The sequence below is a fragment of the Sinocyclocheilus grahami genome, unplaced genomic scaffold (assembly GCF_001515645.1).
Source record: "Sinocyclocheilus grahami isolate Dianchi unplaced genomic scaffold, SAMN03320097.WGS_v1.1 scaffold127.1, whole genome shotgun sequence".
NCBI classification, from domain to species: domain Eukaryota; kingdom Metazoa; phylum Chordata; class Actinopteri; order Cypriniformes; family Cyprinidae; genus Sinocyclocheilus; species Sinocyclocheilus grahami.
In genome coordinates, this window is record NW_015505306.1 from 764,646 (window position 1) to 817,066 (window position 52,421).

The 52,421-nt window shown below is 36.7% G+C and overlaps 3 protein-coding genes across 3 annotated transcripts in view; 2 read left to right on the plus strand and 1 right to left on the minus strand.

Annotated features, from left to right (window-relative positions):
- Positions 1-17,933, plus strand: part of LOC107590375 (contactin-associated protein 1-like) — a 22,606-nt gene extending 4,673 nt beyond the window's left edge. Inside the window, exons 2-24 of the mRNA XM_016279088.1 lie at positions 3,852-3,953; positions 4,913-5,106; positions 5,370-5,523; positions 6,303-6,506; positions 6,655-6,839; positions 6,968-7,120; positions 7,290-7,551; positions 7,726-7,875; positions 8,864-9,035; positions 9,286-9,392; positions 9,485-9,604; positions 9,691-9,894; positions 11,063-11,219; positions 11,891-12,018; positions 12,329-12,502; positions 12,621-12,839; positions 12,935-13,174; positions 14,826-15,068; positions 15,142-15,269; positions 15,362-15,455; positions 15,543-15,773; positions 16,418-16,462; positions 17,614-17,933. Coding sequence (XP_016134574.1) covers positions 3,852-3,953; positions 4,913-5,106; positions 5,370-5,523; positions 6,303-6,506; positions 6,655-6,839; positions 6,968-7,120; positions 7,290-7,551; positions 7,726-7,875; positions 8,864-9,035; positions 9,286-9,392; positions 9,485-9,604; positions 9,691-9,894; positions 11,063-11,219; positions 11,891-12,018; positions 12,329-12,502; positions 12,621-12,839; positions 12,935-13,174; positions 14,826-15,068; positions 15,142-15,269; positions 15,362-15,455; positions 15,543-15,773; positions 16,418-16,462; positions 17,614-17,813 — 3,866 coding nt within the window. The 3' untranslated portion in view covers positions 17,814-17,933. The remainder of the gene's footprint in view (positions 1-3,851; positions 3,954-4,912; positions 5,107-5,369; positions 5,524-6,302; positions 6,507-6,654; positions 6,840-6,967; positions 7,121-7,289; positions 7,552-7,725; positions 7,876-8,863; positions 9,036-9,285; positions 9,393-9,484; positions 9,605-9,690; positions 9,895-11,062; positions 11,220-11,890; positions 12,019-12,328; positions 12,503-12,620; positions 12,840-12,934; positions 13,175-14,825; positions 15,069-15,141; positions 15,270-15,361; positions 15,456-15,542; positions 15,774-16,417; positions 16,463-17,613) is intronic.
- A 6,239-nt stretch (positions 17,934-24,172) lies between these two features.
- ezh1 (enhancer of zeste 1 polycomb repressive complex 2 subunit) lies at positions 24,173-37,701 on the minus strand. Its single transcript, XM_016279089.1, has 20 exons — positions 37,406-37,701; positions 35,907-36,057; positions 34,415-34,540; positions 32,712-32,834; positions 32,153-32,270; positions 31,278-31,490; positions 30,620-30,722; positions 29,012-29,175; positions 28,575-28,666; positions 28,032-28,194; positions 27,162-27,343; positions 26,525-26,616; positions 26,379-26,407; positions 25,849-25,974; positions 25,399-25,577; positions 25,106-25,201; positions 24,892-24,973; positions 24,719-24,799; positions 24,546-24,630; positions 24,173-24,437 (listed from the first exon to the last, which is right to left on the minus strand). The coding sequence occupies exons 2-20, from the start codon at positions 36,042-36,044 to the stop codon at positions 24,377-24,379; spliced, it is 2,253 nt and encodes a 750-aa protein (XP_016134575.1). The 5' UTR covers positions 36,045-36,057; positions 37,406-37,701; the 3' UTR covers positions 24,173-24,376.
- A 4,838-nt stretch (positions 37,702-42,539) lies between these two features.
- Positions 42,540-47,892, plus strand: ramp2 (receptor (G protein-coupled) activity modifying protein 2). Its single transcript, XM_016279189.1, has 6 exons — positions 42,540-42,656; positions 43,281-43,345; positions 43,444-43,501; positions 46,945-46,974; positions 47,116-47,284; positions 47,383-47,892. Exons 1-6 carry the CDS (start codon positions 42,602-42,604, stop codon positions 47,630-47,632), a joined length of 627 nt encoding a protein of 208 aa, XP_016134675.1. The 5' UTR covers positions 42,540-42,601; the 3' UTR covers positions 47,633-47,892.
- The last annotated feature ends 4,529 nt before the right edge of the window (positions 47,893-52,421 follow it).

Genomic DNA, 52,421 nt, shown 5'->3' on the forward strand with positions numbered 1-52,421 from the left:
TGGTGGTTCAAAGGAGAAAAAGTCACCAAATGTTAGTGTGAAAGTTGTGGGGGGGGGGGGGGGGGAGATGGTAAACAAAACAAGTGGTGTAGGTTTATATTTGATAAAATACTGGAAATTATTGATTAAAAATAATTAATCTGATTTTTATGTGACCTGTGTTTTTATGATTATTTAAGAATTGCACTGTGTAACATGCTAACATCAAGCTACTGAAATCGATTGTGTGGCAAGTGTCCTGTGCTTTTTGCAAGGTGTGCACAGTTTCTGACTGTGTAGAGCATTCTGAATCCGTCACTTACTAGCTTCCATAACAGTTAGGATACTCCCTTAGAAGGCAGCTGCCTATGTGTGCAATGGGAAGCAAGGTACATCGCTAGTAGGTTTTGGAACAGAGATTTTGTATTTAAATAGGCGAGTTTTGCACAAGCATGTCTATGTGTAAATCTCTGCATATATCTCCATGACCCTGTCATTGCTTATTCCCAGTTTAGCTTGCAGCTCTTCTGCACTGAGTGCTTTAATAACTGCAATGCTTCTCCTGCAGGGCAGGCGCTCCTTTCTGCTCTGCACAGCTGCTAGTGGGGAAAGAATAGCACAGGGTGGAGATCATTGATCTCAGAGCTGGTGAAGAGAGACAGACAATCTCTGCATCTTATATTTTACAAAGATAGATTAGGCTGGGTCACATTCAATCAATTCATTTATCTGCCTAATGTGAATCACTGCACTGCACTGCACTGTTACTGCACTGGTGCTGGTGCTTTTGGGAGAGTATGAAAGTGAGGCTAATCTTAGACGAGTGTCTTCAGCGTGGATCTTTACATGACTTTTTAAACTTATGCTTATAGCACCATATTCATTTATTTACATTATTATGATGATTACTTCAAAATGTATTCAAATACCAGGGCTCGGGAAGATGCTTTCGGTTGGGGATGCTGTGTGTGTTGCTGGGCGCTAGCGTCACGTGTTCATGAGGATTAGGCTAATCATCCCATATAGAAAACATCACAAGTAAAATTAATCGTGTTTATAAAGATAAACATGGGTCTATTATAGCCCACTTACAATTTACATTTCAGAGATCATTACAAATAAATTATTAAATGCTAAAACTGAATAAATTTAAGTGAACAAACCTGGCGTTGCATTTGCAACCATGTGAAACAGGGGGTGCTGCAGCCCCCTCAGCACCCCTACTTCCCGCATCCCTGTCAAATACTGATTATTGATATACAGATTCATATACTGTACATTACATTTTAATATAATATAATAAAATATTGTATGTATATATGTATATACGTAATTTTCACCATTATATATGAAAATTTATTGAAAAATATTTTATACTATATTATGATACAGGCTTGTTGGTATTTTTATATATATTCATATCTTTATATTTACTTTAATATATTTAAAATTTTGCATGACATACTTAAAGATAGTCGATGAGTAAATATTAAATGAGTTAGATTTTTTGTTGTGTTTTATTTATCAATGTCCAAATACTACAGACATCATAAAATCATAAAATTCAATGGCATGAATGATTGTCCCCTTTGACTAGCCATGAATCAAGGCCACATCCTGACCAAACCTAGACATCTTCCAGACACACACACAGCTACACACACTTTCTTTGACCAGCCAAGGTCATTCTCGGTCAGCATGTCTTTCACTGGCGAGTCATATCTGAGGGAACAGATGTGCAGCTCTTCCCAGAGGCTCAGCTGGAATAAAGAAATGTTCACAGGATGTTTCCACCACAAGTTATTTCTTTCAGAAGACTTTCATAATGGAGTTCATTGCTTGATGAATCCGGCTACTCAAAGGCTGAAAGATGACAGAGCAGGGGACTGTGAATCAGATGGGAATTGAAATCATTTGAGAATTAACTAGATGACTCATGCAGTAGGCCTATTCTGTTATCTTCCACGCTTTCTCCCTCCATCTCTCCAGTTCTCTCTCTCTCTCTTTCCATCAAACTGTTTCTTTTTCCCCTCTGTTCCCTCACTGGCAGTTGCAGTGGTCAGAATACTAATCACCTCTGCTGTGTTAAGCAGTCTCTTTGTGGTAGCTACAGTTAATACCTCATTGAGATTAAATGAGAACATTACATAATGAACTTCTGTTGTTTCAAAAGCTAATTATGAATACAGAAAATTAAGCCTGATCCAGTCATTAACTGTATTCTTGGGGGAGGGGGTGGGGGGGGGGTCTTATATAAGATAAGACTTTATGTATTATTCTTCCCTTAAAATACATCCCCAATGCTGGTTTTTATCAAATTGATCAAACTTCAATATTTAAAAAAAATATTATATGATATTGATGAGATTATTTTTATCAGCTGCTTGCTTATGAGCAAGCCAAAGTTTAGATTTTTTGTTTTTCAGGCATCATATTGTGATATAAAGTCAAAATTCAGTGAATGATTTCCCCACCCCACTTTTCTTAAAATACATATGCCTCATAGGACCCAATCTTCAAAAAGCGCCTGAAGACCCAGCTGTGCTTTAAGTACTTCATTATCTTAATATACATCTTCAATAAGGCACATTCAGTATTCCTTTCTGAAATGAACACCATAAAAATGACTCTACTGTCTCTTTGCTGTGTGTTCATGCTTTTGTGTAGAACCTTATGAACTATGACACTCAATAACATACAATATTATCTTCTTATTTGTTACAGTATGTTGTAATACTACACTTGGATAGCATCTGATATATTAGTAAATGTGAATGTGGGGAATACAGTATTTTGGATGGAGGATATACTGTATGACTTGTTTGTAGACCAGTGCTATCATTCTGTCCATGAATTACAGGGCATATTTGTCTCAGCCCACATGTCTGTGTCTTTTCTCTTGGTTGTCTTTTCATCTTGATAGCTTGTCAGCAGTCTCTTTCTTCATTTTCTCCACTCTTACTCTTGTTGGTTTGTGTGTCTGTCCGTGTTAGAGAGGTGAGGTGGATGGGCTGTGAGATGTGATGCCATTTGGGCAGATGGCTTTATTAGAGCACTGTTGAGAGGGTGAGATTGGGGTGTTTTATCTGACTCTGCTGTTTAGATTAGACTGAAATGTTGCCAGGTCTAATTGAAACAGGGATTTGTGTAACAGAGGGACTGATGAAATGCCATGGCAAGACTTGCATATACAAATGCGGTGCAAAAGTGTGCTGTGTTCTATATACCACATTAAGTTGCTCAAGCTTGTGGTTAAACATTTAAACATGGTACTTCTATGACTAAATGTCTGAGCATACAGTAATTTGCTCTCACAGATGTATAGCCTATGTTTTGTTGTTTGCTTTGGCAGTGAATAGGCTTACATGGTAGATTAGATGCCATTTTCAGTGCAATGTCAAATGTTATTGTTCATTAGGCCTAGTAATAATCTCAGCTAGAACAGCCAAATCATTCCATTATGTTTACCAATAGATGTTCCAGTCAATTTTTCATTTTGGAGAAATTAATGTTCACTCAGTTCTTATGATATGGTGGTTTTATTGCGTTTGTGGTGGTGCTATGAACTGAATAAACTGTAGATATATCATATACCAGCTAAAGGAGGATTTTTAATTTGAAAAACTACAACTTAAGTTGACAATTTTATACATAATAACAATAATTAAATGTATTTATTGCTGGGAATTTATTTACATAACGTGACAGAGTTTCATTGTGTTCTTCTGTTTGCATCAAACTGCTATCTTGTGTGAGAAATTAGAAAAAAACATGTCATCTTGCTTTTATTATAAAGCTTTCATAATGCTTTTATGAAAGGCTGTTGCCATTAAATAGTCTCAGTAATTTTCCTTTTCTTTCCCTCTATTCAGGGCCATGCTTAGATCCGCTGATCTCTCCTCTCTACGCGTCCTCTTTCCATGCTTCCTCCAGATATAACTTTTTTTACTCTGCACACTTTGCCAAACTGTATGGTAAGTGACTACGCCACAAAAATCATGGGTTGCGGAAAGCAGTTTGAATAGGTCTTATTGAGAATAGTGAAGTGAGATAATATTAACCCCCTCCTCTCAAACTTAGAGTTAGCAGATACACTGTAAGCCACTATAATTACTAGCATCTCTTGACTGCTGGATGGGTTCCCTTTTGAAGCAAAATGTCTTGCGTTTTTGTAAATAAAAGCATCTGTTACTATATGTGACATTACTGAGCTATAAATAAAAAAGAAAATAATATATAAGAGAAAGTAAATGTCACAAAACCACTTGAAACACAGCTAAATGCTGCACTAAATGCTGACTTCCTCAAGATTCAGTAAGTATCAGTCGTATTGTCCTATAGTGTTATATTGTCAACATGATTATATTTTTGGAATTTAATTAAAAAAAATGTTTTACCTGTCATTAAATCTGTAAAATAAGATGTAAAATTTGATGTGCCAAAAGCACACAAGGCATTTGGGAATTTTTTCTTTATTTTCCCTTTATTTTATAATATAGATTATTTATAATTTTTTCCATATCTATCATACGCAGCCAATGAGCTTACTGCTTTACATTTAAATGGCTGGTTAGCGTTCACTAGAGCATTTCGCAGTGCGATGTCAAAGTTCCTCTGAAACCCTCCACCTTCCCCAGCTCCACCTGTATAGATCTGCTGCAGGTTATCATATGTGCTACTTGTGCAACAGCAGTATGTCTTAACACTCACAGCACCGTATCGGTGTATGTATTGGCAGTAACAAGTTCCTGTACTTGCTTTGCAGCAGCAGCAGCAATACTCTACAACAACAGCAATAACCAACAGCAGCAGCAGCGTAGCAGATCTATTCCGCCTAGACCAAATACATTAACATTGTCATATCCATTACCATGCTAAAATCTTCAGAGAGTTGTCATGATAGAAATTATTGAATGTAAATGTGATGATTTAGGGAGCAGCGGCTGGTCTCCATCCCCTCGGGACAGGCAGTCATGGATGCAGATTGACTTGGGGAGGAAGTATCGTATCATGGCCATTGCTACTCAGGGTACCTTCAACTCTTATGACTGGGTCACCAAATACATGCTGCTGTACGGGGACCGATTCGACGCATGGACTCCATATGTCATGAGAGGAGGCAACATGGTAAAAATAATCTATGTTTTATGAGTATTTGGAACATGAAAAAATATAATTTGTGTTGATTTAGTCGTGATGTTTAGTGGTTCAGGACAAGTCAAGAACGCCTTTTTGTCTTTTATGACCTTGAATATGACTAATTCAATCTGAATTTAGAGTTCAAATAAGTTTTTGATGTAGGATTAGTTGTAGGTGAGAGAAGTGGTGTATTTGTTAAATGGTGTATAACATTCATAGAGCCTTTAATATCAGATTTTTGTGCCTTTCAGACATTGCCTGGCAACTGGAATTACTACCAGGTGAAGAGGAACGTCTTTCATTATGCGTTCACTGCCAAACATCTGCGCATTTATCCCATGGGCTGGAATACTGAGAACGGAGGCAAAATCGGCCTTCGCGTAGAGTTGTACGGCTGTCCTTACGGTAAACAGCACACTGAGTCACTGGGAACAGCTTATGTTTTATCAGCAGCCAAGAACTTTATCTTAACATGATACAGAAAATCTCCTCAGCGCTTTGTAATATTAACCGGTCCTTTGAGTTGCACTGCAGAAAATCTTTTTTTTAATCAGAATTTTGCTCTCCTTTTCCAGTAAATATATCCTACATGTGCTTAAGAAGGAAAATACATAAGATAAGTCATTTTCATAAAATAAAATAGTGAGGTTCATGAAACATTTTAACCATCTAAATGACGTTGAAATAAAGTTATTTTTTTCTTATTGCAAAACTTAATATACAATTTGTATTTTTTGTATTCTTTGTATCTTGTTTCAAAGATTAATACTGAAAGTCATGAGAAAAAATACTTTTTGTTTTGTTTTTGTTGTGTTTTTGCAGTGTGCCAAGCAGAGTATCATTCAAATATTAACATCTTTGCATTGTAAAAAATAATAATACTTTTTCCGGATACAATATCAAGCACTCACACCTATATAATATTATATAATATTAGTTTGTAAATTCAGTAACTATGAACACTGTCTTATGCAATCTACAAGCAGTTCTTGAGGAGACACTGTGTACCCCTTGATGATCTGGGTTCCTGTCGCTCAACTAGTAGAGCCTGTAGGCCAAGGTCATTGATTCAACAGCTAGACACATTGGCTTGTCTATTTTGTGTTTGGTTTTTAAGATGAAGAACATCTTCCAATACAGTTTTTGATGGTCTTCTTCATGCTCTTGACCTTTGACCCTAACAGACTCATATGTGATGCAGTTTGAGGGGGATGACATGGTGGCGTATTCATTTCCACGGGGCAGGATGAGGACACTTCAGGACCACTACGCTTTAAACTTTAAGACCTTGGAGAAGGATGGTGTTCTCCTGCACAGTGATGGTCTGCAGGGAGACTCCATCACTCTGGAGCTGAAGACTGGATGCCTCTACTTACATATCAGCCTGGGTAATGATGAAATATCTATCTATCTATCTATCTATCTATCTATCTATCTATCTATCTATCTATCTATCTATCTATCTATCTATCTATCTATCGTTCTATCTATCGTTCTATCTACAATCATAGGACATGCATTTCTGCTCTTTTTCAGGGAGTAGCACAGTCCATAACATGGATGGGATGACCACGATGATGCTGGGAAACCTGCTGGATACTCAGCACTGGCACTACGTCACAATCAAGCGCTACGGACGAGAGGTTAATTTCACCCTGGACAGCCAGACAGAGACTGCTATCCTCAACGGAGAGTTCCAGTACCTTGATCTGGACAAACAGGTGTCATGTTGGATTAAACACATGTGCTATTAATGCACACTTTATCACACTACACTGAACGACTCACATTTGTTCAGAAAATTTTGTTCCCTGCATCCTGATCATAACAATTATTCATTTGTCTTTAGATTTATGTTGGTGGCGTGATTGAGAAAGACATGCCCCACCTGCCCGGTAAGGTTAACTTCCGTGGCTGCATGGAGAACGTCTTTATCAATGGAATCAATATCATCTACAGGACACAGTACCAGGAGCCTGAAATTCGACTAGCTTCTAAAAAGGTAGAGTTTTCCTAATATTCACACAACAGCAAGAGTGTAATTTAGGGGGAATTATTAAGGGATGTAGAATCACAAATAGTGTCACATTTGGATGACCATTGTATTGCATTTGCAAAATATTTGAAATATTAATTTGTATATTTCCATCTTCTCATCTGCCCTTCTTCAGAAAAAGATGCATTATACTTGCCGTGATCTCCTCTGGAAGCCCATGACCTTCGCAGGGCCCAACAACTACCTACAGCTGCCCGGCTTCTTCCGGAAGAACCGTCTGGCGGTGAAGTTTAAGTTTCGCTCATGGGACTACACAGGGTTACTGATGTTCACCAGGTTTGCAGATGAGTTGGGCTCTCTGGAGCTGGGCCTCAGTGAAGGACAAGTCAACATCACTCTAATGCAGCCTGGAAACAAGAGATTACGCTTCGCTGCAGGTATGATTAAGGATTGTGTCCATAGCATTCGTTATGACATTTTGAACTCTGTTTCTATAAGATAAGACTGAATGGAGCCCCTGTAGACAAAGAGTTTAGCAGAACCAAAACTGGTCATGTCTAAAAATGAAATATTATATACAGTAAATATTATCCTATTTTGTCTTGTCTCAGGGTACCGTCTCAATGACGGCTTCTGGCACACAGTAGACCTGACCGCCAAAGACAAACTATTAACTATCACTATAGATGAAGATGAGAGCTCACCACTGAAGATCACTAACCCCTTCACGGTTCGTACAGGAGACCGATACTTCTTCGGGGGTAAGTAACAGATCACAAAATATAGGGAGGATTAGTCTGTTATGATTCAGTGCCACATGACTAATACTGAGTGACACTCTTCTCTAAAACTGCCTCAAAAATTACAACATTAATGTTTACAATAATATGCATGTTTAATCTGTTATACATAAATATGCACATCTAATGCCATAAATGTTGCCTTAATGTTCATAATCTACAGGTGCATCTCAATAAATTAGGATGAGGAAACAAGGAACAAGGAAAAGGAAAAGCACTGATCTATAGATCAGAAAAAAAAGAATGGAGCCAAAATTTCTCTGTAGGAGATTAGCTAAATTTAGCTTTGCCTGTCCATTCGCCTTTGTCATCTGATGTGGCATTTCTAACTTTCCGAGCACACATGCTGGCACACATCCTGCATGAGCATGTACCTCTGCATGCAAATTCACATACAGGTGCATCTCAATAAATTAGAATGTCATGGAAAAGTTCATTTATTTCAGTAATTCAACTCAAATTGTGAAACTGGTGTATTAAATAAATTCATTGCACACAGACTGAAGTAGTTTAAGTTAAGCTTAAGTCTTTCTTTTAATTGTGATGATTTTGGCTCACATTTAACAAAAACCCACCAATTCACTATCTCAACAAATTAGAATATGGTGACATGCCAATCAGCTAATCAACTCAAAACACCTGCAAAGGTTTCCTGAGCCTTCAAAATGGTCTCTCAGTTTGGTTCACTAGGCTACACAATCATGGGGAAGACTGCTGATCTGACAGTTGTCCAGAAGACAATCACTGACACCCTTACTTCACTCTGTGTGCATTGAATTTATTTAATACACGAGTTTTACAATTTGAGTTGAATTTCTGAAATAAATGAACTTTTCCACGACATTCTAATTTATTGAGATGCACCTGTATACTAAATGTGAATGTATTCAGTGCTTTTCAGTTGCATAGCAGATAACTAGATGTACATTTTATATGTGATGTGCTTCAGGTTGTCCTAAGACCAATAACACGGCTCGTTGTGTGACCAAGCTGTCTCGCTTCCATGGCTGCATGCAACAGATCTTTATAGATGATGAGCCGGTGGATATAGACGTCATGCTGCAGAGGAAGTGGGGCAGATATGCCGAAATCCTGCTGGGCACCTGTGGAATCACTGATAGGTGTGTGTGTGTCTATGTGGGTGGGTTTTGCCAACACTGTCCTCAAGAAGCGAAGCGAACAGTCCTCATGCATGTAAAATACACAATGACTTCTGTAGGAGTCATGTATAGTGGTAGGAGATAAAACATATCATTAGCTCAGCTCTATAATATCAATATATCAAAGGGAAGTCACCACCATGATCTAAAAACTAGCATGCATGTGTGGGATATAAGTGTAGTTTTCATTTCTTACCTTGTTTTTTCTCAGGTGCTCTCCAAACCCTTGTGAACATGAAGGCAGGTGCATTCAGTCCTGGAATGACTTCCTGTGTGTGTGTAACAACACAGGCTACAAGGGGGAAGTTTGTCATAACTGTGAGTGTGCTTATAAGGAGATTCCTCTGTATTGACTTTTAGTTGGTGAAACATGAGAATTAAGCCTCTCACTGTCTATTTCTCCATCTCAGCGGTCTACAGGGAGTCATGTGAGGCCTACAGACTGAATGGAAAGTACTGGTCTGGCAACTACACTATAGATCCAGATCTGAGCGGACCACTGAAGCCTTTCACCGTCTACTGCAACATGTGTATGAAGTAGAAGAGACTGACATGTTGAAAGCAATTTCGAATGATTTTACATGGTAAGCTAAGGTTTATCCTATAACATTTTTAGTGCAAAAATCATGGACCGTCACTGAGCACAATCGCATGAAAAGCACCAAAGTGAGCGGCTCCACCATGGATCGACCGTATATTGGGGACCTCCAGTATGTAAATGCATCGTGGGATGAAGTCACTGCCCTAGCAAACACTTCCTTATACTGCGAGCAATGGATCGAGTTCTCATGCTACAAGTCACGCCTCCTCAATACTCCACGTAAGTTATTAGGTTTATTAGGTAATTAGGTTATTAGGTAAGTTATTATTATTAAAATATTAGTTATTTATTTACAAGGTTTCACAATGACAGGTGGAAATCAGTATGTGGAATATCCTTGGTCATTTATAGTCAGTGATTGGAATGAATGGGATAGTTCAACCATAAATTAAATTTACTTACCCTCATGTTCCAAACCTTTTTAATGAGTTTAATCAGTGCTACTCAAAATGTGAAATTTTTGAAGACAATCCTGGCCACTCTAAATACGTGATTAGTCCATGCAACTCCTGCACTACGCTCCATGCATTCTGAAGCAATATGAAATGTTTTGTGTGAAATTTATCTCATTAAAAGTCTTAATATCTTACAATCACAAGCATTCGTGAGGCAATTAGCAATGACCCATTCGTGAACAAATCATACTCTAGAGCTGGATCTTTTCAATGAATCGGTTCATGCAGTTCACAAAACTGGTCTGAATAATTTGTTCACAAATCAAACTGGTCCGGTTCTGGAGGTCAACTCAATGATTCAAAATCTAGTCATAGTTGACAGCTCACTAGACGTATAATAAGTAGAGTATTTGAGTTAGTAGTGACTTATGCCTTAAGAAGACAGGGAATAAAATGTTGTTATGATACATTATGATGTTTCTTTTTTTATTGTATTTAATTTTTTTTATTTTGTTGCTTGACATCCCCAATCCTAATTCACTTTTATTATATTGAGAAGCGTGGACAAGGTGTTCTTCAAAAACCTTTTGCATTCCACAGTGCAAATAAACTCATTTGAATGTTGTGTTGCAGTCTACAATATAGGCAGCCATCACTATATAGCTGAACTATACAGCATAGTAGAAGAAAAATCTTGCGTAAAGGAACCACAGCTGTGAGTTTTAGATGGCTGTTGAAGTATTGATCTTAGCTAAGATCTTAGGAGAATCAGTGCATAAACACTAGATACTACTGAACTGCCAGGAACTTGAACATACTAAGTGTCACTGACCTTCTCAGCCTTTTTAACACTTCTAGGAATCCTGTCAATCAGCCTTTACCATTCAAATTAGTGATTTGTGTTTGCAAAGTGAGACTGGCTTGCCTACACTACCGATATTTATGCCACTTCTCCCCAGTTTTTCTTAGGTTTTATTTATTGTTGTAAACAGATGGACGGCCTTACACTTTCTGGATTGGTCAGCATAATGAGAGTCATGAATACTGGGGAGGAGCTTTCCCTGAAAGTGGAAAATGTGGATGTGCTGTCAATCAAACTTGTACTGACTCCAAGTACTGGTGCAACTGTGACGCAGACTACCGCCAATGGTGAGAATGAATAAACAAATTTAAACTTTTTTCTTTTTTTTGTCATCTAAGCATGCCTTTTACAATGTGTCTGTATGGTGCTGTTTTATATTATTAAAGATAGAAAATAAATGAACTATTTGTATACCATGTATAACTATGTATAAAACTATGTATACATGACTGTTCAAAAGTTTGGGGTCAGTAAGGTTTTTTGGAAAGATTTTCAAATAAACACTGTTCTTTTGAACTTTCTATTAATCAAAGAATCCTGATAAAATGTATCACAGTTTCTACAAAATGAAGCAGTGTTTTCTGCTTAAGTAAGCTGTTTTCAACATTGACAATAACAAGAAATGTTTCTTGAGCTCCAAATCAACAAATTAATATAATTTCTGAAGGATCATGTGACACTGAAGACTGGAGTAATGCCAGCTGAAAATTCAGCTTTGACAACACAGGAATAAATTACATTTTAAAATATATGTAGAAAACAGTTATTTTAAATTGTACTAATATTTAACATCAATACTGTATTTTTTATCAAATAAATGCAGCGTTGGTGAGTATAAAAGATTTCCTTCAAAAACTTTAAAAAATCTAATCAACCCCAAACTTTTGAATGGTAGTGTACATATAATTACAAGCTAAACATTAATGGATTCTTTTAAAGGTTAATTTCAATTCACTAGGCACTCAGATAAGGGCTATCTGTCGTTCCGAGACCACCTGCCCGTCAGGAGGATTGTCATAGGAGACACGAACCGCACCGGTTCAGAGGTGCGCTACAGTGTTGGGGCACTGTACTGCCATGGAGACAGTGAGTAATGAATATTAAAAATATAACATGGATGAAAAGTCAGTATATTTAACATGTGAGTAAACATGTGAGTAAAGGGAAATATACAGTCATTTGATTTATCACAAAATAATCACAAAGCAAAGCAGCTTTATATGAACCTAAAGGGGTTTATTTGGATGGATGACTGAACATTATCCTCATTAATACGCAGATATTTACCAAATAAATCAAGAAATTGGTGTGAAGTGTTCATTTCTGTTGTATATTTGTATATTTTTATTCTACTGTATATTTGCACCGATTTGTTCATGGGAAATCCTTCTCTTAGGGAGCATCTGGAACACCATAGCTTTTACCAAGCCCACCTATCTGGCGTTTCCCACCTTCAAGCCCGGCACCAGTGCCGACATCACATTCCACTTCAGGACCTACCGAACTAATGGAGTGTTTGTGGAAAGCTCAGATGACCACCTGCGTAATTTCTTACGAATTGAACTCAATTGTGAGTGTTGTTTCCATGGCTGTGGGATTGCAAATCCCATTGTAAATCCTAAAAATATATGGTGTATATCTAGGGATTCTGATGTCTCCTTCATCAGTTTTTGCTTACATTTTCACAGCTACAACTGAGGTGGTATTCATTTTCATGGTGGGCGATGGGATTAGAAACGTGACTCTGCGCTCTCCTAAACCTCTCAACGATAATGAATGGCACTATGTAGAAGCTGAAATCAATGTGAAATTGGCACGTCTCAAGGTTGATTTCCTGCCTCCGGCCATTCACAAGTTTCCGGGCCAAACCTACATCACTATGAAGTTCACACAACCCCTGCTCGTAGGTAAGAATCCTAGAGCTGGAATTTCAAAACAAGTTGATATGAAAAACATTGCTTTATGCAGTTGATACGAAAACATACCATGCATCTGTATTCAGGGGCAGCCAATCACACCTTAAGGCCTTTTCTGGGTTGCCTACGTGGGCTGAGGATGAACGGGGTGCCTGTGGATTTGGAGGGTAAGGTTGACGAGAGAGCTGGCATACGTAGGAACTGCACCGGAGCGTGTCTGAATGCCTCCATACCGTGTCGAAACGGAGGCCAGTGCATTGATGGCTATGCTTCATACACCTGTGATTGCAATAACACAGCCTTTGACGGCTATTACTGTCATTTAGGTGAGTTAACACACATTTGCATATGCTCTCTCACACTCACGCTGGCACAAATTGACATGGTGCAATACAGACTACAGCTGTTTCCTAATAAACATATGCAAATTTGAAATTATATCTTTTCATCTTCATCTGGTGAAAGACTAATTATTACAAATGCATTTTAATTTCATGAAACCATGATTAGGAGATTTAAAAGATTAAAACTGATTCGAGTGAAGGCTAAAAAATGAGAGGAGCAAGCAAACTGGTGCCTCTGAGAATCTGTTAAAGAGAGATTCACTGCCTGAAAAAGAGAGAGTGACAGACTTTGGCTTTTGTGTCTACTTTCCATTTCAAGCCTCTATCACAGCTGATTTAAGATAACAGAGGGATTTGTCTGTTCCATGAATTAAACTGCATTTTTGGATAATCTGTGTGGAAATATTTAAGATCTTTGAGCTGAATTATTATTATTATTATTTTCAATAAATCTTAAATACTCATCACCAACAGGATTCATAATGGGCTCATTATTTAAGTCATATATTTATCTTACTACATGATTGAATCTACAGTAAATTAGTGGGGCTGTCAAATGAGTTAAATGAGTTAAGTTAAGCTGCAATTAAATAATTAAGCACCCATTTGTCAGTAAATGGAGAATTAGATTCTTTATGCTACAAATTAAATATCGTCATCGATAAAATGTTATTGTGGGGACCTTATTATTCAGAACATTTCTAACAAATCAGTTGAGTTTAATGATTTAATGACTCATAAAACAGGGGCTGAATAATATACATGCAAAATTGACAATATGCATACTTCCCTACTACTGTATGTAGAATTCATAAAACAGTAGCACAAAGTACCCACTACTCAGATGACCTACTACTGTCCAATGGACACTTTACTATCCCATGAGGCCGCAGTTGAGGATTTGTGAATAGCCATGTACAGATGCAACTGATGCTGGAAGGTCATATGAAAATGAAAACATGTCGAATGTAGTAGGTCCGGATTATAGTCATTCTACATACATATATAATATATAGAACATACTTTGTCACAAAATAAGTACTTATTCATAAGATGTACCTCCTGAGAGTGTATGCGATTTTGGATGCTGTCAGTCACTTGTTTTGTTGACAAATAAATCAACATTTTTGAATGAACTAGTAGAGTAAATGATTCAATGACTTGTGCTGAGTGCTTGGTGCTGAGTTTGGAACAACATGCTAACAAATTACTCTTTCTATTTCAGTTCTGAATTTATATTATCACTTGTTTTGTTTCTGAATGAATCAGCATTTTGAATGAATCATTTGAGTGAATCATTTAAATGACTCACTCATACAGTCAATTGTCTCCACCTACTGGTATAACTATGTAACCTGCCGAAAAAGTCACTGTAAAATCTAACAAACACAGATAAAAAAAAATCCTAGGACTTTTTAACTGCAGTGCTGCTTGACCAATCGTAACTTAATAACTGCTTCTACTAGAATATTATAACAAGTCTATTCTTTTCGAGTATGACATGTTATTATGATGATCTTTCTCTGTCATGTCCTATTTTTTGTAAAAACAAGTTAAATCAGCATGTGGGAGGAGTGTCCATGAGACATGACTTGACATAAACAACATCTCTGCTTGTGTCACATCCTTTTAGATATTGGGGCATTCTTTGACGTGGGAGCGTGGTTGCGTTATGATATCCGCAAAGAGCCGATTTCCTTTGACGCATGGTGGGCAAACTTCTGGATAGAGCCTCACTGGCACAACTTCACCCTCGGCTACAACACGACAACTGATGACATAGAGTTCAGCTTCAGCACTCTACAGGCCCCAGCTGTGCTGCTGTATATCAGCTCCTTCAGCAATGATTACATCGCTGTCCTGCTCAAGAAAGATGGTAAACACACACACACAATCACACCAGAACATACAAAACATTAGCTTTAGCACTGATGTCACCACCTCTGCAGGGACTCTTTCGTTGAGATACCGGCTCGGGATAATAAGCTACAAATTTAAGTTGACTGACAGAAACATGGCCGATGGCTTCCCTCATTTCGTCAACATCACCCGACACAACTACACCATATGGACACAGGTAGGATCTCAAACTAGATCTATGTTTAGTGTTATTAGCATAGCAATTAGCAAAAGCACACTGTTTGTATGTGTATTTGCACCTGGATCTAGGTGGATTACATGGATCCATGGATTGAGAAGTTAATACCAGGAGAGATTCCCAGATTTGACTCACCGAAGTCTATATTCTTGGGTAGAGTCATGGGTAAGACGTGCATATTTATTTTAACTTGTTGCCTGTGGATGAACTGCAGTTGCATTTACTATATTGATTTTTTTCCCTCCTTCATAGAGGTGGGAGGTGTCGACTACGAAATTCAGAGGCACAACAGTCCAGGTTTTATGGGCTGTATATCAGGTGTCCGCTATAATATTTTTGCCCCACTGAAGGCCTACTTCCGACCCAATGTAACCAATCCACCAGTGACGACTCAAGGCTATGTGGTGGAGTCTAACTGTGGGGCGTTTCCCCCTGTCTTAGGATATGTCCCTTGGGAGGATGACCCCTGGTTCACTGGCCTGTGTAAGACTACATATTCTGAGATTCACACGAATGCCTTCCAACATACACTACCATTCAAATGATTTTTGTTTGTTTGTTTGTTTTTTGAAAGAAATTAATACTTTTATTCTGCAAGGATGCATCAAATCGATAAAAATTAGCATATTAGAATCATTTCTGAATTATGTGACACTGAAGACTGGAGTAATGATGCTGAAATTTCAGATTTGCATCACAGGAATAAATTGCATTTTAAAATATATTATAATAGTAAGCAGTTATTTTAAATTGTATTTATATTTCACAATATTACTGTTTTTTTTACTGTAAATTTTGTGATCAAACAGATGCAGCCTGGTCAGCCTAAGAGACTTCTTTCAGAAACATTTAAAATCAGACCCCAGAACATTTGAATGGAAGTGAAAGTAAATAATTGTAGGGTGAAATAAAGTAAATCGGACTATTTCATAGATATGGTCAAATTTATCTGAATTTAACCTACTTTTATTACTTTTGAGCAAGTTATTAGTGCATGCACTGTAAAAAGGATTTGTTTTGAACAACTGTAATTTTTTTAACTCTTACAGTATGTTATGATTATCGTACTTTACACTGTGATTAAAGGTTGTTTTTAACCCTCAATTAATGTTTTTCTTTCTTTTTAGTCTTTTATTACATTCATGATGATGTTACCCCACCTTGGATGACACGTAAGTTTACAGTCACACTCATTTGATCTTGTTTTAAAACATATTTAGCGCTATTTCTTAAACTTCTATTATACCTATTGCTTTTTGTCAGATTTGCACCATCCTCCTAATAAAAGTGACAAAAAGCCCCCCAAAATGATTTGTATTTATACTTCTATATTCTGTTGTTCTTGCTTTTTCTTTGTCTTTTATTCCTATTCAGCATTTCAAATTATGCTGATCTTCAAGCGCTCAAACCTGTTTTTAAAATCCTCTTAATTTGCAGAACACAGGATTAGGGAACATTCATGGGAATATAAGCTTCTGCATAAAGACAATCTTCTGCACATGATAGAAACCTGGTTTAATCAGTGATAGCACGTCATGTAAGGATAATATTCTGTATGTGGAATAAATCAAGGTGTGATAAGCGTCAGATCTTTACAAATGGCGATATTCCAGACAGACAATATGTCACTGTTACATTAATCTGTTAAATTAATTTTGTTGTTGTGAATGTTACACAGAACTTCTATTCGAATACTAACAAGATTTAGAAATTAAAGCGCATCAGAACAATACAATACTTAAATTTTCAAAGATTTATCAGTATCCTTACTCATTTTTGCAATCTTCCATCATTGCTTCACTCAAATCCTCTTCTTCAACTGTCTGATTGTCATCTTGTTTCCTGGATGAACAAGACTTGTTTCTCCCACACACACACACACACACACACTTAATCCTTAATTCACCCAAAAATGAACATTTTGTCATAATTTACTCACTCTCATGTTGTTCCAAACATGTATACTTTTATTTTGCAAAATACACAAAAATAGAATTTTGAAGAATCTTCATGCAGCTCTTTTCACAACAGTTCATAGTGACCACCTCAAAGTGACTAGAACTTAAGTAATCATGAAAGTAATCCCTATGAATTGGGTTGCATGAAAATTCTCCATTTGTGTTCCATAGGTAAAAATATGAGAGTAAGTAAATGGTTTTGGGTGAACTACCCTTTAAATCGTGTGAGTACATTTGAGCAGTCAGCAGTCTCTCCTGTGAATTCTGCAACATGATACAAATTATGTTAAAGCCATCATTTGCAGACTGTAAGAGTATTAAGCTGAAAGCTAATGACTTCTCTCTCTCTCTCACTTTCTTCACAGTAATCGTGACAGTGTCTCTGATGCTGCTCTTCCTGATCCTGTATGGCCTCTACATTTACTTGTACAGGTATAAAGGCAGTTACCACACTAATGAACCGAAGCAGCTGGAGTCTCCCAGCTCTGCTCGGCCCCTCACCGATACTCTGCGCAAGGATAGAAAGAACCTGCCGGAAATACAGGAGGAAAGTCCCAATGAATAACAGACTGAGGGATGTCTGGAGGAAAAGAGAGGAGTACTGGTGATTATGAGGGAGGTAAATGGTGAAGACTGAGAAATGAGTTGCAAATGTGATTTTTTTTTATATGTACAGTGGTTATATGTCCTGTTTTTTTTTAATTGTTTGCATATTTGTCACACTTAAAAGATTCAGATCATCAAACCAATTTTAATATTACGCAAAGATAATGCAAGTAAATACAAAATGCAGTTTTAAATGATAATTTCATTTATTAAGGGAAAAAAGCTGTCCAAACCTACCTGGCCCTACGTGAAAAATTAATTGCCCCTCCTCTTAAATCATGAAAGAACTGTGATTAACCACATCATTTTAGAAAGCTGAGTTAAATTTCACTAGCCACCCGCAGGCCTGATTACTGCCAGACCTGTTGAATCAAGAAATCACTTAAATAGAACCTGTCTGACAAAGAGAAGCATGCTTAAAGAGCAACACATCATGCCGCAATCTAAAGAAATTCAAGAACAGATGAGAAACAAAATAGTTGACATGTATCAGTCTGGAAAGGGTTATGAAGCCATTTCTAAGGCTTTGGGACTCCAGCGAACACCATGGTTAACCATGGGAACACAGAGCCATTATCCAGAAATGGAGAAAGCTTGGAACAGTGGTGAACCTTCCCAGGAGTGTCCAGCCTACCAAAATTACTCCAAGAGCGCAACGACAACTCATCCAGGAGGTCCTAAAAGAACCCAGAACAACGTCTAAAGACTGCAGGACAATGATCCAAAACACACCAGCAAGTCCACCTTTGAATGGCTCAAGAAAAACAAAATTAAGGTTTTGGAGTGGCCAAATCAAAGTCCAGACTTAAATCCGAGATGCTGTGGCATGACCTTAAACAGTCCATTCATGCTCAAAAACCCTCCAATGTGGCTGAATGAAAACAATTCTGCAAAGAAGAGTGGGCCAAAATTCCTGTGAAAGACTCATTGCCAGTTATCGCAAACGCTTGATTGCAGTTGTTGCTGCAAAGGGTGGCACAACCAGTTATTAGATTTAGGGGGCAATTACTTTTTCACGTAGTGCCAGGCAGGTTTGGACAGCTTTTTTCTCTTAATAAATGAAAGCATAATTTAAAAACTGCAGTTTGTATTTACTCAGGTTATCTTTGTGTAATATTAAAATTTGTTTGATGATCTGAATCTTTTAAGTGTGACAAATATGCAAACAATTAAAAAAACAGGAAGGGGGCAAAAACTTTTTCACACCACTGTATCTTTTGCCTTTATGGTAATGTAACTATATTAATTTTTCTGTCCCATTATTTTTACAGTGTAATCTAATATTTGGTGCTTTTGGTAGAGCTCAAAATAAGCAGGCTAGAGACAATTTACCATCCGATCAATGAGCACTAGCAGTGCAGGCTGACTGAAGTGCCTCAGCAACATTACAGGAAACTTTGAAAGATCGATCCAGGGTTCCCACGGTCATAAAGATCTGGAGAATATCAGGGAATTTTAGAATTGTGATTTCCAGGCCTAGAAAAAAAAGCACTGGAAATGATTACAATCATGGAAAAGTCATGAAAATTTGTGTTGTAAATATATGCTTATATAGTCATGCCCATATCAATGGTATTTTATTGGTTACAAATTCACTTTTTGTGAGTGGAATCAAATTGTTAAAACAAATCTTTATTTTTAAAAATCACAATTGGCTGGAAAACTGGAAAAACTTAAATTTCTGTAGTCAGTATAAATCTTTCTAGTTATGCCCTATCTATCTAGTTACGTAATACAAATCTGTATTATATTTAAAAAAATCATAAATTAATGGAGAAATTGAAAATGAATTGGTCTAAGGGTGTGGGAACCCTGTATATACTAAGTGAAAGTTTTGGCTCATTATTGTGTACTGGCAGAAGTAGTGTGTTTGATAGCCATGTCGTTGTGCTCATGAGAGAATCTGCACAAAATGCACAACAACAACCTTCAGAGTACAGTGTTTTGAAAATGTAGATATGTTTACACATATCTGTTTTAACATCACTTGAACTTCATTAACGCATTGAGGAATTTGCTCAGACATAGCTAATGGTATATATGTTGTACAGTGCTTATAAGAGATGAAGAGTCAAATGTCATTGAATGGCTTCAGCTTCTTTAAAGCACAATGATTAATGTGCTGAACAATAATCTGTCTGGGGAAATATTATTTCTGTGGCATATCAAAAACTGCAGAAAGGTGTTTTTGTTATAGTAGCCATATGACATACTGCTTGTGAACAGCATTATGAGGTGTAAGATTCATAAACATTTTTGTGACAATGACACACAATAGGCCTCATGAAACAAGCAGAAGATATCGGCTCCATGAAAGATTTACATAGAAATGTTTTTTTTAGCCCAATGAACACAGGGTGTGTTGTACTGTATGTCTCAGGATTTGTAACAGTGGTCATTATCCCATGGCATCTCACTGCTGCTACAGCAACACACACCAGCCTTTTCAAGTCGTTCTCTAGACACGTTGACTCTGAAATAAAGTTAAATTTATATTTCACAGACCTAACAGTACATGAATGCAGGCAGGTAAAAACTGTATTGTGACTGATTATAATGATGCCACAGATCAGTGATTGGAGCTGTTTTCCTCCTCGTGTCCTTTTCTTTCTTTTCAAGAGAGTTCTTCCTGTGGGCCAAAGCAAAATTATATAGTTTTATAAAATAGGCCTCATGAAACAAGCAGAAGATATCGGCTCCATGAAAGATTTACATAGAAATGTTTTTTTTTAGCCCAATGAACACAGGGTGTGTTGTACTGTATGTCTCAGGATTTGTAACAGTGGTCATTATCCCATGGCATCTCACTGCTGCTACAGCAACACACACCAGCCTTTTCAAGTCGTTCTCTAGACACGTTGACTCTGAAATAAAGTTAAATTTATATTTCAGACCTAACAGTACATGAATGCAGGCAGGTAAAAACTGTATTGTGACTGATTATAATGATGCCACAGATCAGTGATTGGAGCTGTTTTCCTCCTCGTGTCCTTTTCTGTCTTTTCAAGAGAGTTCTTCCTGTGGGCCAAAGCAAAATTATATAGTTTTATAATGGAGTACAATGATGTCATTTCCACATCATATTCATGTCTAGGGTATTTCCGTACCCACTGTATATATATACACATACACACACATATAAATACATACACACACACACACACTTTAGGTACTAACATGTTAAACTCTAAGGTACAACCATCAAATATATCTTTAAGGTACTAATATTCATATAATAATACTATAAAGGTACAAAAATGTACCTTTTAGCTTTTGCCCCAGTTACAACTTTACCTTTTTTCTGAGAGTATAGTAATATTTCACAATATTACTGTATTTAATGAAATTTTGGTTAAATAAATGCAGACTTTGTGGTCATGAGAAATCTCAAACTTTTCGTAATCAGCCCAAACTTTTTGAACGGTAGAGTAAACTGCATCTGCTGAAGGTAAATGATCACTTGTTTTTCCAGGAGTCCTGCTAACTAAGACTCTATAATTACTAACTTTAAGGTTGCAGATTCAGTCTTGTGTTGAGGTGATCACAATGATCTTTTAGTACCACTGTGCTCTTGGGGTTGATTCAGGGGAACTGTAGGTCCTGTGAATGCAAAGATTTGCCATAATAATTCCCATGAAAATGCCCAAGGTTAAAGATGAACTAGTTTCATGGAATCTTATAATGGTATCCTCTTGCAAACAGGTCATTTCAGCTTTGTTGTCAGGTGTGACAAAGTGTTAATTTTGAGTTCTCTTAATTCTTTAGTTCTGGTTTTGTTTGTGTCATCCTCATCGTAAATGACCATGACTGTGTAGAATCAACACAAATCCCAAATGACACTTTAATAAAAGAAGCCTGAAGGAAAGACAAGCTCTGAGGACTCTTTTCTAGAATCGATTCCAGATAGGTCCATATAAAGTTTTTGTCATTTGACAAAATTCAATTCAACAGATATACCTGCTTTTAAATGCATCTGGAAATGCAATTACACTTGTCTTTTTCAGAAAGCTCTTGTCGTGGGATTCAGCGTTTTGGGATAAATATAAATCACAAAATATTTCAGATAAAAATGTAACAACAGTATTTTACAAGATACTAGGAATTATTTTCTCAGCCTCTCAAAATAATTGCCCATATTTGCTTTGAGTGGACATGTAAAATGCAGTTACAATTCTAGGGTATGTTAAACAAATATGGTAATTTGGTTTAGCTCTTTATTTTACACAAAATGTAACATGACAGTGGAACCCAAACCCTAACTCTTGTTAGGCCTATTTTGTACACTCCTAAAAAAGCCTGCTAAACAATATCCTTTAAGTCACTCTTTAGCTCACAGTTCACATTCAGTCTGTCGGTTTCTATGGTTATTTTTGTTTATTTCTACAATATTTGACCTCATACAGTTTAAGCAGAGATGAAGATTAACTGCCTTAGTGCTATGTTAGCTAGAATGCTAATCTCTGACAACATGAGCCAGCTTTGTGCAATACAGCAAGCAGCTTACAGCTGATGAAGAGATAGATAGATAGATAGATAGATAGATAGATAGATAGATAGATAGATAGATAGATAGATAGATAGATAGATAGATAGATAGAAGAGGGGTGCACATTACGGTAACAGGCTAACATCAAATGACACCAGGTTGCAGACGAGTTTACTAAAATTTGTTCTAAAGAGAGAAAATACTGACCTGACTGACTATAAGTGCAAATGTAACTGAAATATTGCTTGATGTTTTGCACAACAATATTTTGACCAGAAACAACAACGACGGCTAAGTGTGATGCATCCAGTTTGCAGTTATATATTGAGCATATAGAGGTTATAGCTATTTCAAAAGCTGTTTACTGAGCCTTGTGAATGGAGACATGGGATTTTTAAAAAAAAATTCATTTTTCCTTCCATGACAGAAAAAATGGTGCCGTCTATCAATATTCTGTATAATTGGCCATATAGTGCAAATGTGGAGGAGTGGATTTGTAAATCCGAGGACACCTTTTGGTTTCTTTAGGTCATCACAAACATTATCAAAAATATGTAAACAAAAACGCTTGTTCAGACAATTCAATTAAACCCAGTGGCGGCTCGTCGGGGGAGGCAGGGGAGGCACAGCTTCCCCATAATTTTGAGGTGAAAATGGGAAGAGGACGATTTAATGTTAATAAAATTCACAATTAATTTCAGTTCATGTCTCAGAATGTGTATTTTTTGTTTGTAATTTCACAGTTGTAATATCATAACGTGAAAGCGCCGGTTTTCTTTCGCGAATGTGTCGAATCTGCTGATGTAGTTACAACCGCTAGGTGATAGAGAAGGGTAGGGGGAGGCAGAGCGAGCGCTGAGCTCTTGTGCCTCCGTTGGTAAAAAAAAAAATTGCCAATCAGCATCGAGTGTTCACTTTCAGCACTGAGGAGTGTTGAAAAAAAAAAAATTCATTTTTCCTTCCATGACAGAAAAAATGGTGCCGTCTATCAATATTCTGTATAATTGGCCATATAGTGCAAATGTGGAGGAGTGGATTTGTAAATCCGAGGACACCTTTTGGTTTCTTTAGGTCATCACAAACATTATCAAAAAGATGTAAACAAAAACGCTTGTTCAGACAATTCAATTAAACCCAGTGGCGGCTCGTCGGGGGAGGCAGGGGAGGCACAGCTTCCCCATAATTTTGAGGTGAAAATGGGAAGAGGACGATTTAATGTTAATAAAATTCACAATTAATTTCAGTTCATGTCTCAGAATGTGTATTTTTTGTTTGTAATTTCACAGTTGTAATATCATAACGTGAAAGCGCCGGTTTTCTTTCGCGAATGTGTCGAATCTGCTGATGTAGTTACAACCGCTAGGTGATAGAGAAGGGTAGGGGGAGGCAGAGCGAGCGCTGAGCTCTTGTGCCTCCGTTGGTAAAAAAAAAAATTGCCAATCAGCATCGAGTGTTCACTTTCAGCACTGAGGAGTGTTGAGAAAAGAAACCTAGTAAGGGAGGCTAGCCTCCTTCTGATATCAACCAATCATCACAGAGACGTAAATTACATATTAGTTTGAACGTCTGCCGCTGCGCTGATAATGTACCAAGTACTTATGAGTAGCAATATTGAATATTTGATCGCCAACAGATTTACCAAGCTGTCATTCAAACAGTATATATACAAATTTAGGGAAAACAGCCTAAGATGGATATAGGGATGGATGTTTGCTTCAAGTGGTAGGCCAGGTAAGTGAAATTATATTATCTTGCTGTATGTATGTTGTTTTCTTTACATTTTCTGACTAAAAGCAACCAAAAAGCTGTTTTAAAGTGGTTAAGCAAATAATAATAATCGGCAGGGATCCCAGACCAATACAATTAGTGTGCCTCCTCTATTTTAAAACCCATGAACCGGCACTGATTAAACCACAGGTTAATGTAGTGACATCACTGTCTGACTGCATCATCAAATCAATCTGTGATGTCAGTGACGTGCAAAGCATTGTGGGTAGGCAAAAAATGTTAACAGGTAAATGTGGACTCAAAAATGTTTACACGATGTTGATTTCCCTCTCAATACCCACATACTTCAATGCATCCGCTTGACTGTACCTAAGAAACAGGAAAAATTTAATTAGATGTTTAATGTAAAATGAAATGAAACTGCATATATGTGCGTAGTTGTGATGCAATAGTATTACTGAAACCAACAAAACACACCTGTAGTCAAAAAAGAGCTCTTCTCCTCGCTGTATGGCACGCTTGGCAAAGATTCCAATGCGGTGATCACCATTAACCATGACAACTGTAATAATAGCCAACACCAAACCAACGCGCTTAATAGCTTCAACTCAAAGTTTGTACTTTGATATTTATGTGATGAAATAAAGTACCTTTTGCGTAACAATTGGGGTTGACAGAGTGGTTGGCAAATCGTATTTTATTCCCTTTACGAGTGGCATCCACTACAAAGTCTGGAGTGAAATAAAACACTATTTTAAAAACACCAAATTGACATCTAAAAGACAACAATAATATAATATAATAACATGAGTGAAGCCAATACCATTGTTCAAGTTGAACAGAAAACTGGACATGTACTTGTCATAGATTCTGCCCCTCCTGTCTGCTTCATCCTGGGAAATAAGCTACACACACACACACACACACACACACACACAAACAAACACAATGCATCAATCAGATCACTAAGAATACAACTTTCAGAAAAATTACATCTAGTGCTCTTCATTTGGGGTGTGTGTGTGATTTCCACACACCTCTCCACAGTACTCAGAGATGAACTCGTTCTTCTGGACTGGCTCTTTGATAAATGTACCCCACCCTGCAACATCAGATGGGGCCAGGAGCAGATGCTGGCAAACAGGTTAAATCACATGTATATCACTAAAGCATCTTCTGTATCTATTATTTCCCTTTAATTATCTGCATGTTGGCATACAATATTGGATAAATACTAGATAGACATATACAGAATGGTAGAACAATAGAATGATAGAACGATAGATAGAACGATTTATCTTTTACAGTGGCACTAGAATGTTCTTCATACCTTCTTGAGTCCTCTCTGAATGCTGCAGTTCTTACAGGAGACCTGTTTGCTGTCCCAGTGGTCTGCGGCCCCACAGGTCATGCAGAGGTCAGGGTCACACTCCCGCACTGCCAGGTAACACGGACATTGCTTGGTGTTACACTGAGTCTTGCAGCGACAGCCAGGAAACCGATTCTGACCTAGAACAAAAACCCAGAGCAGAACAGAAGTGTGTAATTTCTTCACTGCACAACTAGTGGTCTGATCTTGTTTTGTTGGTGCCCTCTAGTGGTGTAAAGATATGGAAACAGGAGCAAATATAAAAAATATAAAAAAGAAAGGTTTATTTTACTTATTTTTAAATGTTCTTAAATAAAAAGTTGTTGTTTTCCCCCTTTATTTTAGAACAGTGTAATACTGCATACTTGAATTTGAATATATTTCATGTGTTTGCACTTGTGTTGAACTCACACTCCCGATCGCACTGGCAGAATTTCTCACAAAAGTTTTGTGTCATCACACACGAGCAGGAGCTATCACACGGGTGCTCAGGGTGGTCACACGGCTGATAATTGTACACTTGATTGGATGAGTTGTCTGCAAGACAAATAGGAAGGGAAATAAAAACAACTAATTTTGAACAAAGACTTTCCAGTATGGTTCCAGCCATTTTTGATTACTACATAAATATTTTTTTAATTACTTTTTAGAAACTGCACTCGTAAAGAGCAGTTATGTTAACATTTTACAACAAGGTTTGATCACCATGTATTATGAACAAACACCAATTACCTATCATCAACATAGTGTAGATTAATAAATGAGTCCTACTGCATTAACAGTTAAAAAAATGAACCTTATTGTAAAGTGTTACTGCAATTTAAATATTTAATCATTATATATAATTGAAATTAAATATTTTAGAACTGAATTATACTGATTAGAATTACTTTGACAATAAATAGGCCTTTTGCAATAATAAAAAAAAAACTTAGTCTTACCTTTCTTCAGCTGTATCTTTGCCCATAATCTATCAAACAAACAGAAACATAATTGAGCTCTAATGTTAGTAATTTGCTGCCTGTGTAAAATCCAGCTTATTACAGCCTGAATCTAACTGCCAGGTAAGGGTGTGTTAACATCTTGCCTGTGCTTTCGTTTTTTCTTCTGAGGTGAGATTCCACCATCCTCCAACGGAACACGGTGAATCAGCATCTCTTTCACTGCAAACTTGTATACCTGACACAAATTCATACATCAACCACATGAGGCAGAGCACTGCAACATGTTACACTCTCTCTCACACACACACACACTGCATCACAATCCCATGAACACTTAATGGGCGTTAGTCAGAACTTTGAAACCCAACCGAGATGTAACCGCTCATTATCATGTTGATCTTTGCCATATGAGCTCTCACACACACTAACACGCACATACACACACAAACACACAATCAAAACACTCTTCTAGAAAAAGATTTGGACCATTTCCTAAATGAAAGAAAAACATGATTTGAGGTAATCACATTTCCAGTTATGCAAACCACAGTCTTTCTGGGAAAAAAACCCACAGGCACATATGCACACAGTCGTACATTTGAATACACACATTTTGTTGTCTCTGCTTTTGAGTAAATACTGTAGAACTTTCCGCACATTTCATACATTTTAATTCACTTTAGATCTGCATTAATAAACTCCTTTACCAAAGAGTTACCAAAGAATACAAATAAGCAAAAGACACATATATGAGCTGTTCATTGTCATTTGTGTGCTTACCTCTCTACATGTCTTGGTACCAATGAGCCGTGCAATAGAGCAGAAGTTGTTGTAATATGTGCCGTGCAGGACTCTGAACAGAGACTCCTCTGCTCCGCTCCACTGAGGCGGCGAATCGGACTCCTCTGCTCCTTCCTCCCCTGGTCTCATTTTGGCGGGACTAGGACACCGAGAGTTACCCTCTGACACACATGAACACAGATAAATGTCAGGTTTTCATCCCAACACACTTTACTAAATTAAATCAGAACTGAAGAGCGGCAGCTGATATTTGATATTAAATTATTACATTTCAAGTCCATACTATTTTGTCTAAATTCCCTACTGTTAAACGTTTAGGGTCAGTAAGATTTTTAAGGAAAATTATTATTTTATTCAGCAAGGATGCATTCAATTGATCAAAAGTGACAGTAAAGACATTTATCGTGTTCAGCTGATGACCAGGTGGTGTACCTGTAATGGTACTGATACATTGTATATGAGTTTGCAATGAGGTTGTAAGGCATTCTGAGTGGTTGTTAGTACATTGCTATGTGGTTACTAGGGTGTTTTGGTGGTTGCTAGAATGTGATGATTTTAGCCTACCTCCAAAATCTCTATTATACTCTCTTGATATGGCTTGGAATTGTTTTTCCTGTTTTATCATCCGACAGGTGAAAATAATCATTATTATCTTAGCAAGCACCACTAATAATGTTCCTGTGTTTCTACAAACATTTTCAGCGATGTCTCTGTTGCAATTTAGACAAACAACTCACCATGGGACAAGAGTTATTTTTGGCAAGCGAAGGTTTGGCTGTTTCATCTGTGTTATTTTGGTCTGGATGAACTGTCAACTCTTTATTTGCTGTACATTAAGGTGTGGTGTACCTGAAGAGCTGGTGGTCTCATGGTCACTGTCTCCTTCTTTTCCCTCTTCACCGGAGCCTGAGGGGGTGGGGCCACATGAACTTGAGGGGCGGGGCTGTCGTCGTCGACGCCGGGGCCTTTGAGACCTCTGCATGTTTTGATCAGCAAACTCTTTTGCCCCTTTCTGTGACCAAAGAATGAATACAGAGAAATATAAATATTCCATTCTAATTGAATAAAATTATGCATTTACAGCAAAGAAGAAATGGTAACAGTTTAGTACAGGGACCAATTCTCACATTAACTAGTTGCTTATTAGCATGCCTATTATTGGCTGTTTATTAGAACTTATAAAGCTTTTATTCTACATGACCATATTCTACATCCCTAATCCTACCCAATACCTAAACTTAACAACTACCTTACTATTAAAAAGCAGCAAATTAGGAGTTTATTGAGGAAAAAGTCATCGTTAATGGTTCGTTTATAGCGAGAATTGGACCTTAAAATAAAGTGCGACCGTAGAAACACTTATGAAATTGTTATGTACTTAGAAAGCTGTACCTGCAGCAGAAAGCAGTCCAGTCCACAGGGCTCCGTCTCCATTCGGATCTCTTTATTCTTCCTCTTATATACATTAGGAGATGCATGGAAAGCTGAGCACAAACAACATTAACTTTTTATTTACATCCATTTTGGATGATTCAATCACAAGTGATCCCTGGTCAGTGCTAAATATAGCATAATTAGAATTATACTAAATATAATATAATACACAGCTGACCGCCTGCCAGTAGATCATTTCAGACAAACTTTATTGCCAGGTTTAAACAGGGCTTGATGTACTGATGAAGATTGTACAATATGGTATCATTACTGAAAAGTATTGCATTGTACATAATTCAGGAACACGCACTGAAGGACAGATTGCAGTATCACTCTCTCCATTTACATAAACACAAAAAGGCAGAAGACTAGAGAAGGACATTATAATATCTTACGGTGCAAGAAGCAGTCGTATTTAAAGCAGCGGCGACAGAAAAGTGTGTGAAATGAGTGTAGACTTTGCTCTCTCTGAACAGATTTGGCAAAGGGGCCATCCATGTTGGGCGTGCAGAGAGGAGGCAACTTCACAGGGCTGGGTGGCTCCAGGAGATCCTTATACCTGCAAGAGAGAGAGAAAAATACAGCTACATTATTATTTGTAATAGCAAAACAAACTGAATTGAAACTACAGTAAAACGTTTGGGGTTGAAACAAGTCTCTTATGCTCACCAAGACTGCATTTATTTGGTCAAAAATACAGTAAAAACTGTAATATTGTGAAATATTATTACAATTTGAAATAACTGTTTTCTATTTTAATATAATTGTAAAACGTAATTTATTTCTGTGATGCAAAGCTGAATTTTCAGCAGTCATTACTCCAGTCTTCAGTGTCACATGATCCTTCAGATATCATCCTAATATGCTGATTAAGAAATACTTATCATTATCAAGGTTTAAAAAACATTTGTGCTGCTTTATATTTTTTGTGGAAACCATGATACATTTTTTTTCTGAATTATTTGAGGAAAGAAACCGAAAGAAACAGAATTTATTTGGAATAGAAATCTCTTGTAACATTCGTAATGGGGTTACTGTCACTGTTTTAATTTCTTTCAAAAAAAATCTGACCCCAAACTTTAAACAGTGCAATTTTGCCATTATTTACTCATCCTCATGGTGTTCAAAAACCATATTAACAGCTGTAGTCACAATGAGCTGTTGTGCTGTGTGTATTTAAGTATTATTTCTCCATATTTTTGGTCCAAAAAAAAAGTTTGGGCTTAGTAAAATGATGACAGAATGTTCTGTTTTGGATGAACCTACCCGTTTAAAGTGCTGAATTTGTTTTACACACATAACAGGCCATTAAATATGACTCTCACAAATTTCCCCCAGCCAGCGGAAAGAAATAAAATGAGCACAGCTGGTGGAATGAACAATAATGACATGAAACGGTAAACACTGTGACGGGATTTTGTTTCCACTGCTGCGGGGGCTGCACAGCCAGCTGACAGCAGAGCCCGAGGAGCTTCCCATGAACCTTCACTTACCACAGTTTTACTGAACTGGAAATGACTAAAGCAAGCTAATCTGTTTAACCGAACAATGGAGGACGGGCGTGTACAGAAAAAAACGTTTGAAAATAGCTGTGATTAAAATACACACTTCACATTTATATATACTAAAGTTTCGGATATTGTCGGATATTGACAGATGGTGTTGGATCAGCCTAGCTATTAGTGTACACCAAGGGTAGGCAAGTTTGGTCCTAGAGAGCCACAGTCCTGCAGAGTTCAGCTCCAACCCTAATCAAACACACCTGAATAAGCTAATCAATGTCTTCAGGATTACTAAGGCTATAGGCAGGTGAGTTTTGTTTTCAGGGTTGGAGCTGAACTCTGCAGGACTGCAGCTCTCTAGGACCGAACTTGCCTACCCCTGGTGTACACAATCTAAATGGTGTGCATTTGGGAGAAGCCAGTTTGAATCTGGACTGCCTAATGTCCTGACCATATTCATTTCTAAAAATGAAGGTTAAAAAAATGAACAGGGTGGCCTACCTGTCCTTCAGCTCCTCCATGGTGCCTTTGTATGGAAACATGGATGCAATAGCTGTGAAAATCTTGTCGTGAGGAATCTTCTTATTGGGGGAGAGCTCTCTTCCTAGCGAGGGAAAAGCAAGACTAAAATCAGAATTTTCATGAATTTGACTTAAAACAAAAGTAGAATAGTGCATGGGCTTATGTACAGTATATGTGCATGTGTATGGGTCAGGGTGTACCGTAACTCACTGTCCTAAAACAAACAGAATGAACAAACAGATTTGTCCAGCCTTTACTGGGAATAGAGGTGACGCTCAGAGCAAACAATTGCACATAGACACAGAGGCTGATCTGATGGGTAACACAAGTGAGCTCTAGTCTATTTGTTGCTCAACCAGTGACACCACCGATTGCCTATTAAAAGCCCTAATTCTATGTTAATTGACACAACATATGGTAATAAACATTTTATTTAATTAAATGTCCTATTTTTTTTTTTTTATAATACAAAGGCATCAATACATTTTTGGTCCGTAAACCTGTTTCCTTTAAAAGTTAATAAAATTGAATAATCTAATTAAACAGATAATGATTTTTGAATGTATCATATATTTTTACATGTAATTTTATTGTGATGATTATTCCATTATTTTGATTCTGTTCAAAACCAACTCACCTTCACCAGTGCTCCTCCTCTTCCTCTTGAAGAAGCCCACTTTTGACTCTTCTGGTCCTTCAGCTGTAGTTTTCTGCATCCCTTTCTCATCCTCCTCCTCCTTATTCTCGGTTATCTCTGAGGGCTCTTCCTCCTCCTCTTCCTCCGGGTCTGAGTATTGGCTCAGTGCCTCCACCAGCTCTTTAAAGATCTCATCATTTATGAAGCTTCCTTCTGTTATCAGGGTACAAGATACTTACATACAACACACTGCCTGTCTAACATTCACACGCATGTGATATACTGATTAGCATGTAAACTTCTGTTCAAAAGTTTGGGGTCAGTACTATTTTTTTTTTTAAAGAAATGAATACTTTCAATCAGCAAGGATGCATTAAAGTGACCAAAAATGACAGTAAAGACATTTGTAATGTTACAATTTCTATTTCAAATAAATGCTGTTCTTTTGAAACTGCTACAGAATCTTGAAAAAAATGTTTCACAGTTTCCTCAAAAATATTAAGCAGCATGTTTTCAACATTGATAATAGTAAGAAATGTTTCTTGAGCAGCAAATCAGCATATTAGACAAATTTCTGAAGGATCATGTGACACTGAAGACTGGAGTAATGACTGATGAAAATTCAGCTTTGCCATCAAAGGAATAAATGACATTTTAAAATATATTCAAATAAAAAAAAGTTACTTTAAATTATAATATTTCACATTATTACTATTTTATTGTATTTTTCATTAAAAATGCATCCTTGAACATAAGAAACTTACAAAAATGATTTAAAAAATGCCTTTAAAACATTCAGGGCTTTCCAGAAAAGATTCATCTCAGGTCTAGCGACACCTCTGGTCATGTGTATAAATACATATTATGATGCTCACCTCTGTCTCCATGCACCCCATCATAATTGTCAATAAGCTCTTCCAGGAAAGCTTCATCCTGTTCCAACACCTCGTCTCCCATGTAGGGGATATTATGCAGAAATGTCTCATCTTCCACCTCAGAAAAAAAAGAGGGAGGAAAGACATTTATTTGTGATTTTATTGATTTATATAAAAACATGTTCCAAATATATTCATGGATCAGTGAGGTTCTTCTAATGAGAGATAAATGCACACTGATATTGTAAATGTGTGTTGTGGGTGGGAGTTTTTGTGTATGCCTATATTTGTGCCTATAAGTGAGTGTAGGCGTTTAAAGACGCACATCCTCCTCTACCTGAGAGATGATTTCAAAAAACACTGCTTAGAGCTGTCAGAACATGTGAATGCGCTGCTGCAAGGTGACCTACTTTTAAAATGACCAGTGTCATAAAACGATGCTTTTCTTCTATTTTCATCTCTCTCCTTATTTTTCTGCAGAAGCAGGCTTCTAATGGTGATCATGATTGAGTGAATTTTATGTGTTACTGTGTGTGCGCTTATTGTCCACATCCAGTACCATGAAGTTCTGCTGCAAAGGGGACCAGGAGTACATGAATGGTATCCCAGCAACAGTTGTCAAGGGACGCATGGCAACTGCCTGGTTCGGAAAAGATGGAAAGCCAGACTCTACCATGCACAACTGTGATTGGACAAGAAAGGGAAGACAGGAAAACAGAAGACAAGTCAAAGTATCACTAAGAACTATTAGAGGACCGTTAAATATTAATTAGCCAATGTAATTTGAATAATTTTACATTAGTTGTATTTTAATACATTTTCCCCAAAGTTTACTCATAGATTACTGAATATAAATCTAAATAAAAAAAATAATTGTCATGTATTATTAAAGGAAAAATTCACCCAAAATTAAAATACTGACATCATTTAAATTGTTCCAAACCTTTATGACTTTCCTTCTTCTAGGAAAAAGGAGAAATTTCAAGAATTAAACTGGTAACTCCTTTCCATGCATTTTACAATAAATATTAACTGAGGCTTTTCGAGCTTCAGAAAGGATGAAAAAAGCATCATGAAAGTAGTCCATACAATGCATGCACTGTATTCCAATCCTGAATTTCCTGAAGCCACAAGATACTTGTAAATCGTTTGAGTCAAGTTTTGTGAACTGGATCAAATGATTTGTTCAAAAGATTTGCAAATCAGTCACCAAAGCTTCTCTCATGAACATGGAAATGTGGGCGAGAATAATGACTTATTTTATAATTTTGTCTGTTAATCACTTAAATCTTGTATGGCTTCAAAAGGAACATAGTGCACTAATTGTACAGATCATTTTATGATATTTGTTGATGTTTTTGTTTCCTTTTCGAAGTTCGTAAGCTTCAATCATGCTTAATTGTAAAAAAAGACAAAAAAAAAAAACAGTGAATAGTATTTAATATGTCTCCTTTGTTTTACAAAGAAAAAAAGTATTACTGGAACAACATGAGAGTAAAAAATAATGAAATAATTTAATTCCCCACCAAATCAGTGACCGAAACATCATTAGATCAAGAAGAATTGAAATGGGACCAAATGTGTGCAAAGGGAAATTACACTTGTGACCAAAATCATAACCCACTAATCAAAATATTTGGTTTGGTTTTATCTAAAGAACATCAAGTGTGGTATTGTTTTCCGGTGCTGTTGCATGAAGGATCCAGCTGTGCGGGTATGTTGAGCAGTCTCTGTATTCCACAGAGAGCTAAGCTCTGCTGTGCCCGCTGGCTGCTTTTATTGTGGGTATCACAGGAGTTTTAGATACTGAGCTCTGGCTTGGCAAACATACAAATACATTTTTGGCAACAGAGCAATTTAATGAAGAGGGGAAAAAACACTTTGCTGCATTTTACTGGCCTGCTGGTAATATTTGCCCTGACTAATTAATTAAGAGGTTAACTGTACCACAGTCAGTTCGTTAATAACATCATTAGATTGATCTAAACACTTGTCAGGTAGGATATGATAAAGTAGGTTCTGCAGGAAATGGAAGGCGAACTGTGGCACCTGATCTTGAGTCATTACTGGCATTTTGTTAGAATAAATTATGTTTGGAAAATGGCAAGGCAAAGCTCACTATGTATTGATTCGGCTCATAAATCATCTGGGGGGACAGTCTTGTGCTGAATTAACAGGGGCAATTCACAGTAAAGCTATCTAGATGCAAGATGATTAACACTGGTTAGTGGTAGTCAAGGCCCCCGGCTGTGTCATTCTTGCCTTTTTGCTGGATAGAGAGCCACTGGTTGTGGACCGGGGAATAGACTGGATTCGGAGCTTGGACCATTCCTCATTCAGCAGCTCAGTTCTTCCTTCAATCCTGCGGCGATTTGATTGGAAAAGAGCCTGTGAAAAACACACAGCTTAATAGTTAAAAACACTGAATTATATTAATTGAAAGCTAAGATACATGCAATTAGAATGGAACAGAAAACAAATCAAGGAAAATAAAAGAAAGCAGAATGATGACAAAAATGTTTAAGAAATAGACAACCATTCAGACGTTTGGGGTTGGTAAGATTTTTTTTTTTTTTTTTTTTTAAAGAAGTCAGCAGCATTTATTTAATAAAAAATACAGTAAAATAGTAATATTGTGAAATATTATTACATCTTTAAAAAAATTAATTATATTTTAATACATTTTAAAATAAATTTTAGAAGTCATTTATTCCTGTGATGCAAAGCTGAATTTTCAGCATCATTACTCCAGTCTTCAGTTTCACATGATTCAGATATCATTATAATATGCTGATTTGCTGCTCAAAATTTTTTTTTTATTATTGTCGTTATTTTTGGGATATATTTTATAAGTTGATTTTTAGGATCCCTTGATGAATAGAAAGTTCATAGAACAGCATTTATTTGAAACTGAAATCTTTGATCAATACATACTTGCTGAATAAAATTATTAATTGCTAAAAAAATCTTACTGACCCCAAACTTTTTAATGACAGTGTGTGTATATATATAAATAAATCTAAATCCAGTGTTGGGGAAAGTTACTTTTAAAAGTAATGCATTACAATATTGCGTTACTCCATAAAAAAGTAACTAATTATGCTACTTAGTTACTTTTTATGGAAATTAATGCGTTATGTTACTTTTGCGTTACTTTTTAAATCTGGACAGGGCTTGCTTGTTTGTTTTTAAAATAAAAAAGTTATATTTTTGGCAAATATAAAAGCCTTTTCACACCAAAAGTGAAATGAATAAGCCTCAGTCTGAAGGGAAAGTACATTTACGTCCGTACAGTAGAATGCAGAAGAAGAAATTTCAACACACTTCAGCAATAAACAAAGATACACAAATGTTTGTCTAGAGTAATTTTTGTTTATTAGTATGGTTGAACTGGATCATCGAAGGTCAGAAGCAAAGACATTGGTTAATAGAATGAGATTAAATACATAAAGGATATTTGTGTTGTTTAACATTTAATTATTGCAGGTTTGCATCATATTCTGAGTTGCATTATTTTTATTCATTTTGAGGAATACTGAATCTGTTTTTTGTTTTGTTTTTTGTGAGTGAGATGAAATAATGCATATTCATATTTGTTTTAGAACTACAATAACATCTGATTTCTCTCAACATGGGGACAGGAGACTTGTCAGTCAATAAATAGAAAAAAAAGTAACAAAAAGAAATACAGTATAAGTTAAATTGAAAGTGTAAAGGAAAGAAAAGTAAAACAATACTGCAAAAGACCGTCTACCTTGACCTCCTCAGCTTTGCGGAAGCGTTTCAACTGTCTTAACCTCATGTACTCAGACTTGACTCTCTTCTTCCATTCCAGCAGACTGCGGGGGGGCTTTGCAGTGCAGGACCGGGGACCTGACAACTCCTCCATCATCAGCCTCACCTGGCTACAACGCACAGGAGCAATAGTTATACATGGGACAAATGCACATCCAGCTGAGCTGAGCTCACATTCAAACAACATTGGAACAAACACTAAGTTTAAGGATTCTATGAAACTTACAACAAAGTTATGATGTAAAATTAAATATTTCAGACTGTTTTTAAAAAATTCAAAAAGTCTTATGTATGCATGATGTTTAAATTATTATATCTAATATAATATATATATTACACATAGTAATTGTTATATATAAATATAATATGGTGCATAAATAATAATCTGTATTGATAGTTATTCTTGTGAATTCATAGATTCACCTTCATGAGAAACATATTCTCTGGGATGTGATAAAAAGCACCTTCCATAAGGGTTCCCATCAGACGTGACTCATTCTCTTTCACTCACTCACACAGGTTTGTTTTTATGGTTTATGGGGACTCTCCATAGGCATAATGGTTTTTATACTGTACAGACCGTATATTCTATTGCCCTACACCAACCCTACCCCTCACAGGAAACTTTCTGCATTTTTAGATTTTCAAAAAAACTCATTCTGAATTATTTATAAGCCTTTTGAATTACGGGGACACTGAAAATGTCCTCATAAATCACCTTCTCGTTGTAATACCTATGTCATACCCATGTTATTATACAAATTTGTGTCCTCATAAACCACATAAACGTGCACACACACACACACACACACACACGGGACCTATCAATTGCATGACTCAAACTTTATCATTCAGTAGTGACTCCATATAGGACTCACTCACTGCCCCCTGCAGTACACAAAACACAACTAACATTCCGCATCACACACCTATTAAAGGTCTCCAATTCAGATTAGTGCTTCAGATGAACGAAACACGCCGGAAACCACTTAACGGAAAAGAAAACGACAAAGAGGGAACGCGCTAGCTGCCACAGAGCAAAACTGGCAGAGCAAATCGCATCCAAGTGACACGGTGTGCTCGGAAAAACACGCGCTCCTGACGAGCACACATTGGAAGTGGGCGTGTCTCTCTCGCGAGCCCATATCGCCACGGTGCAGATAAGTGCGTAGTACACGTTTCACCATTTCATAACCCTCCAATACTGTTTTCTCGAACTTTCGAGGAACTCAAAATGAAATATTAAATGTGGTTTGGGAACGAATAGCGTAAGGCTACACGGGCCACGAATGAAAGCGTTTATAATGAAGGACGCTAAGCTTCAACAACGCCACGCGTTGAAAATACTTGCACGAGACACTAACGATACACGCCGAGACGATTTAAACATGTCGTGTCCAACATGCTCTATCTCTCTCGCACATGCGAGACAGAGCTCGCCGTCGCAGTTTGAAATACCTTAAGCGTCCCTGCTCCTTCCTTTAAATCCTCGCGAATCAGCCTCAGCTCCAAGTGCGCAGCAAAGAAGTCCGCGTGCCCAAAAACGTCCTGTAGTGAAAAACGGTGTCCTGGCTACCGACCCACTGCAGATATCGGCGCCAGAATGCTTGTGTTGACGAGCGCAGGGGATGTGAGGGTTCCTCGGTCGTCCGTAAGCATGTCGAGATTGTAGTTGTACAGTTAAGAGCTGCGCACTTGGTTGGCACGTTCAGAGCACAGGGTGACGTCTTTATTATGAACATACTCCAGCTCTCTTTGGCTGGACCACAGGCTACGAGTGCGCCGAGGAGGAAAATAATAATGCAACTCATTTTCTGAATAAGTAATAGCCTGAATGCAAACATATGCATGAGCTCAGACATTTAGTAAGCTTCGTTTAAAATTTGATTAATAACGATTATCCGTCTAATATTATTATTAATATTGAATAGTCCCATAGTAGCGTGCTTTATAATGTTCATTATAAATTAAAATGCACATTTAAAAAAGTATTTTAAATATAAACATAAAGTGCTGATGACAGAAACAGCTTGCATATAAACCTTTTGAGTAGTTTTATTTACTTTATAGCAAGATACCTAATCATATGTATTGACGTATTATGTACACGTGGATGTTAATGTATGCAGAGACTCCGCGCAAAGGGGCCTGGCTTGAAGATCCAATGCTTGTTGTTTTTCCACGGCTCGCTTGAGATCCGCAGCGCTTACGCTTAGCATGTGCTGTTTTCCTCCGGAGAGCGAGCGAGGGGCCGAGGGCAGCGTGGGGTCCGCCCGCCGCGCGACGCGGAAGGCACTGCCCTTCTCTGCACGTCACACGTGACCCAACGAGAACGCGCTTGAATGGACGCGCTCGAGAGATCGTAACGCAGTATGAATAGCAGTAAAATGCTTTATACATTTACCCGCTCCCTGGCAGCAATTAGATCAGTAATAGGCTGTTACTATTATGTGAGCCCCAATGACTGCTATTGCGACTATTATTTAAAAAGAAATAAATACAAATAAAATATAGGCATAGTAATGATGCAACTACAAATGCAATAATAATAATAATAATAATGTTATATTATGTTATATAATTTAAGAATACATCTCATAGCAAGTTTTCGACAGATGTTTTGACATTTATGAATCCACTAGATGGCGACATGTAACCATTTACACCTAGCCCTATTTTTTTTTAAAGAGACAGATCACCCAAAAGTAAAAAGTCTAACTCAAGTTGCTCCAAACTTGTTTGGCTTTCTTTCTTTCGTGAAACACATAAAATGAGGTATTATGCAGAAGGACTGTTTCAGGCCCTATTTAGTTTTAGATTTTGTTTGAAAAAATATGCAATGAAAGTGAATGGCGACTCTTCACAGGCATGTTTGGAACAACATAGAAATTTTCATTTTCATTTTTGACATAACCATCCCAGAGTATTCATTGACACTGTAGGTTCTTAAAGAAAAACAATTCAGTCGTGTTGCAAGGACATGGAAATGATATTTGGTTTGGTTTCATAGAGCAGTGGTTCCCAACCCTGGTCCTGGAGGCACCCCAACACTGCACATTTTGCATGTCTCCTTTCTCTGACACACCAATTTCAGGTCTTGAAGTCTCTACTAACGAGCTGATGACCTGAATCAGGTGTGTTTGATTAAGGAGACATGCAAAACGTGCAGTGTTGGGGTGCCTCCAGGACCAGGGTTGGGAGCCACTGTCATAGAGTAATAGCTTAAGAACTATATATGTACAGACTTAATTTTCTGTAAAGTTGCTTTGCAACAATTTGTATCGTGAAAAGTGCTATACAAATAAACTTGAATTGAATTGAATTGAATTGAATTGAATAACATTAGATTCCATACTTAATATTTTAACATAAAAAAACATAGTGTATATGTAGACCAGGTCACCAAAAATGAAAACTGCTTCATCATTTACAACGTCACTCCAAATCTAATTTTTATTCTGTGGAACATAAAAGAAGATATTATGAAAAATGTCTCAGTGTTTTTTGTCCATTCAATGGAAGTCAATGGTAACCTAAACTTTGGTTACATTCTTCATAATAACTTCTTTAGTGTTTGCAGAAAAAAGAACGAAATGCAGGTTTGAGGGTGAGTAAATGATGACATAATTTTAATGTTTGGGTGAACTATCCCTTTAACTGACAAGGAAGAAATTCTGACGTGTAAACTATTGTAATGAACGTCTTTATTTTTGTTGGATATTAATGTTTTGTTTACTGTATCTGAATTTCACCAGATTTTCTGTCTTCTGTTTTCTGATACTGACATTGTGTTGGTTTGAGATTATGCAGGCTTGGTTAAAGACTGGCCACTTGCAGGTGTTTCAGCTTCTTCTGTCTATATGTCGAGGTGGTTTTGCTCAGCACTTCAGTATGTGATAGATGGAGTGGTAACACAATTTTTCCTCACATTCTTATCCCAGTAATGGGCCCATCCTAACAGGGTTTTCTTAGGCCAGTCCAGTGTTTATCTTGGACCTCACAATAGTAGCAAACACAGGCAGAAAGATAGACATAAGAGGGAGGTCTTATCTGTGGAAAGTTTTTTATTATGTGCAGTGTAAACCCTGAATGTTGGTTTTGGCATGTCAAATGAAGATTAGTATCCGGCGGTGTGTGGGTTACTGAGGGATGATCATTTTGCTCTGAGGCACTGAGTTTAGAGGATGAAATGAATTATAGTGGGGACTGACATTTGACATGGTGTTGAACAGCTCCAGATACAGAGGCTTTAAAGCATGTAAATGCAAACATGTATATAAGCTTTAGCTTTCTGTATGAGAATAATATTTGAATATGAAAAGAATATCTTTTACATACTTCATAATATAATGTGGAATCATTACCATTAAATCCTTCTAGTTATTTTCTTTCTTCAGTGAACATGCTACACTCTTAAAAAAAAAAAAAAAAAAGATTCCAAACCGGAGTTTTCATTTCGTATAAGTATCATATGTCATCACCCCCTCCCCATCCCCAAAAAAAGACTTTCAGTAAACAGTTCTTATTCTTAAAACAACACTTTATAATTGTTTCTAATAAGAACCCGTTTCAACTAATAATCATTTGTACAATGGAAAAGTTCCATAGATTCCAGTAAAGAACTTTTATTTTAAAAAATACTTAAGTACTTAAGGTTAGTACTTAAAACTTTTATCAGAAGAAAATAACAACAAACAAACAAAGTCCAAAATAATTTAAGACCAAATTATTATTAATAGAGAGATTGACATGGAAGTTGAGTAAGATTCAGTGGCCAAACTGATAGATTCAGTAAATTCATTCTTTGTATAAGGGATTCAGATTGAACTACTGAGACTGTGATTTGTTTTGAATGATTCATTAAAAGAACTGGCTTAAAAGAGTAATTTGTTTCATGAATCAGACTATAGGTTGTGACTCACAGTTTAAAAACCACTGACCTATAATATCACATTGCATTCATGGACAATTTGAGTACATTTTCTGTTCACAAACATGAGCGGCATTTGTGTTCCTATGGAATTGTTTTTTTTGAACCACAATCACTATGTGATCATAATTATAATCAGCTTTTCTGTTGTTTATCATTGTAAAATACTGTAAAAATATGTTATTGTACTTAATGTGCCATTTGGAACTCCAATTCTGCGAAATTGAAGTGTCCCAAACTGCTAAATAAACCCTGTGTTTTCTGTCCCCCTAACTTAATCTGCTTTATAAACAGAGCAATCCAATTAAGGGTGGAAAACAAGCCTCTCCTTACTAATGTGAATCAAATGTGGAAGTAATTTGGGTCCTCAGAACTTCACCAGGCACCAGACCAAGCCCAGCTGAGTGAGAGAGGGGGAATCGCCAGATGACGTTAACTTACACATCTGTTGCTGTGAGAGAGAGTGTGTGTGTGTGTGCAGAAACTCTAAGGGAATGAAACTTTCTCGTCTTGCATCACTCCTGAACTGAAATGAGTGCACGCCAGTGGTGGTCATGGTGTACATGCGTCAATGGCAGTGGTGTAGCTCTGTGTACGTCAATAGCGAGGGGAGACACTCCTCTGTGCCAATGCTCAGGGGGTGGATTTGTCATCAGTCTTTATCTCTCTTCCTCTCTGCAGCACAGTTCGCTCTCCAAAGCACCTTGGGTAAGACCCCCTGTATGGCCAGATGAGGTTAACAGAATTCCTGCCAGAAACATTAAAAGAAACAGTCTGTTTGGAATGAGCTTGCTTACTCAACTCTATGATAATAAACACTGCGAGACCTACCACAGAAGCCAGTTCTGGTGTAATATTTTAAAGAAATGTCTTATTTACAATGTAATTATTCTACATTATACATGTATATGAATTTGGTTGTCCATGCGGAAGACCATGCAAATTTGGGATTTTTAATTTGGATTTTGAATGCACCATATATTGGGATTTTACATAATTGATAAATATTTAATAATGGAATTAATAAGTTAAATATGTGTAAACCATGTGGAAAGCATCCTGAATAGCAAATTCCTCCATTTCCGCACTGTTTCCTCAGTTCTGAGTAAATGCCAGTTGGGCTTCTACCAAAACATCATACATCACATCATGTATATATACTCTAATCTACATGATAAACAAATGAGCCAAACTAAAAGCAAAATTTGGTTCATGCTTTGTTGATTTCAAAAAAAGTTTCCAGTCCATCCACTTAGACTCTCCTACACAGTGATTGAGAGTAATGTTGGAGGAAAACATACAACAAGAGTGCTGTTAAACAAAAGTGTGCAGTGACAAACACACATACTTCACTATAGTTTATGCATCAATTGACATTTGTCAGAGCCAGAAATGTTTGGCAGACATAAAAAGAGTTATTATTAATTATTTGAATAATCAGGAATTATTCAAACACAAAGCAATACTTTTAAAAAATCATTAAAAACAAATACAATAGATTTAATACAACAATACGACAGACAGAGACAAATAGATAGACAGATGGATTCAGAGAGAAAGATGATGGCAACATTGGGATAGACAGCCCATCCTATCTGTAATGTCTCTCCATTTGTGAATCCACCACCCCTTTAAACAGAATCTTCCTGTTGAAGAGTTCATACATGTGATTTGTGCAAGCTGAGGTGGACAGACAGATAGAACTACCACAGGATTAAAGCGTAATGGCACACATATCTATATCTGCTTCAAAACCAGTAGGGAATCTTCTGTTTTGGGGTGAGTATCAGAACCTTTAGAATAAAAGTTTGGTTTACTGTGTTTGAAACTTAAAATCAGAGGCAATCTCCAGAAGAGAATGCTTGTAATTGAGCAAAGATCGAATCAAGACTCACTCTATTAGCTATCTTAAATATTTTTTCAATTGTATTTGCACTTTTTCTAATTGATAATTCAGAATATTAATTATGATTCTGAATACTGATTCAAATTCCATTATTTAATTGAAATTTGAAATCTAATTAATAATTCTATTATCATCTATTAATATATAATATAATATAATAATCTTTATCGCCTTAATGACCATCAAGAAGATATAATGGGATATCATGTAAATTACACTGCTGACTTCTTTAAAACGATGCTTTAAGTTACTATATGGTAGATATAAATAAATTGAAAAGCTTCTGAGGAAATGACTGTCATGATTCAACTGGTCAGGACAAAGGGAGGATGTTCCATGCCTCTCTCTTCATCTCCTCCCTTCCTGAATCTTTTTCCATGCCTGTCAATTTTCCCCAAACTGCTGGCATTTTCTGTCTTATAATGACAAATTGTGTGTTTCTGAATACAAGTGTGATTCATGTGTGTAATCCACAGTGTTTGTTTTTTTCATGATAGTCTGTCTTTGTCTAATGGTCTCAACTCTGCAGACCCTGGTACCAAACGAACAGAGACCAACTGTGGTAAGTTGTGTTAAGATTGATTTCTAGTTGCTCTAAAATTAATTTTTGTAAAATTTCCTCTGTATCTCATGAATATGTATTTTTCTTCTGTGCTCTAGAGACACACTGCATCAACCATGCCGACACAAGTACAAACCACTGCATACACCAGAGCAGGTGAGTGATACAGCTGCGGAAATATGATAGACATGTCTGCTATTTTTTTGTTTTTTTTAGTTCTATGTCCAAATAAACCCAACTGTGAGGTTGTTTTTGGTGTATAGATTCAATTGAGTGCTTACTGAGCACCTTAACAATGAATAGCAGACAATCAGTGCTTTGAAAGGTTACTGCTACAAAGTTGTTGATAATGGTGAGAAGAATATTGTGTTGCAATTCTTCATTGTGGTGAGAGATTTTGTTGACACTTTCGATCACTTTTTCTTCTAATATTTATATGCATGGGAGAGTCTCTGGAACAAAGAATAAACCAACTGCTTCAGTTTGAGATTTGAATAAACACATGGGCACGGGGGAAATTTAGACTGGCCTGTTATTAGGAGCCAAAAACACAAAGAAAGTCTGCATTGTTCAAATATATGAAGTTTAATAACACATATGCCATGCTACCTATAAAACATGTTTATACAACACACACACACACACACACACACACATATATATATATATATATATATTTGTTGAATACCTATAATATATACAATAAATGTGATGTTTATTGCAAAACGATTGTTTAAAATATATAGGATGTTTGATATTGTAGAAAGACTGACTTAAGCCATTTGCAATGCTTCTTGGGAGAGAGTTCTTGTTTCAATGGTAATGACTTATTTGATTGGTTGATCTCTCTTCAGGGGTATAGACCGTAATCAGGGTAATACCATATTTAATTTTTGACAGGAATGAAAACAAGGCTGTGAGGGATTGAAGTGTTTTGAGTGGATTGTACTTTAATTGATCTGTTACTTTAATCATACTGTTTCCAAAAAACAAACAAACAAAAAAAATCAGGTGCAAAAATGTAATTGAAAGTTGTGAGTTGGCAAAAATGATATGACCTGGGGCCTTTACAAAGTGTGTCCCATTGACTTTAAGTCTATCCCTTACAGCCTCGTTTTCTTCCATGTTACATTCAATATGGCTTCTAACCTGACTGGTCTATTAGGCTATAGGAAATTTTGAGTTCTGAAACTCATCTTTCTTTACAGATTGAGATTTACACAAACAAAAATGTTTTAAATCAAAACTTTTTAAAACATGAATACTACACTAAATGCTATTTTGTAGACTTAATCTATTGGTACTGGTTGAAGATAATCTCACATGGTAAACATGAGATCCACATGCCTAGAAGTGTTACATAAACTGTTCCAGCCCTCCCTCGGCCCTGGATTCACTTCTTTCTCTTCCTTTGAAGTGAGTGAGTTTGATTCAGTCCCAGCTGGGCTCAAACCAAAAGTGCAGCCCTTCAAGCACAGATGGCAAACTCTGATTATATAGTTTCCCGAACTCGATCTGTTTAATACGACCCAGTTATTCTTAAAAGTGTATGTTCCATCAAGCTGCACTGCTCTGCCCCTAAATGTTCACTTATGTTTCCTGTTTGGAAACAGATGCAAAAAATGCAAATAAATCAGAACCACTGAGCCGACGAGGAATCAACCTGAGAGAAAAGTGTTTTTTCAAGGGGAAGACCCGTTTGCAGATGTGCATCTGGCCTGGGTGTGCTCAGCCCAGAAAAGATCCGCACCTCGGGGAAACAGCAATCTTTAAACACAACAGTGCTTTACAATATCAAGAGTCAGGACTAGAACTGAGCACCGGTTCTTATGCAGAAACAGTTCCATTTAAACAAAAATACTGAAGGCGAACTTTTGTGAAGCTTGGTTAAGTTTTCTCGAACGTGCATGTACTACTAAAATAATTTGACATTTCCACTGTACTCACTGCAACACCTCCACTAAGGGTACGTTTACATGACAATGATGTATAAAAACAGGAAAGTTTTTCCCTCGCATTTTTGAGAAGATTTGCGTACAGACAACAACATTGTCAAAACGATCCCCGTTGACACAGATCTGAGAAAATGACTAAAATGCTGTGAAGAACTTGCGCATGCCTAGACTGAACATGTAATACACATGTGTGTGACATCAGCATTGTCATAAATTGTGCCCCTAAGGAGGTGTTTACACAACCTGTAAAGGGGGCCCTTTGGGGGCCTGAAAACACAAACTTTTGAAAACAGTTTTTTAAAAAGGCGATTATCGTCTCTGTGTAAACTACAAAAATGTGAATGTGTGGAAACGGTCATGTGCATGCATATTATGTGCTTCTTTAGTGTTACTCTACAAAGTGACATCGCCAACTACTGGCTTGCCATGAATAATACCGTGTTTTTAGTCATTTTCATTGATGTGAACGTCGTTTTGACAATGTTGTCGTCTGTATACTTTCAGAAACGTGAACGCAAAACTTTTCTGCTTTTAGTACATTATTGTCGTGTAAATCGACAGTGCAAAACTAGTGATAGTGTAGTCCGATTCCCGAACGAATGACTCTTATTCGGTTCGTTTAAGTGAATTAAACTATTCTTGAACTGATTAGCCTACTTGTATGAAGCGGTTCTTTATCAAAAACTCTTGTGAATCAGTCGGACCGCAAGTTAATACTTTCAAGACCCACGTTACTATGTAGCCTACTAGGGAACGCTTGTGAGACATAGGTTGTAGAGTTAATTAATGGTATTTAAAGTAAATTAATAAATAGGCTAAATACATACATGCATGAGCACATTTATCACTGAAATCTCATAGGCCTGCACTTTTTTTAAAATACACGTGTTTGTTTAATATTTTAAGTTACGACCAATTCACGGATTGTATTTATGGCGCGTCTAAAAATCTGTGAAAAGTCATTAAACAGCCTTAGTTGTCTTTTTTTCTGTTGAAGACTGAGCAAAGAGAGAGAGAGAAAGAGAGAGGCGCACAGAGGTGGAGCACTATTACTTGGGGAAATTAAAGCGTTCTCGGTCAGACTCAGCAGCTTTCTGAACATCTGGTAACCGTGATTCCACATGTGGTGACGGCGCATCACGCTTCCACCCGTCGCGTTTCCTGTTATGCCTAGCGTTCTTCGGTGTAAAAGTTCAGGAACATTCAGCGGCGGGTTGAGAGCAGCTCGCCAGCGCTTGTTTGCTCTGATATGAGGGTATCGTTCAGCTTCTTTGGCGTCTTTCTGTCTGTTCTCTGTGGTAAGTTTTTTGTGTGTGCATCGATAGACAACTTCAGCTTTCATTTATCCTGAATTAGACACTATACAGTGCATGACAAATATCTGCTTTCAAGGATGCAGATGACCAACATGTTCACAAACGATCTAATAACCATGAATAGGCTATAAGTTATCATTTTTTTGTGCTTTTTACTGAAGCAAGTTATATTTGTTGTTATTATTTTTAATAAGCAAAACCATTGGATCTCATTTCATTGCCGTATGTTTGGACACATTAGCTATATGCACATTTTGCAGATATTTACATATATGTGTATATGTTTATGTATGTATTTATTTACTTACAGTACTTCTATTTTTTTTAGATCCTGCCTATGGAGATGGGGGAACATTTGGTAAGTTAATGAGCTAAGCTAAGATAATTACTGCAGCATGACAGTGACACTACAATATATACAAAAAACTCCATTATGCATGACAGGATGATTCACATTGACTTATATCAAAGTTCATTATTTATTTCGTTTACATCATAGGCTGTGCTAACATGAGCATCTGTGACACATACTGTATAGTTTGTGTGAACAATTCCTTGAGAACCCAAGAATGCTATGAAGTGCTGGTGCACTGGTGTAAATATAATTTTGATGATGCTATGGGGTCCATGAATAGTACCGACTGGTGTTCGCTGGAAAAAATAAAAAGGTACATTCTAAGGATGCATTATCAAATGCCATATATAATACTGGATGTGTTTGATAACTCTCTAAGTGACTCTCTTTCTCTATATGTCTCTCTGGCAGTGCATACAACAATTTCACTGTGTGTACTGAGTCTGTTGCTGACTGTCTGCTGATTCCCTGGCCAAATCAGTTGGTTGAACACATATTTGTGAATATCCACACCACCTATTTTCAAGAATGCCCCACAGAGGCACTGAAGGACCCCCCTTCCAGCATCATCCTTGCCCTTGTCATGACCCCCATATGCCTAATCCCTGTTATGGTGGTCCTAGTTGTTCTCAAGACTAAAAATGGAGACAGGGGGTCCTAGAGAAGATTCCAGGTGCAAGAAGATTTTGTTCTTATGCCTCCTTCTGCTCTGTTTCTTCTTCATTCGGGATGGTATCCCACCCTGGGATAATGTCCTGGCCCAACACTCCCCAGTGAATGTGCACCTGGCCATCTCCAGGTTCGACTAAACCAGGATGGAGGATAAGCATTTGTTCTAGGGGTGACCTCTGACTGGAAAATGTTACTGTACTTCAGTGGAATAATTGTTGGTTACAATTGTATGTATTTATCATTAACTTACAGCTAATGTGAATGTCCTGGCCCAACACTCCCCAGTGAATGTGCACCTGGCCATCTCCAGGTTCGACTAAACCAGGATGGAGGATAAGCATTTGTTCTAGGGGTGACCTCTGACTGGAAAATGTTACTGTACTTCAGTGGAATAATTATTGGTTACAATTGTATGTATTTATCATTAACTTACAGCTAATGTGCAGTACAGAGCTTTCACAGCATTATATCTCCAAATTGCACATATGGGTTTTGTTGTCTTCAGGATGTAAATACATAATCCATTGAAATGTGAAATGGCAATGGAAAAAAGGTTCATTTGAAGCATTCAGACGAATTGTGTACATAACCAGATATACAAAACAACAATGTAAAATCACAAACTAATTTGAGTGTCCACTTTATGCACTGTAAGAAATCTTTAACCCATGTTTTAATGCAGATTTTGTTGTTAGTTAAGTGACGAGCTGTTTAGCTGACTCTGAGAATAACATTTTTGTGATTTCATTTCTATTTTGACACAAGTCATAACGATTGACTTTTTAAATTTATTATGACAACTATTGAGGAATTAAGCATAAATGAATCAATCTGAATGCATGACAAAACAAAGCCGACTGAAAGTCACCCATTTCAATAGGCAGCTTATTAAATATCTGTTTATTTATATAAGTTAATGACATGCACATGTCTCTGAAAAAAAAAGATTTAAGAGGGAAGGGAATGTCAGAAACTGAACACAGAACTGCATTGTACTTTGCTTACAATTTAATTACTGTATCAATGTAGTCACATGAAAGAGATTGGCATTAGTTTGTGTTTTATATATATTTTTAAATAATTAATAATTTCAATAATTTGTTATGAAGGATGAGTCTTATAAGAGAAAATTGAGAACTTTTTTTCAAGTGTATGCTTGCAGATTGTTTTCTTTTCTCTCTCTTTAAGAGCCTGTGAACAATTTTATACTTTAATACTTCACCTCCTGCTTTGGACATGTTTTTATATAATTAAACCACATTGTGATTTTAGTAAAACTGTCCTTGTTTTGTAATGTTCTGCATTACGAATAAATCATGTTTTGTGCTGCCTCTAAACATAGAAAAGGTAGCCAGGTGTTACTTGTTTGTCTGTGACAGAGAGCTCAAATATTCAAGCTCAAAATTCCTTCAGACAGAAGGGTGGATGTTGGAGTCCAGCAGTGGAAAATGCTTGAATAAGTGAGTTAAAAAGCTTACAGCTTGTTCCAGTGAGCTATGTTAAAGTCAATTAAAAATACAAGGTATTATTTGTTTATAGCATGAAATACTGAAATTCAGATGAAATCACTGCTGGCAAAAAAGCTTAAACTGTCCTAAACTGGTTTAAGATGGTCTCCCAGCCTGGCCAGCTATGCAAAACCTCCCTTAAACTAGTTTAAGATGTGTTTTTCAGCAGATATACAGCTGACTTTAACTCTTTACAGCATTTTGTAGAGGTGCGTCGATTACACTTTAAAACACAGTCTTCAGTGAAACATTATGCGTTTGTCGGGGACTCGGTTTGGCAGGGTGTGGTGGGAACGAGAGTATTCACCCTCCTTTGTCTCGTTCTTCGGCTCTCCTCCTCCGGCTCAGGTCAGGCCTTCCATACGCCCCGCCCTCCTCCAACAGCTCATCCAATCCGGCGTCAGTCTCACAGGTCCCACGGGAGAGGACACACCTCACATCTGAACCATTCAGCCATTCACAGCCGGCCAGATGCTCCATGCCTTCATTACTGCCAAATCTCACTGTCAGATCCCCGGCACTGATCCAAAACACAGATCCACATCTGTACCCTCCCCTGGCCAGCGACTTGTGCAATTAAGATCTTACCGTTGCATTGTACAGCACTACTCACGAGCTTCTGACAGACCCGTTTTGTTCCGTTAAAGCTATTACATACGGAATTCACATTACGGAACCATTAGCCTATATAACAATGAACTTAATTTGAATGCGTTTCCAAATACACTTTTCAGTCACATTTGAATGTGCTGGCTTGAAGTTATGGACACTATTTTGTTTATTAATGCCTCCGTTTCAAACTTTTTTTAATTTTTTTTTATAAAAACATTTTTCATTCATTTATGTACTTGACTTACAGAAAGGGAACGGGTTGCTGAAAGGTTTCATGTGATATTGCTGCCACCCAGTGGTTAGGTTAGTCAAAAGCTGGAGATCAATATTTATTATTAATTAAACTATTACTCTCTCAGTGTCAGTTTGTGCTCTTATTTCTGTATCCTTGATCCTGGTGCATGTACAGTGGGTACGGAAAGTATTCAGACCCCCTTAAATTTTTCACTCTTTGTTATATTGCAGCCATTTGCTAAAGTGTCATCATTGGGGAGTATTTTCTGCTGTTCTTTCCTGATTTTATTTATGATCTGATTTTATTTTACTTATAAAGTATTCTAATTTGTTGAGATAGTGAATTGGTGGGTTTTTGTTAAATGTGAGCCAAAATCATCACAATTAAAAGAACCAAAGACTTAAACTACTTCAGTCTGTGTGCACTGAATTTATTTAATACACGAGTTTCACAATTTGAGTTGAATTACTGAAATAAATGAACTTTTCCACAACATTCTAATTTATTGAGATGCACCTGTATAAACTCTCCCCACTACTTATTTAGCCACAAGCTCTAATAATTTAAAGAGTAAATGATTCATATAACAATAACACAATCATTCAAGTAATTTTCACAATTACAAAATATAGCTTTCTTACTAAAATAAATTAAAAAAATATATATTTAACTGTTCGTCCAGCCAGGAGTCACTTCAGACACAGCAGACCAGAAAAACCTTTTATACCTTGATGATGATTTTTAAAGCAACCAAGTTGCATGAGGCTGGCATGTGCTTTACAGTTCTACAGTTTGATTGGTTGCACTCATACTGGCCTGACTGCAGCTGGACTATCCCTTTTGGAACACAGTCAGTATTCTCTTTTCAAAATCTATCAAAGCAAACAAAACAAAACACTTCACTTAAGTAATAAAGATGACAAATCATTTTCAATAGTTATGAAACATTGTAAAACTCATGAAACTAAATGCTCTGATATAAAGTAAAATGGATGTAGGTTTTGAAAACCACTGAATGAGAGGATTGCCCTTACCAAAAAGTAGTATACTTCAAGTTTATTTTAGTAAGTATACTTAAGTAAAGTTCAAGTATATTTTTAAGTTTACATTATTTAGTAAGTATACAAATATCAGTGTACTAGTAGTATACTTGTAAGTGTACTATTTCAATACTCCTTGGGACTAAATTGGCCCACTTTCTAGTATATAAAAGTATACTTTAAGTATAACAGTAGTAAACTTTGAGTACACAACTAGTTTACATCAACATGTTTAGTTTGTACTGCAACTATACTAAAAGTGAACTTATAGGTATACTGATATTTACTAATTAAATCCTTACATTTTTAGTACACTTTGAAGTATAGTCTCAGTAAACTATTAGTTTAGTATTTTATACTGCAAGTATACTCGTAAGTTTTCTTTAAGTTAACTTTACATCATACTTTAAGTATACTACTATGTCCCTATTTAGGTATTAATTCAAATATATTTTGTTACGTGAATATCTGAACATACAAAACATCAGAAAAGAACAAAAGAACAGGGTATCTGCTTGCAAACAAAAACATTTTATTCTAGCTTCATGCATTCTTTTTTAAACACTTGAATGTGGATACGTTTTATAAATAAAAAATAAAGAAATAAACAAAATTTTGAACAAAAAGCTGAAAAAAAGACTATGAATTGGATTCAGAATGATAATCAAAACGTAGATAAAGTCGATCAACACCCCAAAGCTTGACAGTTATTATTACCTCTTCATTGGTCGACATTTTATTCCATAATAAAACGTCAATGACTATTTAATATAATGCTGCATGATAATTTAATGCTACAATTTAATGCTGCATGATAACCATGGTATTCAATAAATCGTTTAATGCACACCTAATTTAAGAAATGGAAACGTGTTTTTTTTAATTAGGTAATTTAATTATTTAGTTTTAGCTATCAACTTTCAAAATTAAGCGAACCAATCATTTAACATATACAATAAAACACGATGAAGCTTTTCTAGCATACTGCCATTTATTTTTAATGTATAGGCTACATTCAGGACAGAACTTTGTGGTTTTTCCAAATAGCTTACTGAAATATTTTTTTCAGTGATGCTTCAATTAGCAGCACATTATGTCATGGAGTTAACGCGACGCTGCGTTTCTCCTATCAGTATAAAAAATTCAAATCTCAATAGACAAAATGAATGACGTTGGTCTGCTTTTATAAGCATCTATCTATCTATCTATCTATCTATCTATCTATCTATCTATCTATCTATCTATCTATCTATCTATCTATCTATCTGTCTATCTATCTATCTATCTATCTATCTATCTATCTATCTATCTATCTATCTATCTATCTATCTATCTATCTATCTATCTATCTGTCTGTCTATCTATCTATCTATCTATCTATCT

Bases quoted from the DNA above. Each gene is read 5' to 3' on its own strand.
- ezh1 (XM_016279089.1), bottom strand. From the start codon at position 36,044: ATGATGGAGGAGTTGTCAGGTCCCCGGTCCTGCACTGCAAAGCCCCCC. The intron at 32,271-32,711 runs GTACTGGATGTG...TTTTTTTCTGAG, and splicing joins CTTTGCAGCAGAACTTCATG to GTGGAAGATGAGACATTTCT. The intron at 28,667-29,011 runs GTAAGATATTAT...GTTTGTGCTCAG, and splicing joins ATACGACTGCTTCTTGCACC to CTTTCCATGCATCTCCTAAT.
- ramp2 (XM_016279189.1), top strand. From the start codon at position 42,602: ATGGCACACATATCTATATCTGCTTCAAAACCAGTAGGGAATCTTCTG. The intron at 43,502-46,944 runs GTGAGTGATACA...TATTTTTTTTAG, and splicing joins CACTGCATACACCAGAGCAG to ATCCTGCCTATGGAGATGGG. The intron at 47,285-47,382 runs GTACATTCTAAG...TCTCTCTGGCAG, and splicing joins TCGCTGGAAAAAATAAAAAG to TGCATACAACAATTTCACTG.